Source organism: Oryx dammah, unplaced genomic scaffold (genome assembly GCF_014754425.2).
Source record: "Oryx dammah isolate SB20612 unplaced genomic scaffold, SCBI_Odam_1.1 HiC_scaffold_2, whole genome shotgun sequence".
NCBI classification, from domain to species: domain Eukaryota; kingdom Metazoa; phylum Chordata; class Mammalia; order Artiodactyla; family Bovidae; genus Oryx; species Oryx dammah.
This window is the reverse complement of record NW_024070186.1, coordinates 68,727,272-68,797,999: the sequence shown is the minus strand read 5'-3', so window position 1 is coordinate 68,797,999 and position 70,728 is coordinate 68,727,272. Positions and strand designations below refer to the sequence as shown.

General features: G+C 39.5%; 1 protein-coding gene across 2 annotated transcripts; it reads left to right on the top strand.

The window, feature by feature from the left end:
* The first annotated feature begins 10,082 nt into the window (after nt 1-10,082).
* On the top strand, nt 10,083-49,661 carry ZMAT3 (zinc finger matrin-type 3). 2 transcript variants are annotated; one of them, XM_040231528.1, is made up of 6 exons: nt 10,083-10,304; nt 14,732-15,058; nt 35,755-35,874; nt 39,251-39,417; nt 39,540-39,640; nt 42,196-49,661. In XM_040231528.1, the coding sequence occupies exons 2-6, from the start codon at nt 14,789-14,791 to the stop codon at nt 42,402-42,404; spliced, it is 867 nt and encodes a 288-aa protein (XP_040087462.1). In that variant the 5' UTR covers nt 10,083-10,304; nt 14,732-14,788; the 3' UTR covers nt 42,405-49,661. The 2 variants fall into 2 exon arrangements, with proteins under 2 accessions (XP_040087462.1, XP_040087452.1); XM_040231518.1 differs by having other exon boundaries at nt 10,102-10,304; nt 42,193-49,661.
* Nucleotides 49,662-70,728: the final 21,067 nt, after the last annotated feature.

Below are 70,728 nucleotides of genomic sequence, written 5' to 3'. Positions count from 1 at the left end.
TCTCTCCCTCCACCCCTCCCCTTTCTTTTTCTCTCTCCCTCCACCCCCTCCCCTTTCTTTTTGTTTCTGTGCAAAGGAAAATACTGCTTTGGTTTTTATTTCACTTTTAGAAAACTTATGGCCCTGAAGGAAGAGTTGGCTGGGTAGGTCAGTCATGACATCATTTTTAGATTTTTCAAGCCAAATGTAAAATTAAGTTGTTTTTGAAGCCAGCGCTTGCTGTGATGGAAGAGACTCCGGAAGGAGAACTTCCTGCCCTTCCAGGCTTAGGGCCCCTTAGAGTTTCCTCTGAGAGGTACCAAATTAGAATGGGAATGATTTATTAGAATATATTATCGCTCTCCCTCTCCCCAGTTCTCTATGCAATTGTACCATCAACACCATGAATTCCTATACAGAAGAAACTCTAAGCTGGTGCCAGGATACCTGGATTCTAATTTTGGCTTCTTTTGGAAGTGGTTGTGTGACGTTAACCAAGACACATGGGCCTTACTTTCTTCTTTTATAAATTCAAGCCTTGAGTTCAGATTTTTTTTTTTTTTTTGGTCTTTCAATCTTTAAGATGCAGTAATTTGTTTTGCTATTTACTTTGCTGAGCTTTGTTTAGTCTCCAGACTTGAGGGGGAATGAAAACCTTGACTAGAAAACAATTCCTGAAGTGTGGGAGATTATAGTAAAAGAATTTTTGGAGAAATAAAGCTAGCTGGTTGCCATTCTTCTTTTAAGTCCATCTGCTAAAAGGTAGCAGAATTGTTTCAGACATAACCTCATCCTCTCACAATTAAAAAAAAAAAAGACCTGCTAGATTAAGTCTGAACACATGTTTCTATTATTAAAAGGATTCAATATCTGGTATTAGGAAGGATATGTGTTCACAATATACAGTTTGTTATACTGCTGCTGCTGCTGCTAAGTCGCTTCAGTCGTGTCCGACTCTGTGAGACCTCATAGACAGCAGCCCACTAGGCTCCTCTGTCCCTGGGATTCTCCAGGCAAGAATACTGGAGTGGGTCATAAAGAAACCTAAAGCTGGGGGAGGTAAAAGTGAAATGGATAGTACACTAAGTACTGGAGGCATGTTTAAATATTCAAAACACACAGGAGATACAGAATAGCTTGACTCCTGTATGACAAATTGCAGGCTGTAGTTGCATTTACTTACATCTACTTATATTACTTGTGCACACTGGAGCTCTTTTTTTTATGAAAAAAGAGCTGATTTTCTAGAGTGGTTTACAGAAAGTAGTCTTATTATTATTAGAAATTATCTCATAAATTTATTAATTTAATAAATTAAATTAATAATTTAAATGAATAAATTTATATTATTTCATAAATAAGATATAAGATTAATAAACACATTCTTCAGCTAATCTAAAAATGGAAGAACTTCACCTTAGAAAGTGTGGCAATTTTATTTCATTTGGGGATAGCAGCAAGGAACCTCTTAACCTTATGAAGAAAATAAAATATGTGTCAGAATGACAGTCTATCACCATTATGAATCTTTCCCAGAAGCTTGAATTATGGGAAAGAAGATCCAAGCACTTCATTCTTTCTTTTCTATTTTCTGCTTTCAAGCCACTCTAACCTATCCAAAAACAATCATCTGGCACCAGTTCCCCAGTATTGCAAGGGACCCTTGTTAAAAACATAAAAAATTTATGATGCCCATCTCATAGAAATTATATTTTTGTATCCAGTAATTAGAAGATGACACATGTATAAAATCCTGCCATGAATTTAGACCATTTTTAACGGAATTCCTAAAGTATTTATTTATTTATTTATTTTCAGCTGTGCTGGGTCTTCACTGCTGCACGGACTTTCTTTAGTTGCAGTGAAAGGGGCTCCTCTCTAGTTGTGGTGTGCAGTCTTCTCATTGTTGTGGCTTCTCCTGCTGCAGAGTGCCAGCTCTAGGCGCACGGGCTTTATTGTGGCTCATGGGCTCTAGAGTACACAGGCTCAATAGTTGTGGCAATGGGCTTAGTTGTTCCACAGCATGTGGGACCTTCCTGGATCAGGAGACAAACCCATGTCTCCTGCACTGACAGGCAGATTCTTTACCACTGAGCCACCAGGAAGCCCCATTTTAAATAGAATTTGTTTCATTATGCCTAGCAGTTCTAGGTAATTGAAACAGTACATATATTTTCTGAAGACATTCTTCCGACTAAAGATAAAGTTAAGTGGAGAAAAGTGTTGCATAATTTTTTATACTCTCTTCCCAGGCCAGATGGGCAAAGGTAGGAAACTGTCTCCTGCTTTGGAGCATTGAAACTTACCCAGATTGGGGTTGAGAGAGGGCCTGAGATACATGTTGCTTGATCTTTATCTTCTGGAGTTCATGTTATAAAAACAAAGAGTATATTGAAAATATGAATGTTCTTCTCCCTTATACATTACCCTGCCATCTCTCCCACCATCCCTCAGTATTTCTCTAGGAGCAGTGGTTTCTGAATATAGTTGTTTCATGCACAGGGAACATTTAATAAGACATAACCAAACAAAAACACATACATGTTGGGAGAAATGGGGAAATCGTGTGATTAAGAACATTTAAAAAACCACAATACAGTATCATTATTGTATCCTAAAAGAAAATACATCAAGGTAAGAAGGAACATCCTGGCTGAGGGTGTGGCAACCCACTCTGGTAGTCTTGCCTGGAGAATCCCACAGTCAGAGGAGCCTGGCAGGCTATAATCCGTGAGTTGCAAAGAGTTGGACATGACTGAGAGACTAAGCACAGCACAGCACAGCACAACACAGCACAGAAGGAACATAATCTCAATACAGTCAAATTTAAGTTAAATTAATTTAATGGAAAATTGACTGTATTGCTCTCATTTTTCTTATTTTCTTCCAGATTGTTGAAATTGTCTTTACAGACTAGTGATTTGTAATCACTACTCAGAGGATAAAGTATAAAGTTCATTTCATATAGCTTATACTTTTGTTCCATATTTTTATTTTTTCCTACTTAGAACTTACATTCAAATCCTTTAAGAAAGCCTAGATAATAACTTTGCTTCTTCCATGTTGAAGAAAGCTTCCAAATGAGGTGTAACGTGGAATGTTAACTTTTTTGCTTACATTTTGTTATCTTCTTTTGATTATTTTTCTTCATTTTGTCATAAAAAATACTTTATCTCATTCTCATAAAACCTACTTGAGGTGGCTTTAGCATAGATTGTAATAAAATTAAATAAAAAGAAGAGGAAATTGAGAGAAGAGGAAAATAAAAATAAGAAAATAATATTAGAACACAAAAGTGCTGAAAGTCCTGTGTAAATTTTGGAGGTGAGCCTCATATGTGAATCTAGGATTGCTACAGTCAAAAGAAAGAGGGAGGCAGATAAATAAATGATCTATTCTGTATTAACCAATTACTGCAGAACTTAGTTGCTTAAAATACCAGGAATTTATTATCCCTGAGTTCAGGAAACTAGGAGGAGTGTAGCTGGGTGGTTTTGGCTCAGGGTCTCTCATAAGGCTAAATTAAGATATCAGCTGGGGCTGCACTTGTTTGAAGGGGGGCTTGATGGGGACTGCAAGATCCATTTCCAAGATAGCTTATCACGTGGCTGTTGGCTAAGGCTGATGGTCTTGGTTCCTGAATGTTGGTTCAGTTCAGTTCAGTTCAGTTCAGTCGCTCAGTTGTGTCCGACTCTTTGCAACCCCATGAATTGCAGCACGCCAGGCCTCCCTGTCCATCACCAACTCCCAGAGTTCACTCAGACTCATGTCCATCGAGTCAGTGATGCCATCCAGCCATCTCATCCTCTGTCGTCCCCTTCTCCTCCTGCCCCCAATCCCTCCCAGCATCAGAGTCTTTTCCAATGAGTCAACTCTTCGCATGAGCTGGCCAAAGTACTGGAGTTTCAGTTTAGCATCATTCCTTCCAAAGAAATCCCAGGGCTGATCTCCTTCAGAATGGACTGTTTGGATCTCCTTGCAGTCCAAGGCACTCTCAAGAGTCTTCTCCAACATCACAGTTCAAACGCATCAATTCTTCGGCGCTCAGCCTTCTTCACAGTCCAACTCTCACATCCATACATGACTACTGGAAAAGCCATAACCTTGACTAGATGGACCTCTGTTGCCAAAGTAGTGTCTCTGCTTTTGAATATGCTATCTAGGTTGGTCATAACTTTCCTTCCAAGGAGTAAGCGTCTTTTAATTTTATGGCTGCAGTCACCATCTGCAGTGATTCTGGAGCCCCCAAAAAATAAAGTCTGACACTGTTTCCACTGTTTCCCCATCTATTTGCCATGAAGTGATGGGACCAGATGCCATGATCTTCGTTTTCTGAATGTTGAGCTTTAAGCCAACTTTTTCACTCTCCTCTTTCACTTTCATCAAGAGGCTTTTTAGTTCCTCTTCACTTTCTGCCATAAGGGTGGTATCATCTGCATATCTGAGGTGATTGATATTTCTGCCTGCAATCTTGATTCCAGCTTGTGCTTCTTCCAGCTCAGTGTTTCTCATGATGTACTCTGAATGTTGGCAGATGGTATTAACTTTTCATCATGTCTCTCCACAGGGCTGCCTGGGTGTCCTTATAACATGGCAGCTGGATTTCTCAGTGTGAGTGATTTAAGAGAGGAGGTGAGAGAGGACTGTTGTTTAATCTATCCAGGCTATGATATTTTATTATAGCAACCTGGGCTGTTTGATACCCCTTAATGTAAACTGATGGCTAAAAACCAAAATATCAGTAAGTGAAAGCACTGACATGAGAAATCTACAGACTCCATCAAAATTGAAACTGTTCAGATGTACCAGCGGAGAAGGCAATGGCACCCCACTCCAGTACTCTTGCCTGGAAAATCCCATGGGCGGAGGAGCCTGGTGGGCTGCAGTCCGTGGGGTCGCGAAGAGTCAGACATGACTGAGTGACTTCACTTTCACTTTTCACTTTCATGCATTGGAGAAGGAAATGGCAACCCACTCCAGTGTTCTTGCCTGGAGAATCCCAGGGACGGGAGCCTGGTGGGCTGCCGTCTCTGAGGTCGCACAGAGTCGGACACGACTGAAGCGACTTAGCAGCAGCAGCAGCAGCAGCAGATGTACCAGCATAATACAAGGATAATCTCAGGGAAATTGGAGTGATGCTTCTCAAACTGAGTTAATTCTATTTCTGAGTATATATATATATATATATATATATATATATATATCAGTGAACTATAGATACTTAAAACTAAAGAATTAACATGTCCCATCTTTCTTAAGCAGTAAATTCATGTGAAGATTTCGGAAGGAAATTGTGGATATTTTTTATTGAAACGCTTTATCACAGAAGTCCACAAGAAAAATCCATAGTTATTTTGTGTTGTGTCTTATGTCTTTTACCAGTTTTATGCTTTACATAGGTTTAATTTTTTATGTTTTAATATTTTTATATACTGGTAATTACTGGAGAATTTGAACTTTTGTATCATTAAGGAAACCTTGTCTATTTGCCCCCTCCTAATTGTGTACATTTTTGCTGTAAACCCAATTCCTCTCTATCATCCATACCCTGCCCCCTAGATCTAGACCATGTGATTTCTCAGTCAGCCTGCAGATGTTCATACATATACTATTTTGAAAAGGTGGCCCCTTTTCAAACCCCTGCATGCATTTGTTTGTGTATTTGTTTATTAATGTACATTTAATTATAGAAAAAAATTTCTCACAAGTCAGCTCAACTTTCTAATGTAATTTCCCATAATTAAATCTTTTGTTTATAAATATGAAACTTTAGTTTTACTTTCCATGGCAGTGAGTTCCCTTGTAATATAAATATACCTGACATTATGCTTTAAAAATTACTCTAGTGCCTCTCTTTTTCTTGATAAAAATGTAATATTATACCTTTAAAATAGTATTTTTATTTTTATTATTATTATTTTTTTAAATAGTATTTTTAATTAGGGCCACCCATTGGAACTGGCAAAAGAAAATTTGATGTATAAGCTAAAACTTATGAATATGTAAATTATTCTCACTCAAAGAAAATAACTGAACTGATCAAAGGTTATGAGTAAGTGGCATTGTCCCTGAAGACCACCTCATTGGCAGAAAATAAGAACATTACTGTAATCATAGTAGTAAGAGTCAGCAGTAATCAAAAACTGTAGAATGTACTCAGATGCTAGCTTATGCATGCTAGCAAATTAACCTCAAAATCTTAGTGGCTTAACAGTACTGTGGCTGTTTTTCACTTGATCAGTCAATTGTGGGTCCACTGACTTTCCTGGGTAGCTCTGTCCCAAACAGGGACTCAAGAATCTAGATTACTTCTGTATTGTGACTGTTCTCTCAAAACCTGGCTTCTATATTGGAGGATCACATACTGGCTCTTAAAAGCTTTGAGTTAGAAATGACACACATTATTTTCTTTTCCAGCCCAAGGTCAGTCACAAGGGCTCATTTAACTGCAAGTGTCTAAGGAAATGTGGAGTAGCACATGCTTATTTGGTGAGCAGTATAGGACCTTGTACTGCTTCTTCTTCAAGCATAAGCCTTATTTTTAGGAAGGTGCAAAACACTTTGAACCTTAGTGTGACTTAGGGGGATAAAGTTAGAGTAACTACACAAAATAATCCATCTTTTAGTGGTTTTTAGAAAAAAAAAAACCCACACAAATTGTAAAGAAAAATCACTAAAAATTGTAAACAAAGATGAAATAATTAAAGCTACCTTGGAATTAATTTCACAATTCTTATGGACAATGGTGCTATAGAATAGGAGAAAGTTTGATGATGCTCTGGTACTGTAGATTCTGCTAAAATATGTTTTGCTTCAAAAATTGGTATCCAAGCTGAAACAATTGAACTTTTAAAAATAAACTGAAGGACACCTTTTTATATGCTCAAAACTTGTACTCAAACATGTTGAAGACAAACATTGATCTAACCTCTCATTGATTTTTGTTTACAATGTTTGTGAATTCATGTTTATCTGCAAAGTAGAAACAAAAATATTTTCAACAAGATGATGAGTTTTTAGTGAACAGAATAGCCAACTGAAAAGATTAATAAATGTGGTGAAATCTTTCACATGTAAAGTTGGAAGGTGCTTATTTTCTGAATTTATTAGTTAATACTGCAGCATTTATTGAAAGCATTTCACCTGAAAAAAAATTGCCTTTTTGCCTAGTATGTTTAATAGGATGGTAAAAATGATCACTTGTGAATGTTTTTACTGAAAAAAAATACTATAAAATGCTTAGGCATAAACCTACCTAATGAAGTAAAAGACATGTTTGTAGTCAGAAAACTATGATGCTGATGGAAGAAATTGAAGACAACACAAACAGATGGAAAGATATACTGTGTCCATGGACTGGAAGAATTAATATTGTTAAAATGACAACACTACCCCATGCAATCTACAGATTTAATGCAATCTTTATCATGAGATTCGCCAGGCGAGAATACTGGAGTGGGTTGCCATGCCCAGAGGATTTTCCCCACTCAGGGATCAAACCCATGTCTCCTGCATTGCAGACAGATTCTTCACTGCTGAGCCACTGGAGAAGCTCAAAGTATGTATGCATAAACAGAAAATTAATTCAGAAAAACTGTTAGTTGTCTACCTAGGCATGATGAGTTATTCTCCTCAAAGGGCCTGCATGCACTAGCTTTGGGTGATTGCTAAGCAACCATTGTATTTATTAAGTCATTTCTAGAAAATAGTCAATTTGGTTTGTCCTTGGTAGTATTGGATGGTGTGTTTCAGCCAAAGAAACTTCCTTAATTTCCTGCAGTATTTGCCTACTACTGGGGTACATCAAACAACAGTTAGAACTGGACATGGAACAACAGACTGGTTCCAAATAGGAAAAGGAGTACGTCAAGGCTGTATATTGTCACCCTGCTTACTTAACTTCTATGCAGAGTACATCATGAGAAACGCTGGGCTGGAAGAAGCACAAGCTGGAATCAAGATTGCAGGCAGAAATATCAATCACCTCAGATATGCAGATGATACCACCCTTATGGCAGAAAGTGAAGAGGAACTAAAAAGCCTCTTGATGAAGTGAAAGAGGAGAGTGAAAAAGTTGGCTTAAAGCTCAACATTCAGAAAACGAAGATCATGGCATCTGGTCCCGTCACTTCATGGCAAACAGATGGGGAAACAGTGGAAACAGTGTCAGACTTTATTTTTTGGGGCTCCAAAATCACTGCAGATGGTGACTGCAGCCATGAAATTAAAACACGCTTACGACTTGGAAGGAAAGTTATGACCAATCTAGACAGCATATTGAAAAGCAGAGACATTACTTTGGCAACAGAGGTCCATCTAGTCAAGGTTATGGCTTTTCCAGCAGTCATGTATGGATGTGAGAGTTGGACTGTGAGGAAGGCTGAGCGCCAAAGAATTGATGCGTTTGAACTGTGGTGTTGGAGAAGACTCTTGAGAGTCCTTTGGACTGCAAGGAGATCCAACCAGTCCATTCTAAAGGAGATCAGTCCTGGGATTTCTTTGGAAGGAATGATGCTAAAGCTGAAACTCCAGTACTTTGGCCACCTCATGTGAAGAGTTGACTCACTGGAAAAGACTCTGATGCTGGGAGGGATTGGGGGCAGGAGGAGAAGGGGACGACAGAGGATGAGATGGCTGGATGGCATCATTGACTCAATGGATGTGAGTTTGAGTGAACTCTGGGAGTTGGTGATGGACAGGGAGGTCTGGCGTGCTGCAATTCATGGGGTTGCAAAGAGTCGGACACGACTGAGCAAGTGAAGTGAACTTAGGGTACATCTTGCTATAAACAGGTCTCTTTGATATTTTAATTACTGTAAGTCCCCTACATATGAACAAGTTCCATTCTGAGAGCAAGTTTGTAAGTCCAACAAAGTTAGCCTAGGTACCCAAAGAACACGGTCAGCTATATAGTAGTGTACTGTAATAGGTTTATAATACTTTTCTAATAGTACATAAAAATAAACAAACACAAAGAATAAAGAAAACATTTTAAATCTTACAGTACAGTACCTTGAAAAGTAAGATAGTACACTATAATAGCAGCTATACAGGGCCTGGCATCCAGTGAACAGACAAAAAGAGTTACTGACTAGAGGAGGGAGAGGAGGTGGGAGACAGAAGAGCTGAAAGATCCTCAGCAATAGGAAATGGAGCACAAGCTACAATTTCACCCAAACCTGAGGTTCATGGAACCCATGTTGGCATCTTTGAAAGCTCTCAACTGGAAGGCTCATATATAGGGGACTTACTGTAATGCTTAAAAAGTAAGCACATAATGTAAATGTACTTAATGGCACTGAACTAAACACTTAAAAATGGTCAAAATTTATTTTACGAATATTTTACCCCCAAATGGTCCTATGGAAAAATTTACAAGTTAATGGAATTTTAATATTAATACTTGGCTCAGCTCATCTCTCAATGTCAACCCTGAATGTGCTGAGGTTGACTATGAGAGGATGTGACATTATAGCCTTAGCCAATCTCTTCCTAGTCTTTCCTGTCATGCAGGTGAGGTTGAGGGTGGGGTGGGGAGTGGTGGTGTGCCAGAGAAGGTCTCTATCTCGCCAATTCTGCTGTTGCGTAGAGGGCAAGTCTGCGTGTATGTTTTCTTGTGTGATTGGAGACCTGAGCTGGCCGCCGAGCGCTATTTTTCCTTCATCCTGGAGAAAGGAGCAGTTTAAAGGTTCTGTCGCAGCAGGTGGGACGATCCTGGACATTCTGGCAGCTCCCCTCTGCCACTCTTAGCAGGCAATCAGCGGACGAGGGCAGGGCTGGAATGAAAAAGGGTTTGGATCTCAGTGACTGGAGATGAAAGTTGCGAAAACTCTGCCCAGCTTTCTGCTCTGGATCAACTTTCCAGGTTATAGGATGAACAAACTCTTAAGGCTGGCGGTGGTGCGTCCTCCCTGTGACTCGTGCCTTTGTTCCTCACGCCTGCTCAGAGCCGCTGCGCTCACAGTCCCCGCACCTGCCGGGTGCGCACCCCACCCTCCCAGCGTGCTGGAGCCTCCGCCGCTGCCGCGGGCCCTGCTCCACCAAGCACATGCGCACTGGCGACGCCGGGCCGGCGCCTTCAGTCTCCTCCTCCGCCGCCTGCCGATTCCGCAGTCACTTCCTGCAGCTGTTTCCCTGTGGGTCCGTTTGGACTGACTTTTGACAGTCAGCCTTCAGCTGTGGAGGGGGATCTGCCGGGCCAGCCGAGAAAGTTGCGCGGAGGGAGGCGGAGTAGAATCGGGCCGAGCCGGGCGTGGAGGACGGACGGCGGCGGGCGTCCGGGGCAGGCGCGGCGCCCAGACTCCCGGCGCGTCCCGGGGGTTCCGGTAAGTGCGGGCGATCGCGAGCCTCGGGGCATTTAGGACGAGCACCGGAGCGACCAGGCTAGCAGTTCCTTTCCGGTGCGGTCTTTCCACCTGCCCTCCACGTGACCAGCTTGCAGTGCTTTTATTTATTTGTTTGTTTTTAAAGCATTTCACGTGTACTGTTTGGATCCTCTAGGCGTGCGGCTGCCTTGGCCCTAGCTCTTGCCCCCGCCCCGTGGGAGACCCGGGATTCCATCTTTCGTGATGGCATCCTCACGGGATTGAGGTGCGTGCGTGCGTGTTTGTGTATGTGTGTGTGTGTGTGTGTGCGTGTATGTGTGTGTGTATGTATGTGTATGTGAGTGCGCTCTCTTATGTATGCATGCACGTTTTAGAAATTTAAGATATATGTGGGCGATGCTGAAGTATATGTAGCTGTGATTCAAATACGTGAAAGGTTTCCTAGGATTCGGACCCGTCATAACTGAGACTGGAGAACATTCACCAGTTCACCAAGGCCTCTTCTTCCCAGGTTCTTGCGTTCTTTTGGGTCTTCCTTCTGTGATATACCTTACAACTGATTATTGTTCTGTTTTCCTTTCTCATTCCTTCTCGCTGTGTTCTGATGACCTTTGAATAATACTCACCGTCTTTCCCTCATTTTCGGAATCCCCAGTTACAGACTTCCTTAGTTTCCTGAGATGCTAGTAAAACCTGTTCCCTTATTGTGTTTTCTTTCCTCCGAAGATTTCTCCAAATGAGAAAGTGGTTGTCTTTAATGCAGTATGTGAAGAGTAGGCCCCAGTTCGATCATGAAAACTATGCTACACGATCATTCCTTTTCTTTAAACAGGGTAGACTGAGAAGCTTTGGTTTTCTTTATTGTCCCCTCAACCCCTTCCATACCAGGACATTAACCACCATAAATCCTTCATTTATGCTACTTCAAGCATCAAATTGAATGGCTTTTATGATCTGAGGAATATTTTATTTACATCAGGCATCAAGTTAGTTTCTTTTAATCTAATGCAATAGTTGAACAGACTTGAGTCCTATATGCTTTGAACCTCTTTATATTCCACCATATCTGCTTTCACTGAAGGCTTCGTTTTTAGATTTTTATTTTATGCTAGTTTTTTTTTTTTTTTTTGCAAGTATAGTAATACCTGATGTAATTGTCTTGCATAGATACTTTTGGGGGAGTTGACATCATTTTGATTGTTAAATATTACAAGAAAGAATTTTGGACTATCTAGCTATTCTGTAAACATTAAAAGGTAAAATGTGATAATGGGTAAGTCTGTACTGTATGAGAATTTTTTCTTCAATTCAAGAGATTTTATCAGGCCTTTATTTTGATGGAAGCCTGTAGCTGGGGGAGACACATGCTGGTATTTCCTCAAGTGGGAGTGAACTTTTATAAAACAAGTCCAGACATGTCTAGGCCATTGGTAACATTTGATTTTCTCTTTATATTGCTTATTTCCTTTATCCAGATGTTCTAACATCCTCCTTCACCATTTCTCTCTGAGCTGGCAGCTTGTCATTGGCACTTTGGTATCCTTTTGTTTCTGTACAGGTGGTATATGTAGTCTTTTAATATTACTAATTGTCATGATTAGGTAAACTTTTTAAAAAGTGGTCTTTGTCCCCATAGTTTTCTTTTTTAAAATATCCGTATTTGCCTTTGCTTTCTGAATGTCTTCACTTGGTTTAATTGAGAGGAATAATGTGATTATAAGAACCTGACTTTTTAAATGTTCTAAATCTGTACTGCTTTTTAAAAAATATTCTCAGAGGTATGGACAACATACTTATGCTTGAGAATAAAATAACATTATTGTTTTTCTAAATATTATGCTTAATGAGAAATATTGTTGAGTACTATGACTAATGATGTATGTACTTTGCTATTTAGTACATTGTTTTCCCATTGCACTGATAACCTCTCCTGCTCTAAGAGCCTGAATTTAGTACAAAAACTGTTATTTGGTTGCAATTTACAGGTGTAGATACTTATTAAATGTGGTAAAAGAGACTTAACTTTTCAAAATTGTTCTTGGTTGATTTTAGTAAATCTATTATTGTAAAAAACCTATACTTTTCTATTGCAGATGGAAAATTTTGGCACTTAAAATAGCTATATTTTATTGACCAAAAAGAGGTTTTAATAGTATTGAAAGTGGAAGGAATAGAGGATTTTGAGATAAGGATTTTAATTTGGGTTAATTAGAATCGTGGGAACTCAAAGCACATAGTGTGGTTCATTTTGAGATACTCAGGGTTAGGGGCTTCCCTCATAGCTCAGTTGGTAAAGAAATCACCTGCAATTCAGGAGACCCCATTTCGATTCCTGGATCAGGAAAATCCGCTGGAGAAGGGATAGGTACACACTCCAGTATTCTTGGGCTTCACTTGTGGCTCAGCTGGTAGAGAATCCACCTGCAGTGCAGGAGACCTGGGTTTGATTCCTGGGTTGGGAAGATTCCCTGGAGAAGGGGAAGGCTACCCACTCCGCTATTCTGGCCTGGAAAATTACCTGCATCAAATAGTGCATGAAGTAAGCATCCAGTGGGGTACTGGGTCATACTGCCAGGGCCCCAGTATAATTCTAGTTCCTCAGTCTTTTCAACTATTTGCTTTCCCATATAGTCTCTATTGTTTCCCTCAGAAAAGACCCAATATGTTCCAGTCCCACTTCAGTTTTACCCGTTTCTCCTGCCTCTGACCCAGATGGCAACTTCTAATCTTGAGTATCTCAAAATGAACCACACTGTGTGCTTTGAGTTTCCACGATTCCAACTAACCCAAATTAAAATCCTTATCTCAAAATTTACCTCTAGAGAGAGAAAGAAAATACTCTGATTTTATAGGAGACTAATGAATACAATCTAAGGCTACATGAGGTGGGGTCTTCAGCTTGAGGCTGTGGGGCACAGGCATGTAATATGAATAGAAGCAGCAGGCTGAGTGGGCACTTGAGGTGGCCTAGAGAAGACAAGCTTGGGTACCCAGGACAGTGCCTCTCAATACTAACTAGCTATTCTTGCCCAGGTAGGACTATGGTCCAAGTGTTGTCAGAGCCCCCTTTTATCAAGAGGAGCCACAAATCTTTTGATTTTGAAATGTTGACAACCAATTCAATTTAAAAATGAAAGCAAAATGAAACACTGTATATTCCAAACAGAGCACATCTGTGGCTGCATGTGGCCTTCAGGTTGTTTGTTTGCAACCTCCACTTTGAAGATTCCTTGGATCAATTATTTTGGTGTTACTAGTTGGCTTCCCTGGAGAAGGCAATGGCACCCCACTCCAGTACTCTTGCCTGGAAAACCCCATGGACGGAGGAGCCTGGAAGGCGGCAGTCCATGGGGTTGCTGAGGGTCGGACATGACTGAGCGACTTCACTTTCACTTTTCATTTTCATGCATTGGGGAAGGAATTGGCAACCCACTCCAGTGTTCTCACCTGGAGAATCCCAGGGACAGGGGAGCCTGGTGGGCTGCCGCCTATGGGGTCGCAAAGAGTCGAACACGACTGAAGAGACTTAGCAGCAACAGCAGCAGCAGTTGGCTTCCCTGGTGGCTCAGAGGTTAAAGCATCTGCCTGCAAGGCGGGAGACCTGGATTCGATCCCTGGGTCGGGAAGATCCCCTGGAGAAGGAAGTGGCAGCCCACTCCAGTATTCTTGCCTGGAGAAGCCCATGGACGGAGGAGCCTGGTAGGTTACAGTCCACGGGGTCGCAAAGAGTCGGACACGACTGAGCGACTTCACTTTCACTTTTCACTAGTTGATCCGAAGGTACATGTTTATTTATTTTTGTCACATTTAGTGACTCAACAGTTTTTCCAAGATATCAGAGTATATGTCTAATATTAGCTATTAGATATATAGAGTTCTTGGATAGTTAAGCTAGTTCTAGACATGTTTGCAGTAGTTTGAGCAGTGACACTCTTGATTTCACTGTTTTTGATATTATTTGGATGGAAAGACTAGTTTGCATGAAAAGGGGATATTTGCTAAGGTTCTCTGCTGGTGGTGTTTTTTTTTTTTTTTTTGACTATGTATGATTATCATCAAGAGTGTTTTAAGTGTGCCTGAGGGAAGGGGTCTGGACTGGGTGACCTTTGATGTTCATGTCAGTCATGTGACTTTTAGATTTAATTAGCCATGGATGCAATGCTATTAATGTTCATGGGCCAGAGGGACTGCAGTTGGAGCTGTGCCAGGCACAATCAAGCCAAATCCATAAAGCTCTTCTCAGTGGAAGAGCATTGTGTCAATGTGGATTAACAGATGGGGGAAATGTGCCGAATGAGGGAAAAGAAAGGGAGTCTCAAAGATGGTTTGGAGAAGTAGAGGAAGGAACCTATGATGTGGTTATTTACATGTCATATTGCTGATGACACATTTTAAGTTTTTTTTTCCAATATTTGCTGTTGATTCAGATTTGAAGACCCGACTTCTCCTCATCCTTTGGATGATGCCCAAGGCTTTTCTACCCAATGATCCTCTTGCAACACGCCGGGCTTCCTCCGCCTAAGCGGCCCTCATCCTCTCCTCCTATGTCAGTGGCCGCCAGGTCTACAGGAGCCTTGCAGCTTCCACCGCAGAAACCTTTTGGGCAGGAGGCTTCCTTGCCTTTGGCTGGGGAAGAAGAGCCACCTAAGGGAGGGGAACCAGACAGTGCCCTGGAGGAGCTATGTAAGCCCCTGTACTGCAAGCTCTGCAATGTCACCTTGAACTCAGCGCAGCAAGCCCAGGCTCATTATCAGGTAAGGGAAGAAAAGAAAAATCAAGCATCTGGTGGGAGAACATTTCAGGGCTTTGCTCAATTCACAGGTGTCTCTGAAATGACCATTTGTGCCTGGAATAATAAGATGGCTAAGTATTTGTTTGGCTAAAAGCACAGTGTTGCTGCTTTAAAAGAAAACATCACTTTTCTTGGAATGAGATTTCTTTCAACTTCCTACACTTAGCTGTGTGGCATCAGTTTATCTGGGGTTTTGTGTGCGTGTGTGCTCAGCTGCTTCAGTCACGTCTGACTCTTTGTGACCCTATGGACTGTAGCCCTCCGGGGTTCTCTGTCCAGGGGATTTTCCAGGCAAGAATACCAGGGTGAGTAGCCGTTCCTTTCTCCAGGGCATCTTCCTAACCCAGGGATGGAACCCACATCTTTCACATTGCCTGCATTGGCAGACAGGTTCCTTACCACTGGTGCCACCTGGGAAGCCATCTGTTGTTTTAGGCAAATAAAATCACTTGTGCATGTTTGAACCTGTGGTCCTAAGGAGATCAGGTGTTTGAAGTATCGTGTACCATACTCAATTCAGTGTCAAAGTTGTCTGAAAGAATTAGTTTTATAAATATTCTCTTCCAGCTAATGCAGTTTGTATCAGTTCAGAATATTCTTTGTCTATGAATCTTTAGCTTTTCCTTTTGACCTCTGTCATTGCTAAGGAAAACACAGGTATGTTTCTTGATTGTTTTGTGTATATAAAATTATATCCTCTTTTTTTTTGAGAAAAGAGATCCAAGAAGCTATTGAGGCCAAATACCATTGCATGAAAATATGTTTTCTGGGTCATCATTGATTTGACTCTTTATTCTCTACATGAATATCTGAAACAATAGGACGATATGTTAGAAGGCTGACTGTTAGGAAGATGTTTCTCCTGTTGTGCCTCTGTAACTTCCTTCAAGTTTTCATTTACTCTGGGTGTAAGTCTTTGCTGTTTTGTTTAGGGTTGATCTTCAAGGTGGCTAATTGCATCACTTTGTGATTGTACATCAGAGACATTTTAATGGTGAATTGCTTTCTTTGGGATTTAGGGGAAGACATGTTACTTTTATGGAGTTCCTGTTGTTTGGCTTTAATTGGCCCTCCAACGCAAAGAGTTAATTATATCATCCAGATCTTGGCAAGTGTGGCTGTTGGTCATTGACCAGTGTGTTAGTCGCTCTGTCGTGTCTTACTCTTTGATCATTATTGGTTCATAAAAGCCTCTTCTGGATTTATTTTTTTACATTTCTTTCTTTGTCCCCATCCCCTACTCTCATTCCCTCTGTGTATCACTTCCCATGACAATGGTTTGACACGGGTTCTTTTGCCTGTTGTACTTTTCGGTTGTGGTCTGTTAGGATGATCCATGTCAAATTCAACACACAGTGCTATCAATAGCTTTTGTCTTCATTTGTTTCTGTGGAATGTTTGGTTTTATGGTCTACGACTCATGAAAATCAAGCCTGGTTTCTAAAGTTTTGATTTTTAGCTGTTTAAACCATTAACTTGGGAGCAATTTAATTGTGTGTCATATACACATGTAAGTACCATTTACAGAAAAGTTGTTTACTTTTATGAGGGAAAACTCTTGGGCAATATGTAATTTAAATATATGTGCATGGACTGTACATACATCTCCTGCCTTTTTCCTTCCTAATATCTCTTTGTGACAGTGATGGATGCTTCTGGTTATTCATAGAGAGAGTTCAATTTGAGCAGAGTCATTGGATTATAAGGCTTAAACTAGGTAAGAAAGATAACCAGAATTTATTTAGGTTTTTTCTTTTCTTCTACACTTGTTTGTATGTGTGTGCTGAACTTTTTAGCTGATGAGTAAAATATACTTAATTTCATCTTCCTCAGTGATACAGTGCATATATGAATTAAAAATATAAGAAAATGGAATTAAATTTTAGATAATCAGAATTTTTAAGTGGAAAAGTTGGAGAAGGACAGCCTGTTCTAGAAACAATTTAAGCAGCCAAGAACTGAGGAAAAGTAGAGTAGAGAAGAAGCAAACTGGTATCTAGAGAGTGGAACAATAGAAAACTAAAAGTTTGAGTGTAATAAAAGCCAGTTCTTAAGAGCTCAGAAGCAAAGATTTGAATGAAACCAGTGTTACTGGTAATTCTTAGGGGAAGAAGTTTTCTTCCTCTAAGAAACAAAGCAAGCAGTTCATGTATAAAAGTACAGAGCAGTTTCATTAGGATAGCATAGAAGAAAGCTAATCCAGAACTGAAATCTGGATTTCAACCTGCGAGAAATGTCAGCATGTGAAAGTGTGGATCAAAGAGTAGATCAGAATAATAAATAAGCAGAGTGTGAACACAACATATGTGGGTGCACCAATATAGAAAAAAAGCATAGAAATGTTATCCTGAAAGATACATCGAAGACTATACCAAGGGTACACGAATAGGCTGTGATTTAGGAAGTCTTCTAGAGACAAGGGTAAGACTAATGAGTAAGGCTTACTGAGGACCAGAAATAGGCAGAATGGCAATGATTATAGATTGATACAGCAAGGTGGCTGATGAGATGATGGAAATAAAATTTTATTTCAACTCTAAAACATGCTTTGTAATTTTTTGATACTGACCGATACCAAGACAAGACCACAGATTCATTATTTTGATTATGTGTGAGATAAAAGGGATCAGTGGTAGCCTATTTATAAGCTAGAAACACATTCATGTAAGGTCATAAATCACAGTTGATTACATTACTCAGAACGTTTTAGTCAGTTGATGGCATTGTTGAAATCTCAAAGTTTCAGGTTGCCCAGGGTATTGTAAACAGCCTTCAGTCTGGTTTGTGTGGTGTTTCGGTAGAGACTGCCCATATCATGCTCCAGTAATCCAGGACACACAATGGAAACTGCTCAACAAATACTTCCCTTTAAGCTCACTGAGATTTTCCCCTGCCATCCTCGTGTTCCTAAACTGGGGCTGCCTTAGTGATGACCCTTGCATATCCAGTGGTCATCACAGATTTAGTTCTATTCCCAGGACTTTTTAACCCAGTCAGCTTGCTTCAAAATACCCTTTGCTATTGTTTCATTTTTAATGATGGTACATATTTTTGTGGTCTCAAAATGATGACTTTAGTTATAATTTAAAGTCAAACCTTTGGAGGAAAAATATGTATTCATTTTATTAAAATCTGTCTGTAGGCTTCAGGTTACTTAGGGTAAGCCAGACATGGAGTAACATAATACTGTTTCAGCAGCATAATTGCCCAGAGGAAGAATCACTTTAGGATAGAAGGTCATTAATAGAAATTTAAAAAGCAAAAAGCATTGGATAAATTTTGCTAAGGCCTCTATATTTTGAATTAACGTCAACCATTTTTCCCTGTTAATTCATGTAACTCGTTTGAAAAAGAACTGGTTATTCAAGGTACATTTTAAAAATCTGTCAACAACATAGATTTCTATTTGTAATATTTAGTAGCCAAACAACAACCTACCATAGTAAGTAGATTAATTTGAAAAACACAGAACACAGGGGAAAAAAGTAGTTCTAGAATTGAAATACAGAAGATAGTGACCTTAATTCATAATTCAGAGGATACAGCTGATGTTATCCCCAAATTTAAAGTACTGATTTTGGCACATACATTTTTACGTTGATCACCCAGCTTTGGATGATGCCAGCTTTGGATGGCATAATCTCTAATGTCAGCTAATTTTTAAGGCCCCCCCCCCCCCGCCGCCAAGTTTCCCATATGATTGTTTTCCAGTTGAACTTGCAGTGTACTGAGAGTGGTCAAAAACTTTGTTGGTAGACAGAAGCTCTCTGTGACCCTGTTAGCTGGATCTCACCACCTTTCTGCTTCCCTGTCTCATCTTGCCTACCTCTTGCACGCTTAGTCATTCAGTCATGTCTGACTCTTTGTGACAAAGGGCAGGCAGATTCTTGACTGCTGAGCCACCAGGGAAGCCCCCTCCCTACCTGGTTTCTTTGCATTTCACAATAGATATCCTTTCTTCTCTACAAGGCTGATTCCTCACCCTGTACTCTGGATTTCATCACCTATCATCCCCTCTTCACCTCAATCAGATTAAAAATATGCTCAGGTTTTTTCCCCCATGTCAATAAAAATAGCAACAACAACCTTCCCTTTCCTTTTAATTCCTCTGTTAGCAATCTTTCTTTTCTTCTGTCCTTAGAGTTCTGCTGGATATACTTTGTAAGTTTTCATTTCCTGACCCACCATACTCTGGTTTCCATTCCTGTGTTCTAGTGAAATGGTCCTTTTCAAGGCTATCTGTGACATTAGAGGTGAAATCTATCTCCTTCTCACTTAGCCTCTTTGTAGCATTTGCACTGGTAACAGCTTACCCCTTAAAACATTCGAAGATATTTTTCTCAAAATAATGCCTGTAGAATAAAAGATTTATAATGAAAAGCAGTAATCACCTGTTCTCACTTCCACAGGTATGCCCTATCTTTTCTTCTCTATTCTTTCTGCCTCCCATCGTGGGTTGGCTCTAGTTTTATTTTGACAACATCAAGTTTTATAACATTTTTGTTTATTCTATAATCAGATTAACTTTCCTATGCTTGATACTTGCAAGTTGACTCAAATGTTAAAAATTGATATTTAGCTTTTGTATCATTAGTAGGGAAATGTTGTTCAGTGCAAAGCTATTTCTTTCTTTCTGTTTCCAATGTTGTGGTTCTATACCACTTAAAGAGATGTTCAAATGGATGGCTCTTTCTTGAAAGTCACCAGTTCCTCAAAATCGTTCCCTTTTAGTTTCCTTCAGATGTGTATTATAACTTTGAAATAGCTTTTTGTTTTTCCTTGAGTTTCTCACACTTTCTTAAAAAAAATAGAAGATTCTTATGCCTTAAAAAAATCTGCTGCTGCTGCTGCTGCTAAGTCGCTTCAGTCGTGTCCGACTCTGTGCGACCCCACAGATGGCCTCCTACCAGGCTCCCCCATCCCTGGGATTCTCCAGGCAAGAACACTGGAGTGCGTTGCCATTTCCTTCTCCAATGCATGAAAGTGAAAAGTGAAAGTGAAGTCGCTTAGTCATGTCTGACTCTTAGTGACCTCATGGACTGCAGCCTACCAGGCTCCTCTGTCCATGGGATTTTCCAGCCAAGAGTACTGGAGTGGGGTGCCATTGCCTTCTCTGTGAAAAAATCTACTAGCTTCTTAATCTTTCTTTTTATTGTTTATAATCCATTTCACTTATCTTCATGAAACCCACTGATTTCTTGTTCTAATTTGAACCAGATACTTTACATTTGGATCATGACTTCATTGTATATCTTTTTCTGTTTCCAGTAGTTTTTCATTGCTTTCATTTTCCCCCTTCTTTTTCTTACATGATATATCTTTATCATATCCTCATTTTCCCCTCCAAACTCTTGATCACTCTATATATTGTGTGGAATCCCCTTTTTGCCCCCAGATCCTTCTGTCTTCTTGCTCCATTCTCAACTGGTTGCCTTCTGAGTTTGCAGCACAGCTGTTAGTTTTGAATTTCTCTTCATTGCTCTATGGCTTGCTTTTGCTACTGCTGCTGCTAAGTCGCTTCAGTTGTGTCTGACTCTGTGCGACCCCATAAATGGCAGCCCACCAGGCTCCGCCGTCCCTGGGATTCTCCAGGCAAGAACACTGGAGTTGGGTTGCCATGTCCTTCTCCAATGCATGAAAGTGAAAAGTGAAAGTGAAGTCGCTCAGTCGTGTCTGACTCTTCCGAGACCCCAAGGACTGCAGCCTTCCAGGCTCCTCCGTCCATGGGGTTTTCCAGGCAAGAGTACTGGAGTGGGGTCCATCTATGGCTTAGGTTGCCATTTTCTAAATATGCATGTGTTCTTTTTTTTGGTCTTGTTTTGTTGGAGTACATCTTCACATTACTTGAAGGAAGAAAGGATAAATATAAATGTATATTACAGCACATTTCTCTCTCTTTAAAGTGAAGTAGTAATGAATGGGAAATAATGTTTTTCTGAGATACCTTTATGTATCTAAAAATGTCTGTATTATAACTTCACACCTGACAGTTCAGTTCCAGGTTGACTGTTATTTTCCTAAAAAGGTTAAAAGCTATACTGCATTGTGTATGCATGTATACCTGTGTGTTTTGTTTTGTTTTTGTCTTCCTAGTGTTGCTGAAGAGAAATCTCATTCAGATTCTTATTCTCTTGTGGGTGACCCACTTTAATTTTGGGCTTTTTTTTTTGGAAGTTTTTAGGCTTTCTTTTTTATCCTTGGTATCTGAAGTTTCCCAATGACGGGTCTGTCTCGGTCTGGGTCTTCATTCCTTTGTCCCTGTCAGCCGTAGCGGATCCTTTCAGTTTGCATACTCTCATTTCTCTTGAGCTCTGGGGAGTTTTCTTTGATACGATTTCCTTGATAATATTCTTCTCTATAGTCCTCTTTTTTCCCCTGGTAATTGTATTAGCACTATCTTGGATTAACTGGATTGATTCTTCATATTTCTTATTTCTCCCTTTTATTGAATTTCTGAGAGGTATTCTTGAATTCTAATGCTGTGTTGAATTTTTTAAATTTTGATAATCATATCTTTAATTTTTAGGGGTATATTGATTTCTCATTATTTTCTTTTCTAGCATCTGTCTTATAGGATATTAGTTAACATATCCTGGGGTCAGACTAGTGTTCAAGTTCTAGTATGAAATACTTACTGGATGTATGGTATTAGAAATATACCCTAGTTTCTCTGTGCCTCATGAAGATGATGGTGATAATGATGATACTTATCATACCTGCAAGTTAGTAGGTATAAAGCATTTAGCACAGCTCCTAGTACTTGAGTGAGTCCTTAATTGTGTTTAGTTGTCCTAAGGTGCAGTGGAGCAGGGTGGTATGGACTCTAGGACAAGACTGTTCTCATTTCTGGCATTTATTTGTGTCTTTGGGCAACTTTTACTTTATTTTATTAACTTTTAAATGTGAGTACTTTTATTGTATAAAATGCTTAAAAATTTCTGCATGTACCTCATCAGATTCCCACAATTTTAATATTTTATATATCTATAGTATTGTTGGACTTCCCTGGTGGCTCAGACGGTATATATAGTTATCAAAATCAGGAACTCAATACCGATAACAACAATATTATCTGCTCTACAGACTGTTTTGTTGTTGTTCAGTTGCTAAGTCATGTTTGACCCTTTGGGACCCCATGGACTGTAGCACATCAGGCTTCCCTGTCCTTCACCACCTCTCGGAGTTTGCTCAAACTCATGTCCATTGAGTTGGTGATGCCATCCAACCATCTCATCCTCTGTCGTCCCCTTCTCCTCCTGCCTTCAATCTTTCCCAGCATCAGGGTCTTTTCCAGTGAGTTGGCTCTTTGCATCAGGGAGCCAGAGCATTAGAGCTTCAGCTTCAGCATTGGTCCTTCCAAGAAATATTCAGGGTTGATTTCCTTTAGGATTGACTGGTTTGATCTCCTTCCATTCCAGGGTAGTATCGAGAGTCTTCGCTAGCACCATAATTCAAAAGCATCAATTTTCTGGTGCTCAGCCTTCTTTATGGTCCAACTCTTACATCTGTACATGACTACTGGAAAAACCGTACAGACCTTTTACATTTCATCAGTTGTTTACTAATGTCCTTTCTCTGGTTCAGGGATTCAATCCTAGATAAATTTTTGCATGTAGTGTTATGTGTTCTTTAATGTGGATGGGTTAAATTTTTCTATGCTTTTTACTATCTTGCAGTTTTTGAGAAGTTGTTTTGTAGAATGATCCAATTTGGGTTTGTTTGTTGTTTTCTCATGACTGAATTCAGGTTGTGTGGGTTTTTTTGGACAGGAATACCACAGAATTGATGTTATGCCTTTCCCATTTTTTCATATTGAAAAGGACTTGATGTGAATATTTCTATCACTGCTGCTGTTAACTTTTGATCACTGATTAAGGTGGTGCCTGCTGGGGCTCTCCTTTGTAAAATTACTGTTTCTCTTCTTATGTTTAATAAGTATCATATGGGGAGATACCTTGAGACTATGTGAATATTTCTCATTCTATTTTTACATAGTGATGTACATAATAGTGATAGTAGCATCTATTAATGATTTTTCCCTGCAGTAATTATTACTGTGGTGTTTGCCAAATGGTGATTTTTCTGCTTCAATCATTCTTTCTATATTTATAGTTAGAATTTTACTTTAATGAAGAACTTTTCCAAATAATTAGTATCACTGTGGATTGTAGATTCTTATATTAATTCAGGGATATAAACACTTAACTATAATTTATTTTGATGTATTAACTGTCTCACATTTGACCAGTGTGTTTCTCTTCAGGCTGGTGCTTATGTTCATTTGACATGTCCCCATTATTTTTTGTGTAGTTCCTTACTTTTTGACAATACAAAGTATTCCAAGACTTTTTGGTACCTTCCCCATGTCAACCATTTCTTCAAGGAACCAGTTGTTTTTTTTAATTGGAGAATGGTATTTAGAGACCAAAATCTGAGTGTTGGGTGTGCCTTTTGGTACTCGAGTGTCATTGCTTCTAGATCTTCTTATGACAGAGCTAGTTATATATGTATCATTATACCCAGTACACACATTCACACACACAAACACATACACACTCACAGTACACATAAAATAATTCTGGGATTGATAATCTATGTCCTTTTGGAAAATAAGCATACTAATGAGAGGGTAATATTTATGTCTTGCTCTTTTGGTGTCTAGCATTATAGTGTGTAGTCACAATACTATTTTACAAAGTCACTCAGGTTACAAAGATGCTGCTCTGCTAGTGTTGTCCTTTGTAAAGTAATTTTTCTTTTTGTGCTTAGTTAGTATTATGGGAGAGATACTTTCAGACTGACTATGTGAATAGTTTTTTCCTTCCCTACTCCTTTGGTGTGGTCATGTTGTTTTTTTCATACAGTTAGGCTTATTTTTGTTTGTACTTATTTCACTTTGGGTCTTCCCCAATTCTTGTTGACTTTGATTCTTTTTCTAAGCCTGTAGAATGTTAATATCATTCTAAAAGTCAGAATCATACAAAAGGTATATTTACTTAGAGTTTTAATTCATTTTTATTGGAGTAGAGTTGCTTTACAGTTTTGTGTTAGTTTCCACTGTACAGCAAAGTTAATCAACTATATGTATACATATATCCCTCCTTTTTTTGGATTTCCTTCCCTTTCAGGTCACCACAGAGCACTAACAGAGTTTCCTGAGCTATACAATAGGTTCTCATTAGTTATCTCTTTTATGCTTAGTATCAATAGTGTATGTATTTCAATCCTAATCTCTCAATTCATCCCACACCCCTGCTCCCCACCTGGTGTCCATGTGTTTGTTCTCTCCTAAGTCATTTCAGTCGTGTCCAACTCTGTGTGACCCCATAGACAGCAGCCCACTAAGCTTCTCCGTCCCTGGGATTCTCCAGGCAAGAACACTGGAGTGGGTTGCTATTTCTTTCTCCAGTGCATGAAAGTGAAAAGTGAAAGGGAAGTCGCTCAGTCGTGCCCGACTCTTAGCGACCCCAGGGACTGCAGTCTACCAGGCTCCTCTGTCCATGGGAATTTCCAGGCAAGAGTACTGGAGTGGTCTACACCTGTGCAAAAGGTATATTTAGAAAGGTGTCACACTATATCAGCTCTTGTACTTCTTTTTCATTTTCTTCTTATTTACACTATTTTATATGATTTTACCAACCTGTTCAGTTATTTACTGTTTTACTATCTGATTTGTCAGTTTTTAATGGTATCCCAGCTGTTGCCTATTACAGAATCAATGAGCTTATTCTACTTTCCTTTTGCCATTTTTGTTGCATTATTTCCATTGTGTCATAATGTATATTTAAACATTAATCTTTCACTGTCATCTTCACCTTTTTAGTGTTTGATACAGTTCAGTTCAGTCTCTTAGTCTTGTCCAACTCTTTATGACCCCATGGACTGCAACATGCCAGGCTTTCCTGTCCATCACCAACTCACAGAACTTGCTCAAACTCATGTCCATTGAGTTGGTGATGCTATCCAACCATCTCATCCTCTGTCGTCCTTTTCTCTTCCTGCCTTTGCCTTCAGTCTTTCCCAGCATGGATAATTTAAATACCTGAAAATACTTAACATCAGTCCTTTTGCTGGTTTCCCCAGTCATTTCTTGGGTGAATGAAGTGTTAATAGATTTTTCAAGAGTGACTTTTAAGTACTGAATTCCTAAGGTCTTGTGTATTTAGAAATATTTTTTATAGTCTTTACATTTGATACAGGAATATTGGCTGGGCATAAAATCCTTGGTTCACACCTTTATTTTTTAAAAAAGGCTGTTCCATTATTGCCTTGCTTTGTGTATTGTAGACGCCATTCTAATTCCTTTGCCTTTGCAAGTTATCTGATCTTTTTGCCTTGAGAGTTTAAGAGGACTTTTTTTTCTTTTCTCTGAAGTCTCATACAGCTTAAAAGATCGACTGCAGGTTTGATTGTTCTGGATTGACTTTCCCAGATACCTGGCATGCCTTTTCAATATGTAGATTTAGATCTTCATTTACTTTTGGACAATTTTAGACACTTTTGAATAATTACAGTTTCAAGTGTTAGTTCTGTTTGATTGTTTGATTTTGCTTTTCTTCTCTGGGGACTCCAGTTTTATATAAGTCATTCTTTTTTTATTTGTCTTCTACTTCTGTTGCTTCCTCTCTTGACCCTTTAAATTTTTATCATTTTTATTTTCTTGACTGCTTTTCCATCTTTCTTCAATACCTCTTACTACATTTTAATTTGAGTCTATTCTTCTTTGATAGTTGGGTTTACTCCTCATTTTGGATATAAGTACCTTTTACTTTCTAGAATTTAATTATCCTTTTCATTTCGGTGGCTCAGAGGTTAAAGCATCTGCCTGGAATGCTGGAGACCCGGGTTCGATCCCTTGGTTGGGTAAGATCCCCTGGAGAAGGAAATGGCAACCCACTCCAGTACTCTTGCCTGGAGAATCCCATGGAGGAGGAGCCTGGTAGGCTACAGTCCATGGTGTCGCAAAGAGTCAGACACAACTGAGCAACTTTACTTCACTTCATTTCTCATTATATTTTGCCTAATTTTTCTTTGTACATTTTGAATTCCTGTTTCAAGGTTATTTTTTTTTAAATATCCTCAAAGTTTTGTTTGAATATGTATTTAATTCTGTTTGGAGTATTGTTTTCTTTTGTTTCTTTTTGTTTGTTTTGGAGGTGTAATTCATTTGCTGAGATGTATTTTTTTGTAACTGTGTATAATTGATTTCTTTTTGTGTATTCATTATGTGGGTTTTGGGTAGTTTATGAGATTCATAATTCAGTGGCAACCTCTTCTATCACTGTAGCAAAGTCGAGTTCTTTAATAATTTTTTTTTTTATGGTGGTCAGGAGAGTGTTTGTATGTCCTCTGATTTTTTTTAAAAAACTCACTTTTGACTGCACTGGGTCATTGTTGCTGTGCAAGGGCTTTCTCTAGTTGTGGTGAGCAGGGGCTACTCTCTAGCTGTGGCACACAAGACCTAGAATGTGCGGGCTTCGGTAGTTGTGGCTTTGGGCTCCCTCCAGAGTGCAGGCTCAGTAGTTGTTGCACATGTGCTTAGCTGCTCTGAGGCATGTGGAATCTTCCTGGACCAAGGACTGAACTTGTGTCTCCTACAGTGGCAGGCAGATTCTTGGCCACTGGACCACCTGGAAACTCCTGACTTCTGAATTTTGCTTTGTTCTTTCTTGTCCTGAGGATGCTAACTTTTCTCATTTTGCTTCTCTTCCTCTTCACCTGCTTGTTGCCAAAGGGTGCCTTTCCCTTCCTTTTTGCCTTTTTCTCCTCTAAAAGCCACTTTGAAGATAGCCACTTCAGATCATGTGTACATTTAAGTCCCTGTCCAGCAGTCAGTGGCTGGATCATGCTTTAATATTTATAAAACTGGGGGATTTACTTTTTCTGGTGGTGGTTATAAAGCAATCTTCACTTTATAATCTAGCTGCAAGCTCCTTCTCTGTGTCCTTCAGTTTTTGTTGGACGCTCTCGCTTACTGTGAAGGCTTGTGGCAGGAGCATGAGTGATTACTCATTGGGATTTGATGTCTTTTCTTTTTTACTTACTGTTATTTTGGAGTCTGGGCATTCTGTGACTTCTAGTTGTATGGAGGGCAGGGATATTGTGTTTTGTTTTTCTTATTGTTCTGTGATGTTTGTGGAGGATGTATGGAGAAATGCAAATCTAGGCAGCCTCTATGGAGCTATCTGAAAACTCATGGGTAGATGATTAATCATTGAACTTAGTTTCCTAATGTGTAAAATGGGGACAATAATTTTACCTACTTGATAGAGATTTCATGATGGTTAAATGAGATAATACTGATAAAGTGTTTAGAACACCACCTGTCACATGAGTGCTCAAAACTGTTAGTTGCCATTGTTATCATTAATGTATAGATGCAATATTTGCTCAAATACCGCTGTAGATACTGCTTTGGAATTAAATGCCTGACACTATCGAAGGTTGATCCCTCCTGTAATCCTGTGTACCTCATTTTCTTCTGCCTTTTTATGGACTGTGGTTCTGTAACTGTGCTGTAGTTCCTGCATATCTGTTCTTTTGTTTTACTGACTTCCTCCTGTTGCCATGCAAACAAGCCTAAGCCATCTTAAAATTTTTTTCCTACTGATTCATTTCCCCTTCTAACTCTGTACTCTGTTTCTCTGCTCCATGTTGTAGTAGAACTTGTCCGTATAGCTGCCTATATTGGTTGTCTCCATTTTCACCTCTCCCATTCTTTCCCTTCATGTGGTCTTTTATCCCCCACTACTCTACTGAAGTGGTTCTTACCAAGGTTATTCTTTATATCTGTTATATCTGTATCTTTTCAAATCCAGTGTTACTTCTCTGTCCTGACCTGGTAGAACCACTCCTTTTTTTGTTATTGCTGTTTTAAAATCATTTTGAAGCCCCTCAGACATAAAATATATTTGAAATAATATAATGGACATGTGTATTTGTCATGTAGCTTCTAGAATGAAAAGCTAGAGTCATCTAGGTTCAGTTCAATTGAACTTGTGCCTTTCCCAACTAAGCTGCTCCCATCTGAAAGGTCAGTTTTCATTCCAGTCACAAAGAAAGGCAATGCCAAAGAAGGTTCAAACTACCACACAGTTGAGTCATCTCACATGCTAGCAAAGCAATGCTCAAAATTCTCCAAGCTAGGTTTCAACAGTATGTGAATCGAGAACTTCCAGATGTTCTAGCTGGATTTAGAAAAGGCATAGGAACCAGAGATCAAATTGCCAACATCTGCTAGATCACAGAAAAAACAAGAGAATTCCAGAGAAACATCTACTTCTGCTTCATTGACTACACTAAAGCCTTTGACTGTGTGGATCACAACAAACTGGGGAAAATTCTTCAAGAGATGGGAATACCAGACACCTTACCTACCTCCTGAGAAATCTGTATGCAGGTCAAGAAGCAACAGTTAGAACTGGACATGGAACAACGGACTGGTTCCAAATTGAGAAAGGAGTACGTCAAGGCTATATATTGTTACCCTGCTTATTTAACTTATATGAGGAGTACATCATGTGAAAGGCTGAGCTGGATGAATCACAAGCTTAAATCAAGATTGCAGGGAGAAATATCAAAATTTTCAGATATACAAATGATACCACTCTAATGACAGAAAGAGAAGAGAAACTAAAGAGCCTCTTGATGAAAGTGAAAGAAGAGAGTGAAAAAGCTGCCTTAAAACTCAACATTCCAAAAGCAAAAGTCGTGGCATCTGGTCCCATCACTTCATGGCAAATAGATGAGGAAACAATGGAAACAATGACAAAGTTTCTTTTCTTGGGCTCCAAAATCACTGCAGATGGTAACTGCAGCTATGAAATTAAAAGACACTTGCTCCTTGGAAGAAAAGCTGTGGCAAGCCTAGACAGCATATTAAAAAGCGGAGACGTGACTTTGCTGACAAAGGTCTGAATACTCAAAGATACGGTTTTTCTAGTAGTCATGTATGGATGTGAAGGTTGGACCATAAAGAAAGCTGAGTGGCAAAGAATTAATGCTTTTGAACTGTGGTGCGGGAGCAGACTCTTGAGAGTCCCTTGGATGGATAGCAAGGAGATCAAACCAGTCAATCCTAAAGGAAATCAGTCCTGAATATTCATTGGAAGGACCGATGCTGAAGCTGAAGCTCCAGTACTTTGGCCACCTGATGGGAAGAACCGACTCACTGGAAAAGACCCTGATACTGGGAAGGATTGAAGGTAGGAGGAGAAGGGGATGACAGAGGATGAGATGGTTGGATGGCATTACTGGCTCTTGGTTGGATGGCATCACGGCTCGATGGACATGAGTTTGAGCAAGCTCTGGAAGTTGGTGATGGAGAGAGAAGCCTGGCATGCTGCAGTCCGTGGGGTTGCAGAGTTGGACACGACTGACTGACTGAACTGAGCTGCTTTTATGCTCCCAGAGGTAGCCACTACACTAAATTGGTATTTTTGTCCCCCACCTCCCCTCCCACCACTTTTTTGTATTTTTGCTACATATATATCTTCCTACCTAAAATGTAGTGGTTTCATATTTTAATGCTCATATTAAAGTGATTATGCCTACGTATCTTCTTTTCCAATATGTTCTTTTTATTCAGCATTTTGTTATGAGAATCTTTTTTGTTGTCACACAGGACCTAGTATTTGTATTTTAATCATGGTATAGTGTTACATTGTACAAACAGACTACAGTTTATTCATTATCCTGTAGTTGGACACCTAAGTTGTTTCCACTTTTCAGTGGTTACAAACAGTCCTTCTGCGAACAGTTCTCATAGGTCAGTTAGTCAGTTTGGTCAAACAGTCATGTCGAAGTGTCCTGCCTGACTTTTCACAACCCCATGGACTGCAGCACTCCAGGCTTCCCTGTTCATCACCAACTCCAGGAGCTTGCTGAAACTCATGTCCATCGAGTCTGTGATGCCACTGAATCATTCCATCCTCTGTCTCATCCTTTTTCTCCTCCTTCCGTCAGTCTTGATCAGTATCAGGGTCTTTTCCAATGAGTCAGTCTTCCCATCAGGTGGCCAAAGTATTGGAGCTTCAGCATCAGTCCTTCCAATGAATTTTTAGGACTGATTTCCTTTAGGATTGACTGGTTTGATCTCCTTGCAGTCCAACGGATTCTCAAGAGTCTTCTCCAACACCACAGTTCAAAAGCATCAATTCTTCAGCACTCAGATTTCTTTATGGTCCAACTTTCACATCCATACATGACTACTGGAAAAACCATAGCTTTGACTAGATGGACCTTTGTCGGTAATGTCTGTACTTTTTAATATGCTGTCTAGGTTGGTCATAGGTTTTCTTTTGAGGAGCAAGCATCTTTTAATTTCATAGCTGTAGCATTTTGTATGATGTACTTCTCATATAAGTTAAATAAGCAAGGTGGCCATATACAGCCTCGAAGTACTCCTTTCTCAATTTGGAACCAGTCCATTGTTCCATGTCCAGTTCTAACTATTGCTTCTTGACCTGCATACAGATTTCCCAGGAGGCAGGTAAGGTGGTCTGGTATTCCCACCTCTTAAAGAATTTTCCACAGTTTGTTGTGATCCACACAGTCAAAGGCTTTAGTGTAGTCAATGGAAGCAGAAGTAGATGTTTCTCTGAAATTCTCTTGGTTTTTCTGTGATCTAGCAAATGTTGGAAATTTAATCCCCAGTTCCTCTGCCTTTTCTAAATCCAGCTAGAACATCTGGAAGTTCTCGATTCACATACTGTTGAAACCTAGCTTGGAGAATTTTGAGCATTGCTTTGCTAGCATGTGAGATGAATGCAACTGTGTGGTAGTTTGAACATTCTTTGGCATTGCCTTTCGTTGTGACTGGAATGAAAACTGACCTTTTCCAGTCTTGTGGTCACTGCTTAGTTTTCCAAATTTGCTGGCATATTAAGTGCAGCATTTTCACAGCATCATCCTTTAGGATTTGAAATAGCTCAACTGAGATTCCATCACCTCCACTAGCTTTGTTCATAGCGATGCTTCCTAAGGCCCACTTGACTTCACATTCCAGGATGTCTGGCTCTAGGTGAACGATCACACCATCGTGGTTATCTGGGCCATTCAGATATTTTTTTTTGTATAGATCTTCTGCATATTCATGCCACTTCTTAATATCTTCTGCTTTTGTTAGCTCCATACCATTTCTATCCTTTATTGTGCCCATCTTTGCATGAAATGTTCTCTTGGTGTCTGTAATTTTCTTGAAGAAATCTCTACTCTTTCCCATTCTATTGTTGTCATAGGTAGATCCTTTTATGTATGTTTTTTTGAAGAGATTTCTAGTCTTTCCCATTCTTTTGTTCTTATAGGTAGCTCCTCAAATGTATGCTTTTGTTTGGAATACTTGAAAGTAAATATCCTGGGTTATAATGTATCTAATTAGACTCTTTTTTTGAAACACCTTGTTATAGACTTCCATAATGCCATGGTTGTTTGGTCTCCATTTTACTTCATTAACCAGACATCCTCAATATCTTTTCTTTGGACGCCTCATTCCCTAGGCTCTTTTTTCGATCTTCCCATTTCTTATGATCTTTATTAAATGCAATGCAGTCATGTAACTGCTATGCTTACCCTTCAGAGCCTCCTCCTGCCTCTAAAGTCCAAGGTCTATATCATTGACAAAACCATACACAATTAGCTCCCTGTGTGTATCAGCTCCTACCTCTTTTCCAAAGGATTCTGGAGACCATCTCAAGCAGACGGCCCTTTCCTTACACTGTTCCTCTATTAACAGTTTCTTTCCCCTCATTCCTTCAGTTCAGTTCAGTTGCTCAGTCGTGTCTGACTCTTTGCAACCCCATGAATTACAGCAGGCCAGGCCTCCCTGTCCATCACCAACTCCCGGAGTTTACTCAAACTCATGTCCATTGAGTCGGTGATGCCATCCAGCATCTCATCCTCTGTCATCCCCTTCTCCTACTGGCCCCAGTCCCTCCCAGCATCAGGGTCTTTTCCAATGAGTCAACTCTTCCCATGAGGTGGCCAAAGTATTGGAGTTTCAGCTTCAGCATCAGTCCTTCCAATGAACACCCAGGACTGATCTCCTTTAGGATGGAATAGTTGGATCTCCTTGCAGTCCAAGGGACTCTCAAGAGTCTTCTCCAACACCACAGTTCAAAAGCAGTTCTTCAGCCCTCAGCTTTCTTCACAGTCCAACTCACATCCATACATGACCATTGGAAAAACCATAGCCTTGACTAGACAGACCTTTGTTGACAAAGTAATGTCTCTGCTTTTGAATATGCTCTCTAGGTTGGTCATAACTTTGCTTCCAAGGAGTGAGTGTCTTTTAATTCATGGATGCAATCACCATCTGCAGTGATTTTGGAGCCCCCCAAAATAAAGTCTGACACTGTTTCCACTGTTTCCCCATCTATTTCCCATGAAGTGATCGGACCAGATGCCATGATCTTAGTTTTCTGAATGTTGAGCTTTAAGCCAACGGCTTCACTCTCCTCTTTCACTTTTATCAAGAGGCTTTTTAGTTCCTCTTCACTTTCTGCCATAAGGGTGGTGTCATCTGCATATCTGAGATTATTGATATTTCTCCCGGCACTCTTGATTCCAGCTTGTGCTTCCTCCAGCCCAGCGTTTCTCATGATGTACTCTGCAGATAAGTTAAATAAGCAGGGTGACAACATACAGCCTTGATGTACTCCTTTTCCTATTTGGAACCAGTCTGTTGTTCCATGTCCAGTTCTAACTGTTGCTTCCTGAGCTGCATACAGGTTTCTCAAGAAGTAGGTCTTACCTGCCTAGTAAACTTGCTCGTTTTAGAAGATAACTCCTAATGTCCCCCTTTCAGGGAAGCTTTCCCTGGTACTCTCAGGCAGAAGTAAGCCTTCCCTTCTCTTTGTTCTCTTAGCAGTTTGTTCCTTATTTCCACTCTAATAGTGATTTGTTCAGCCAACAAATATGTAGTGATTGCCTGCTATGTGTTAGAAATTGTTCTAGAAATTGGGGCTAGAGCAGTACACAAGATGGACAAGGGCCTTATTTTCAAGGAGTCTACATTCCAGAGGGTAGGAAAGAGAAAAAAATGAGCAAACAAACATTATTTCAGTTAGTTATAAGTGGTGCTATGATGAAGTAAAACCAGACAGTGTGGTAATGTGATTCAGTGTGTGTTGGGTGGGAGAAGTGTTGGTCAATGGGGGTGACACCTCAGATTGAGTAAGATGCTGTTTGATGTTGTTTGAATTGAGACTTGAAAGGTAAGAAGGAGCCAGCCATGTAGAGACTGGAAAGAAGAACATTTTAAGCAGAAAGATAGCATGAGAAGTAGACGGGGCCGGATCAAAAAGGGCTTACAGGAAGGATTCACTCATTATAGCTTAAGTGTAGTAGGAGGCCATTGGAAAATTTTAAGTGAGACAGTGACTTAGCAGTTTGGCTGATATGAGGAGAATACTAGGAGGATGAGAGGAACACCAGAGACCATTAGGAGTTGTTGCCTACCACAAGTGAGAAGAGTTGGTAGCTTGGAATACTGTGGTATTTCAGTGTCCATGGAAAGAAATGGAATGACTTAGAATATATTTTAGAGGTAGGCTGACAGGGCTTGCTGATGGATTGAATGTGTTGGCTTTGAGGAGGGGTGGAATCAAGGAAAGGACTCCTTGGCTTTTCTTGAGTAACTAGGTGGAGAGTAATGTCATTTACTGACATGTGGATGAATGGTGGTGGTGGCAGTGATGAGATCGTTCTGTGGTGGGGAGGGAATTAAAATTTATGTTTTAGATGTTTTAAGTTGGATATGCCTCTTAAGGGGCTTTTCCGTGTGGCAAAGTGGTAAAGAATCTGCCTGGCAGTGCAGGAAATACAACAGATGTGGGTTCAATCCATGGGTCAGGAAGATCCCCTGGAGGAGGAAATGGCAACCCATTCCAGTATTATTGCCTGGAAAATCCCATGGACAGAAGAGCCTGGTGGGCTACAGTCCATGGGGTCACAGAGTCGGACACAGGTCAGCACAGCGTGCACATGCACACGCACACACACACACACACACACACACACGCCTCTTCAGGCTGCAGTGTGTGGACAGCAAGGAGGCAGTTGGCTATATGGCTCTGGAGGTCAGGGATTGTCTTAGTCTGTCTTACGCTCAAACAACAAACATCTCTTTCTCACAGTTGCAGAGGCTGGAAGTCTGATTTCAGGGGTCTAGCATGGGTGGGTTCTGAGGTGCTCTTCCAGATTGCAGACAGCCAATTTCTCCTAAATCCTTACATGGTGGAAAGCGGACAAGGGAGCTCTTTGATATCTTCTTTTAAAGGCAGTAATTAGACTCTACCCTTATGACATCGTTACCTCCCAAAGGTCCCACCTCCAACTACCATCCCACTGGGATGTGATTTCAAAATAGGAATTTTGGAGGGACATAAGCAATCAGTCCATAACAGGGATAGTGATAGGTAATTTCGGGAATCACCAACTTACAGATTGTATTTTAAAGCTATGAGACTGAGTAAAATAACCTAGGGTTTGTGTATGGATGGGGAGAAGAGAGGGCTGAGGGTAGTGCATTGGAGACGGCAGCTTTTAGAGAATGAGAGGCTGGGAGGTAAGAGGGAGCCATAGAACATGACAGAAGAAAGGAGTATCAATAGTATCGTGCTTCTTAGAGTTACAGTATAATAAAGGCACAGATGTGATCACTGGATTTGACTCCCTGGAAGTCACTGTGATAATGGTAAGAGCACCTTTATGGCATTTCAGGGGCCATAAGGTGGAATTTCACTCATTTCCTTTAACTACTTACATATTTGTCTCCTCCTCTAGACCATATGCTGGCTAGTCCTTTTTATTTCTAGGGTTTAGCATGTTTGATAGATGGTATATAAATATTTGCCTACATGTTTGGTTTTTACCGTGCAGTTTAAAGAATAATATACAGTTTAACCCTCATTTAGGATGTTTTTCCCACCAGTTTTTATCAGCTCAGCCATAAACTTGAGAATGATAAAGGAAACATGATGAGAGAGGCAAATCCATTTTAATAGAGGTTCACAGTGTATCCTGAAGCCATCATGCTGTATGAAAAAGGGCCTTGCTTTGGATTTAGAAGGCTTGCCTCAAGCTGCGACCCCACTGCTAGGCCTCGTGAAGGTGTCGGAGGCAAGTTTTCTATGCTGCCTGGATTGCAGTGTCTCAGCTGTCATATATGGATAACATTAACAAATTCCTCTTTCAGGATTTTTATGAGTGGCAAATGAACTAATGCCCAGGAGAGTTCTTTGTAAGTAAAAAGATACTCTGTAAGTGCTATTTTTGTAAAAGTAATTGGATTATCCATTTCATTACTGACTTCTAAAGTAGATTAGATCAGAGTGTCATAAAATTCATATTTAGGCAGTGGCATATGATGGCAACAAGTTGAGAGAGGACACAGATCACTAGAAAATGGTTGTTTTCCAGAAATATATAGGAAATTAATGTCTTTTGACTTTGTTTGCTTATCTCTCCCAGATAAATTTAATCATTCTCTCAAAGAGTAGTCTTCTACCTTAAGATGTAATAATCAAGTCTACCTACTATTTACCCCACTGTTGCATATCTCTGAAAGAATAACATGTATTTATTTCTTTTTTATTAAATATGTTAAATCAATTTGATACATTTTCCTCACAGTAATTACTCATTTCATTTTACTTCTAGGGTAAAAATCATGGTAAGAAACTTCGAAATTACTATGCAGCAAATAGCTGTCCTCCTCCTGCCAGAATGAGCAATGCAGTGGAACCTGTGGCTGCTCCAGCTGTTTCAGTCCCTCCGCAGGTAAGACTGGAGTGTCAGGGTGGGAGCTGTCCTGTGCACAAGTGGTCATGGATGATGTTTGTCATCTGTGTGTCCATCAAGGTACAGCTGAGTCAGTACCCCTAAAACGCCCTTCTTGGTGCTTTTAGCTCATTGATAACTGGATTTAATGCAAAAATTCATGAATCCGAAGACTTCTTATTGGATTTTGTTATGGTTCATGAAATGATGAAACAAAATTATTTCATGAGGCTTTCTGTACGCATAGTTGAAAATTCTGGGTTAAATGGTCCTGAATGTCTACATAAAGCCCTGAATGAAAAGAACGATTTTTAAACATTTATCTCGATTGTGATCAATCCTACTGACTTTATTTTTTTTAAGATTTTTTTTTTGATGTGGACCATTTTTTAAAGTCTTTATTGAATTTGTTGCAATATTGCTTCTGTTTTATGAATTTTTTTGGCTATGAGGCATATGGGATCTTAGCTTCCCAACCACGGATCAAGCCTGTGCTTCCTATTAACCACTGGACCACCAGAAAAGTTCCCCCATTGACTTTATATATTGCCTTCCCACAAGATCAGTTTCTTGAAGCTGCCCCTTTCTTACTTCTGTACAGAGAGCCTGTATACACTCTTCCTGGACTTTGGTATCATGACCCACACTTGAGAGCCAAGTTCCATAGGTGTTTGAGGCAAGATATTCCTGTACATTAGTACTTTCTGCAATGTGGATTCTAATCTGTCTTTGAAGTATTATTTTTTTAATAGGTCATAGATGTGTGTGCTCAGTGATCAGGCTCTCAGTTGTGTCTGACTCTTTGAGACCCCATGGATTATAGCCCGCCAGGCCCCTCTGTCTATGGCATTTTCCAGGCAAGAGTGCTGGAGTGGGTTGCCATTTCCTTCTCCAGGGGATCTTCCCAACCCAGGGATTGAATCCATATCTCCTGGATTGGCAGGCAGGTTCTTTACCACTGAGCCATCAGGGAAGCCCCTTAGGTCATAAATAATAATAACTAATAATCACATTGATCTCTTATTATGCCAGGTACTCTGCTAAGCACTATTCAGACATTACTTCATTCAGCCCTGGGACGAGGGTGAGATGAGGGATGTACTTGACTTAGGCACAGAATTTAAGAGGGAGCTAAAATACTCAGTGATCAAGATAAATAATGTGATGTTTTTAAAATGCACAATTTAATGTGAAAAAGTCAGTGGTGAACAAAATGGCAAAAACTTAAAGATAGGATAAGTGTTATTGATTTTCCTTTTGCCTTAGGCTGCAATATGGTTTGGCATGACACTGTTGCTGATCCTGTCTTTATTTAAAATTTTGATATTTTGTTTCTCATTGATTTTTTTGGCTGTGTGGCAATTTTTTTGATTTGTGAAAGTATTCCACTAAGTATTTTTTCATCCTGATTGCTAAGTTTGATGCTTCCTTATATTGGGTGCCCATGGCTCCTTCCTTGCCTCCTTCTTGGCCTGGGTCCTAACTTCATTTAATGCTTGCAACAACTCAGAGGTATTGACTTTTTTCTCAAAGTGTAATCCATGGGCCAGCAGCATCGGTCTCACTTGGAAGTTTACTATAAGCCCAGGTAAGCCGAATAACTTGGAGAAGGCAATGGCACCCCACTCCAGTACTCTTGCCTGGAAAATCCCGTGGATGGAGGAGCCTGGTAGGCTGCGGTCCATGGGGTTGCTGAGTCGGATACGACTGAGCGACTTCACTTTCCCTTTTCACTTTCCTGCATTGGAAGGGAAATGGCAACCCACTCCAGTGTTCTTGCCTGGAGAATCCCAGGGATGGGGGAGCTTGATGGGCTGCCGTCTATGGGGTCGCACAGAGTCAGACACGACTGAAGTGACTTAGCAGCAGCAGCAGCAGCAAGCCAAATAACTTGTCTGTAGTGTTACAAATTTTGTAAAGTGGGGCAATGATTTTTCTTGATCTTGCACCTCTACTCCTAAACACCATGGTATAATTTTACTTTTCTGATGGTCAGTCCTTATGATGTGGATAGCAGTATCCACTGTTCTTCTATCCTCCCGAATTTGTGGGGTAAATGAGATATGTTAAAAACAGAATCAGAGGACAGCAGAATACTCAGAGAGATCTTCAGGCTGAGAAGTTTTCCCAGTGCCAGTTCTTGAAGGCTGCTCTAGAATTGGATGGCTCCTTCCTGTTAGAGACTGTTTTCAGCTGGTTCCACCCTCCTGGGCAAACAACCATGGGCTTCTTTCATAGCACAAAGCTTTGTGATTTTTGAACACAGTTATCCTCTCCCCAGAAAATCTTCTCTTCCAGGTGAAACAATGCTGTTTGCTTCAGCTGGTCCTGATATGATACACTTTCCAGATTCTTTATTGTATATTTAATTCTTTAGCCAAAATCTAGTTTGGTGTGTTTTGTTAACCAAGCAGTAGTTAATTGCGTGTGTACTATTTTCCAGGGACCATGTTAGGTTTCCCTTAACACACTGTTTCCCAACCTGAATACAGTTGTCTGCACCTGCTGGTTATTTCCCCCGAATTATACTGTATCTGTGGGTTTCCCTGATGACTCAGATGGTAAAGAATCTGCCTGCAATGCAGGAGACCAGGGTTTGATCCCTGGGTGAGGAAGATCCCCTGGAGAATTCCATCAACAGAGGAGCCTGGCAAACTACAGTCCATGGAATCCCAAAGAATTGGACTCAACTGAGCAACACACACGCACGCACACACACACAAACACACAACTGGGCAACACACACACACACAACTGAGCAACACACACACACGTGTTAGCGGCTCAGTCGTGTCTGACTATTTGCAACCCCATGGCCTGCCAGGCTCCTCTGTCCATAAAATTCTCCAGGCAAGAATACTGGAGTGGGTTGCTAGTTCCTGCTCCTACACATACTATATCTGTAGCTAATTTATAGACTCTGAGGATAGAGGTTTAGTTTTTAATACATATCTGTGTGTCACTTTTGCATTAGGTTGCAAGCCCTATAAATAGTAGGCATTTAGTACGTGCTTGTTAATGGATTCTGGGAAGACTTTTTCTCTCTGGTAATGTGAGTTTAGACCTTACCTGTGCTGCCCTAAATCTTCTTGCTGGGTTTTTAAACTTCTTTTCTGAAATTTCTTCAATGAAAATAGCAATGAGGCATTCATCAGCTCGATACACAGGTGATTGTAATGCAAAACCACAATTAAGTGTCTCTCAGCCTTTTTTCCCTCTTTCTTTCTGAAACGAACAATTTCCTGTCCTTATAAAGCTGAGTGCTCATGGTCATGCCATAACGGGTTATTTTTCAGCTCTTAGAAGGAGGGAACTTTGAGAAGAAGAGAACAGAGTCCACACTTTAAAACCTTGTTTGTTGTGTCTTTGCTGTCAGATGGGCTCGTTTAAGCCAGGAGGCAGAGTGATCCTGGCCACTGAAAACGATTACTGTAAGCTCTGCGACGCCTCCTTCAGCTCTCCGGCCGTGGCCCAGGCTCACTATCAAGGCAAGAATCATGCCAAGAGGCTGCGGCTGGCGGAAGCTCAGAGTAACTCATTCTCGTAGGTATTGCCGTTTTCTCTTAGGCCAGAGTGTTACGTGAGACTCACTGTCTCCAGAGAAAAACAGTTGAAAGGGAGCCTTGTTTAGAAATCTCACTCTTTTTAAAATGTCTCTTCTCCAGAGACTCCTCAGAGGTCGGTCAACGGCGGACCCGGAAAGAAGGGAATGAATATAAGATGATGCCTAATAGGAGAAATATGTATGCAGTACAGAATAATTCAGGTATTCTGTGGCTTTTCACCTGCCTTGGCTGTGCTTGCAAATGGTGCCCACTATTTTTATTTCCTTTAATGGTAATAGATAGCCCTGAGAATTTGGGATTAGGTTTCGTTTTGTGGAATTGGTCTAGTGGCTTTTCAAGTTGGTGTTTATTTCAGGTCTTATTTATTTATTTCCTATTTAGTATTATTTATTTTGATTTTATTTAATTTTTTTTACATCAAGAATATGACTTTATTTCAAAGAACCAAGAAGAAGAAATGAGTTAAATGGAAAGGTGATAGATACATCCTTGGGTTCTAAGACCCAAAATGCAACTTTTAAAAAAGTTGAAGTATATTTGATTTACAAGAATTGCACATAACCAAGTCTATGTTTTAAAGTGTCTTATCTTAGTGCCTTTATGTTACTTATGGTATTTGCCAGCTGAGACATTTAAATGTAGTATAAAAATGAAATATTTGGTTTCAAGCTGCACTACATTAAATCCTCAGTTATTAGGGAAAATAAAAATGCTAGCAGTGGTGTTTAACCAGGGGAGTGACTCAGATTATCTAGGGAATTTTTATAAAATGCACATAGTTGAACCATGACTTAGAGATTTTCAATCAGTAAATTTAGAGTGGGACTCAGACATGTGTGTGTGTTGCAAATGCTTTCTCGGTGATTGATACATACTTTTAGTTCAGAATTACTAGTTGATAGGAATATTTTCTGCATTTTCTGATCATTTTCAGTAGGGAGAGTAATCCTTCATCCTTTCCCTACCCCAGCCTCCAGTGTACACACATATGAGCAGAGGTCACCCATGTGAACAGTAAAACAGACAACAACAAACTGATTGGAAAGGCAAAAGAAGCATAGAAAAAAGGGACATATAGAACACAATGTAATAAGTCTCATGAAAGTCTGAAACATTTATCATTGTTGCAATAAATGTAAACTTAAAGTCCCAGTGAAAAGAAAATTGTAAGATTAGATAGAAAATATTCAGTTGAAATGAAGGAAGCTAAGATAGCTGTCTTAACATAGATGAAAAAAAAAAAAAAAAACGAAAACCTTTAGGACAGCTGGAATCAAAGGCCCATTTAGATTTATGTTCTTGGATCAGAGTACAAGTAAATGAGATGTCAATAATATTAAAAATGCAGAATTTTTATGTGTTTGGAAGTTTTTAAACATTTCTAGTACTGCGATTCATGGGGTCGCAAAGAGTCAGACATGACTGAGCGACTGAACTGAACTGAACTGAAGTAACTCTCTCGCCAAAGAAAAAAATCATACTGGTGATTGAACATTCTTAGAATCAAATTGTAATAAAAATGTATCAAAATTTGTAGCATGTAGTCAAAGTAACATTTTGAGAAAAGCCTTTAGTTCAGTTCAGTTGCTCAGTCTGTCCCAGTCTTTGCGACCCCTTGAATCTCAGCACTCCAGGCCTCCCTGTCCATCACCAACTCCCGGAGTTCACTCAGACTTACATCCATCGGGTCGGTGATGCCATCCAGCCATCTCATCCTCTGTCATCCTCTTTTCCTCCTGCTCCCAATCCCTCTCAGTATTAGAGTCTTTTCCAATGAGTCAACTCTTCTCATGAGGTGGCCAAAGTACTGGAGTTTCAGCTTTAGCATCAGTCCTTCCAAAGAACACCCAGGGCTGATCTCCTTTAGAATGGACTGGTTGGATCTCCTTGCAGTCCAAGGGACTCACAAGAGTCTTCTCCAATACCACAGTTCAAAAGCATCAATTCTTCGACGCTCAGCTTTCTTCACAGTCCAGCTCTCAGCCTTAAATGTTTATTATTATAGTAGGAAAGCAGAAAAGTATTGAGCTAATGGTCCCACTTAAGTCAGGTATATAAAAAAAGAAAATAAAATTATCAATAATTCCACCAACATTTTTGTGTGTATTACTTCTGTAAAATGGAAATGTGATCATATTTTGTGATATTCTTATTCAGCGTAATGGCATATTATAATAAAATGTTGTAATTACAGAGTTTTCTATAGTATTGTTTTTAGTGACTGTTTGCTCTTTCATTACATTCATTGCTATGATTTTTTTGAGTTGTATGTTTGGATCTTTCCTTTATCCTTACCCTCCCCAAAAAACTTTTATAAACTCTAGTTAAATAAATGTCCTCACTGATAAATCTCTATGCAAAAATTATCAACATTTTCTTAGTGAAATTCTTAGAAGTAGAATTTTTGGATTAAAATATTAGCATAATGATATAACTTTTGACATAATGCTTAGAAATGAAAGTTTCTAAAATTATATTCACTTTTTAGAGACATTGCCATTTAGAGTTTGGGTTTGGCTCTACAGTAACATTTCTGACGATAGTTGGAGGAGTCATTTTAGCTTTTTAGACTGAACCTGTATAAAACTGTAATTTTAAAAAGCCCGTTAACATCCCATTTTTTTCAAACTAGGAATCTGTGAATTTTATACTTTGAGGTTAGAATTACAAATTCCAGTGATGATTGGTCAGACCATCATTCGCTTAGTGAGTATTTTGAAGTGAATATGTTGCTTTTGTCTCTTTGTTTCAGCAGGTCCTTACTTCAATCCCCGCTCTCGGCAGAGAATTCCACGTGATCTGGCCATGTGTGTTACTCCAAGTGGCCAGTTTTACTGCTCCATGTGTAACGTCGGGGCTGGCGAAGAGGTGGAATTCCGGCAGCATTTAGAGAGCAAGCAACATAAAAGCAAGGTGTCTGAACAGCGATACAGGAATGAGATGGAGAATCTGGGCTACGTATAGTGATTGTCATATTCAGATAGAGCAGCTTGTCCTGCCTGTTGCTCGCCTTCTGTCAACATGCCCTGCTTTGTGGTTCTTTCGATATGAGTACATTCCTCTGCTTAATGTTAATACACGTAACCTGCAGTGGTACCATAAGGTGTCAGAATTGGGGAAGGAAGAGAATGTGCTTGTCATGATGCTTTTTCAGGTCAGTTGTGTTGAGCTGCTTAAAGCTTGTGACCTACCTACCCCATGAGACATACCTTTTTATCTTGACCAAGTTCTGGTCAACTAGTAGCCTGACCACTTAGAGCTTTAACTATTGAAAAACTTCATATTCTTTTACAGTGTTAGTGTTATGTATTGTTAAATAATTTCATCGAGTTTTTGCTTCAGATCATAGTAAAAGCAGGTAAGCAAAGATTTTAGTTTCCCAAGGTTTCTTTGGAATTACCTTCTCAACTCAATGAATTGTCAGTAGGATATACTATGTAAACTGCATTAGAATCTTGCCTAGAACAGTGTTTTCTGTTTATCATGTCCCTTCCTTATTGAAATGCAGGTTTTCTTGCACATTCAGACACTTCTAATGTGTTTGTGTACTTCCAGATAGTGAAACTTGATTTTCAGTTGTGAATTTCGCACATTTAAATTCACCTTCTTTTCCTCCTCTTTTTTTTCTCCTCCAGTTAAGTTAGCTTATCCAATTAGCTCATTTTCATGCCCCAGAATGGTGTTGTAGGTTTTCCAAGCCCCATATTTGAATATTCAATAAGTTTAGGATAGATGGGATTTTTTTTAATGTATTTTTTTCAGCTGGTGTTGGGAATTGAAATGTGTTTGATTTTTCAGCTTAGAGTTACTTCGTGATGATAACATGCACTTATGTGATGGTCTCAACCGTAAGTTCAGAACCATTGATTTTTTTTTTGATAGACTTTTTAGATAAACGGATCCTTACATTTTACTTACATTCTTCGTCTTGCTAATTTGTAGACTGTCCTGAAAAATATCACTACTTTACTATTTCCAAGAAAGAAAAGAATTTTTTTAAAGCAGTTAATCAAATTTTAGTATCATTTCCAATAGAAAAATACCTGAACTTTGGCATTATTCTTTATAATTCAGCTTCCTTGAAGATATAGATTAATAAAAATATAGATTACTTTCATATCTGATAGTTAGAACAGTATTATTATTTTTGCTTTTTGTTTTTAAAATGAGAAGCTCTAGTGTTTTGTCTAGATTAACCAATGGAGGATTCTATGAACTTTCACTAACTATGTTTTACTTATTTACTATATTTACATGGATAAGATGGGTGCTCATCCATACTCCTTTTGAAAGGCCATGTTCATAGAAGTTTATATTGAGCAATATCTTTGCACTATGGTAAATTCACTTTTGATTGCTTATATTACTAATTAAAAATAAAACTCCTATTTTTCCTTAAAAATTCTATAGGCAAAAAGATAAGGAGAAGGAAAATTATAATCATCATTCCATTCCTTGTACTTCTGAACAATTTTTGAATTATCTAGACCCATATTTAAAATTAAGTTTTGTGATACTGGTACACTGGTACACTCTCTGGTACACTCTCAAGTTACCCTTCTGTTGAAGTCATGGTTTTTTGAAAAGTAGAATTACTTAGTAATTTTATTTTATCCCAGAAACAGAAGAATGAAATAATGTTCTGTTGAAGTTCTATCTAGACCTGTGAATCAGTATAATAACACTTTTTGCAGTAAGCTATAAAGTATAATTGATTATTTTAGGGCAATTTAGAGCTTCTCTTATTGATTAGTAGGTTACTCATTTTGCTGCTAAGTGTAACTTTTTGGTAGATTTTAATATGACAGTGCTGGCCACATGGTTCTACAATTATTTAAAAATTCTTTTTTCCCCTCTCTGTATGTGACTACATATATGTATACACATGTATATGTGTATATATATATATATGTAGTTATATACACACACACACATATATAAAACTATATATAACTATGTATATATAGTTTTATGTGATACCATAAAGAAGATTTCATTGAATCCTTAGATAACAGTAGAAGATTATGGATAAGAATTTACATTTTATACAAGTGGCATTCATCCACTTTCAGTTTTTTCTTTGCAGTTAAAATTAATGGAAGGATCTTCTCTACTCTGCCCACTTTAGAGTTTCATTTTATATATGTAATAGCAGTGGACTTAAGGCCTTGGTGTTTTTCCTGGCCTTGCATATTCAGGTTTCTAGTCTCTCAGTGCCCTTAATAGATGTTATGAATGCATAAACGCATTTTCTTTTAAAGAAAAAAGTTAGATTTATAGTGTTGTTTCTTACTTGTTCTATTTCTTTGCACTAAAAAAGACGGATGTTTGCTTTATATGACACCTTAGAAACCATATTGCCTACAATAGCTGGGTTTGCTCCTGACTTTCCAAACTCTAGGCAGTTGATAAATAACTTCCATGATGATAAAGGTTACATACACATCCAAAAAAAGAATCACAAATCTCTATGACAGTGGGTTGTGTTTTTGGCTTGTTACCTTGCAATATTCTCCTGTGTTCCATAGGTGAAACAAACGGTGAGAGAGGTGTCAGAAAGGAAATGCCTAGGTGAATCCACCTCTGCATGGTACATTCTCATACTCATGCATTCCTTACGGACAGTGTTGTTTTTTTCCTGTCAAAGAAGGCTGTTGTTAGTACTGCCCTCAGTGATATGTGATCTCTGTCAGTTTCATTTAGTAAAATCAGGTCCTGCTCTGTAATATCCTTTAGAATATGCACCTGTGCTCCCCAGGAATCACATTAATACCTTTTTATGTACTGTATACAAGGATGGACAGGGGCCTAACCAATGGAAAACCTCTAGTCAAATAAGTAGATTCTCGTTCTAGATCTGCAAGAAGAACACAGAGCATCAGAGTCTCTTCTCTGTGAATATCTTCATGTAAGTTGTCATTCAGAAATCAATGTTGAAGATAACAATTAGAAACTCTTCTAAAATATTGAGGGCAAGAAGATGTAAAGGAAAAATTTTGCTGTTCCAATTAAAAGATTAGATTGGTTATGTCTTGGAAGTGTTTTTTCAAAAATACTCGGCTACAGAGCTGAGTGTGCCATGTGATCCTTTCAAATCCACATCGAACAGAAAATGTTTTGTTGGTTTTGTCTTTGTATGTCATGTATCACAACTTGTAAATATGTGCATGTTGTTTATGACGTGTGTCTATTTGTCTCTTATTGCACTGAAATCTGCAAGGCGAATAATTGTCCCATACCGTTTGCAGAAACTTCCTCCAACTCTTCCTCACTGTTGGCCCTTTTCCTTAGTTGATAAACTTAGAAAACCATTTAGAATTTTTTGCAACCCTGAGATTGAATGAAAAATCATGACTGTCTGAGATCATCTCCATGTCCCTCTAACTTAAACAGCTGAAAGGAAAGCATGAGATCTTCCACCTTATTTTATAGAGCTGTTCTCCAGTACTGGTGTGCTTGCTTGTATCTATACTTTGAACTAGGATTAAAGATATATATATATATATACACATGTATGTGTATATACATATATATTATATATCTGATTAAATCTTCGTTTGTAGATAGACTCGAGGGATTAATGGTGGTTTTAATGATTCCCTCACTCCTGAATCAGCAGAGACTATGAACAACGACAGTTGGAGGACTGTTCAGTGACCCATGTAAAACGAGTCTCGCTTGTGTCAGGGGAGACATGTAACTGTTCTGCATAATACCCTCTACAGAGAGGCCTAGGAGTGATGGATTTGGAACCTAATCTGTTTTGTTTCCTCAGTGTCAGAACACAGGCTGGAAGGACCTTTTAAAAACTTGGTGGCGCATATACGAAAGACAACAGAGCTGCTTTAGAAGTAGAGAAATGTTTTGTCAGTATAGGTAAAAGTTTAATGCAAGCTTTTAAACAGATACTTTAAAAAGATTCTGTCTTGCTGGCTTTTCTTTTTTCAGCCAGCCAGATCACCATTTAGAAGTTTCATGCATCATAAAGAATGTCTTGTTGCTTTCATTTTTTTGGTGGTGGACCCCTGTCATTGTGAGCTATCACTATCAATCTTACTGAATGGACAAATAGCTGTGTAAATAGCTTCTCATACGACATTTCTACTGATAGCTGTTTGACTTTGTCTTCCCACTACGAATGGGAGGATCATTTATCAACTCCCCTTCTGGGTAGCTACCAAAAAAATACTGGCTTATGGTCCCATGTGACCCTGACTTTGTTAAGCCCAGATTATGAGTGCCTTTAGCAAGTTTTAGCATTTCACAGAAAGAAGAGATGATAGAATTATTGCCATTAGTCACAATGCATAAAATAGGAGCTTGGAGTAACAAAGCTTTGTGTGAATTCTATGTTCTACATCTTTTTTTTTTTATTCATGCAATCTCAATTTGATATTGAGTAAAATTATATGATAATTGATCAGGAACCATACATCCTGAAAATGAATCCAGTTGTACAAGGCTGGCAATGGTCATTGATTTTTTTTTTTCCACTTTGATCTGCATTGCATTTATATTTAGTGATCAATAGTGTGGTGGATTGGGAAGAGCTTGATATTGATGTTTGGAAAAACTTTATTCCAGTGTCATTTTCAAATACTGTCTTATCGAATACTGTAGAGAGGATAGAATTATGTATTTGCACATGAAGTGTGTGAAGACTGTCATGCATAATACTTAGTCATTGTGCTGTTATGATTCATCTCTACATTTAAAACAGGTACCTTCACAAATCAGGTTAAGATGTTAAAATTTTCCTTACTATAATGAATTAAAAATTCTAAATTGCCTGTACTCTTTGAGTCTCTAAAATGCACTGCTAAATTAATTTTACTGCAGAAATGCTAACATTTTTCTTGACAGTTTATTATGAGAAATTTTAAATGTACCTTAAAGTTGATGAATTTTACAGTATATTAGCACTAGATTCTGTTAACATTTTCCAGTACTTATATTACCATATATTTGTCTTTATATTGCCATATATTTGTCTGTCCCTCTGTCTATCTGTTGAACAATGGAGTTTTAAAAATATATACATTTTAGTGTAAATTTCAGATACTTCCCTGAACAATTCAGCATAGGCATAATTAATTATAGTTTAATATCTGTTTACATATTAACATCTTTTAACAAGCAGTGTATGAAGTTGATAACCTGAGCCAGTTAACATATGTCTTTTTCTCCTGTGGACTTTAGCCTTCTTGTTTCTGTTTTTGTATATGCTTAGAGTGAGGGAAGACAACTCCTTTTCAAACTGAAGTTTTTTGGTGTTGGTCATTTTAATGCTTAATTGTCATACATTTTAAAGCTTCACGATAGGAATTTTTTCTTTATCCCTCTTTTTTGACGTATGTTTGCTCAACTATGCAGCTTCTTTAGAAAACTGTAAATTACTGATTGGGGTTTATTAAATCAGCTTATACCTCATTTCAATCTACTGCTGCTTTTTTCTCCATGGTATCATTTCTCCGTTTACTACTTTCACCTGTTCTACCAGAGAATAGAGAGGCATAAAGGGTCAATCCCACAGACGATTAGAAGAACGTTTAAACAACTCTAGAAGAACAGATGGAGTAGTTTAGAAAGCTGAAACCATTAGTTTATCTAAAGCCTTTGAATTCCCTGAGAATTGTAACTGCCCATGCTTCCTCTTAGCCATAATTAGCAGGATTAAAAATGATTGTACTGTACAATGAGTTTTTGAAATTGTAAGCCTTAGTAACCATCTTTAGCTTTACTCTAGTACTGTTTAGGAAAGAATTATTGACATATGCCTTTATTTTTATGCCAATTATTTTGTGGACAAAATCAGAAGAATTTAAATGACTTGTTGCAGATTATGAAGATTCAGTGGGTAAGTCAGAAGTGAAATTTTGATACCCTGGATTCATATTCTTGTGCTCTTTGATAAAATTCATGGCTTTCAAAATAAACACTCCCTTTAGGTCGCTTAAAATGAAACTATGTATTTTTACTAATTAGACTTTCATTTTTTTGGACATTTTACAATTCTTTGAACTTAAAAGATTTTTCCGTGGTCATAGTTTCTCATTAAGTCAATGCAACTGCTAAAAATCTCACTTTGCTGTTAAATACTAATAATACAGGTTTTATCAGATTTCCTTTTACATTTACATAACCTTCATGATTCACTCATAACTCTTTCTGTGTAAGTGCTTAAGTGACCCCCTCACTAGTGAAAATAAATGTTCTATATCACTGACTATATGTATATTCTCTACATGATATATTTTTTTAAGGAAAAGAAACCCCACGTGTCCGGATGAACAATATTATCCTAGTGCAAAGCACATATAAAGCGGTTTGTTCTATTCTGAAAATCTGGCATTTACAGGAACAAAACCTTTAGAGTGGCTGGTCATTGTTTTACCTTCTTTTGGTACTTGAGCATCTTCCTGTGGTTTTGTAAATGTGTGTCATTTTGTAAGAATTTCATGTTGATTCTGTGTTAATTGGTGTCCACCTTGTGATATCCTCAGCTGACTGTAATAATTTAGTCTGGGTATGGGGTGTCTGCTTTGAAATGCCTTACTAGAGTGTGGCAGACTCTGCTCTAAAGCATTCCGTGTGTCTGCTAAGACAATAAGTTGCCTCTCTTGGATGTATGCTCTAGATCCAGAAGCAAAACTGATTTTGCTTTCACTGTTAATGTTGCATTTTAGCTCATTGTTTTAAATTAGAGAATAAAATCATGGAGCCAAGGGAAACTTTACAACCCTTCATTTAATGGCATGGCAAACTTTAAAAATTGCTTTTACTGTTTCCCTAGAACGATGTTTCTGATAAAGGATATAGCTAAAAAATGCCTGCCAGAACTGTATGAAATTGCGTTTGTTTCCTACAGTTTCCCCTAAATGTCATACAGGGATTTAACATCTGTGTATGCTGTTGGGGCTTTGTGCCAGTCATCACTTTGGAAATCTGTGTTCTGAGGCTACATAAATGACAAAAATGTCTTGGGATTGAAGCCAATCAACTGTGAACTGTGAAACTGAAATTGCTCTTTTGGTTTTATTTTCTCAAGCATATTGAATAGAGAATCCTGAAAGTTATTTAAAATTTACACTGCTTCTGTTGATGGCTCATTTTGGCTGTGTATCCTCATTTATGTACTGGTTTCTGACAAAGGCTTGACGTTATTATAGCAGTCATTTTGTGTTCAATTTAATAAAAGAGTTTCTGAGTCTTGTCTGCAAATCGTTTGGTTGTGAGTTGGGGATCAAAGAAAGAAGGTGCATTGTCAGCACTGAGGTGCTGAGGTGTTATTTTTGATGCAGATGGTTGATGGCTGAGGATTCACCTTTTATCCATCTGCATGTAATTTGCCACCTGCTTCTAGAACTCATGGGGCTTCCGCAGTCGCTCTGTGGTAAAGGGTATGCCTCCAATGCAAGAGACTTGCAGGAGATGCTGTTTGATCCCTGGGTTGGGAAGATTCCCTGGAGAAGGAAATGTCAATCCACTCCAGTATTCTTGCCTGGAAAATCCCATGGACAGAGGAGTCTGGCGGGCGACAGTCTATGGGGTCGCAAAGAGTCAGCAGACATGACCTAGCTACAGTCCCCAGCTTTTTTCTTGAACTCAGAGTATTTTGTCACCTACTTGGGTGTGCAGTAGAGTTGACCCTGCTGCCTACACTACCCCATTCTCCCATTGCTGGAGTTCGCCTCGATCAATTGGAGCAAGTTCTCAATTTTATTGATAGATTTAATTTTTAGATTTAAGTTTAATCTTTCCTTCAAATTCTGAGAAAAGTTGCTTAGCAGGACTGTAACTGTTGCTTCTGGAAGTAAACACAGAGTAAGAGGCAAATATGCCCAATAATCTTTTGGGTGTTCATATATAAAATACTTTTGCAAATATAATCAGTGTATATAAACAATGTATTATAGGGGTATGGTCTTTGAAGCACTCTGGTTGACAGGATGCAATGTGCTTTTCAGTTTAAATACTCATTTTAAAAAGGTTAGAGCCCCGGAAGATGCTGCTGGGCTTTGTTTAATCGGGATGCAAGACACATACACTTACTGTCGTGGGAAAAATTCTTGTGTCTGCACAAAAAAATGTTTCTGAATGAAGAGAACAGATATCATTGAATCTATCTGTGTTGTAAAATACTCAAGGCATCAGCACATTTTATGAAATCATCTCCAAGAGACTTTTAGCTTAAAGTCATGATAATGAACATAAAAATAGTTTTAAACCACTTGAGCTTGTTAGATTTTCTTTCTTCAGGCATTTCTAAGGCCTATTTGTTTGCTGAAAATCTATTCAAGGTCAAGCACTGGGTGTTACCTTTTCAAATTGCCTGTATGGAAGACTGACACTAAAGTTCCCAGTCTATTTTGAATCGATATAAGAGTGTTAAGATCAGAAACAGATCTTTTGTGATAAGTTTTAAGATTTTTATCATCTGAGGTGAGGATGACCCACTGAGTTTTGTTCCTCTTGTGAGATATTCATAAACTGTTGAAAATCGGGAACTGCAAAAAAGATAAAAGCAAGTAACTATTTTGAAGTATAAATATTATTTAATAGAGATATGATTATGAGTTCTTCCCCTCTACAAGGAAAAAATTTACCTACAATACACTCTATTGTGTGTGTGTGAGAGAGAGAAAGAGATGTGTATTAAGGAGGAGTAGATAGAAATATGTTTTAAGATGATCAAATACTTGTAATGAAGTATGTCCAAAGGAACAGATGGAAATTTGCCACTGGAAGAAATATGCTCCTCCACGGGCAGTCTATAACTTCTGCTTGGCATTTTGGATAAGTCTTTAAGTACATAATTAGAGTTTCAAATGTGTTTTGGCTGGCAGCCATCCCTCTAGACAGGAACAAGATGTCTTTCATATTAGCTTCAGTTTTTAATCTTTGCTGATGCCGGGGGCTCTTTTCTATCCCTGTTTTCTAGAAATAGCTCACTAGGTTATGGACTTTGACCAAAGGTATCTAGTGCCACCCTGTGGACTCTCTAAATCTTACAGTGAGCTGTTTGTGGTACACTATCTTTGAAGAAGGATCTTTTGCTTAAAAACCACCTAGTGGTGGGAAGGAGTTTTTATCTGTACATAAAGCAAAGGCAGGTATGTCTTTGGGAGATACTGAGTGTATTCTTTTACAGCTTTAGCTGCCAAAGTGCAGAGTGAGGAAGGTGGCAGATCTGCATTCAGGATATATATGTTTGTATGTATTTGCATATGTGAAAAGTGAAAGTGTTAGTCACTTAGTTGTGTCTGATTCTTTGTGACCCCATGGAGCCTGCCAGGCTCCTCTGTCCATGGGATTCTCTAGGCAAGAATGCTGGAGTGAGTTGCCATACCTCCTCCAGGGAATCTTCCCAACCCAGGGACTGAAGCTGGGTCCCCTGCATTGCAGGCAGATTCTTTACCATCTGAACCACCAGAGAAACCCCTGTATGCATATATGTGTATGAATTTATGATGTTTTTAAAAATGTCTTTTACTTTAAAGAATCCATCATTCACACATTTTGGGGTTTGTGAAAAACAAGCATGGAAACTGTTAAAATGAGAGTCAACAAAAGTCTAGAAGGAAAGGACTAGAAAAACCTCTCATTAAAGACGATTGTTGAAAAATTTTAAAAATTAGGTACAGGGGCAAATGTTACCAGATGTGTAAATCATGCTGACAATGTACAAACTAAACTACGTGGTACTCAGCAAACGTAATTTGCTTTGGAGAACATATTGTTTTCTGCCTCTAAACTAGCAGTACAGAGACATACTTTAAAGTCTTTTATTACATATTTCGCATACTTAGAATAAGTGCGTGCTAAGATAACTAGCCAGTTCTGTCACCTGCGTGCTCTTGGGCATACTACCTAACCTCTCTAAAATGTAGCTACTCAGAGTTGGGGTATTAGGTGTGAATTCCAATTATTTAGTTTCATCCCTCTTGGTCATATGGATAATTTAGAGAATTGATCGTTGAAAAACTGGTTTAAAAAAAAGGAAAACCAGTTGAGTTTTTTAATAGGTAAGTCCTTATCTCACCCCTAAACTCATGCTCCCCTGTTTCTTCCCCAGAGGTGATCGCAGTTACCAATTTCTTAGATATTTTTTCCTAGAGATATGCTATGTAGTATGAATGGTGGCATTCCATACACTTTTTCCAGTGGCCCATTTGCCTTGGCAGTCATTCTAGACCAGCACGTGTGGATCTCATTCTTTTTGACTATGTGGTATTCCCTTGTATAATTTCCAAAGTTTCTTGTTTTTTGGTCTTCCACTGATGGACATTCCTGGTAGCTCAGACAGTAAAGAATACTTCTACAGTGCAGAAGACCTGGCTTCAATCCCTGTGTTGGGAAGATCCCCTGTAGAAGGGAATGGCAACCCACTCAAGTATTCTTGCCTGGAGAATCCCATTGACAGTGGAGCCTGGAGGCTATAGTCCATGGGGTTGCAAAGAATTGGACATGACTGAGCAATTAACACTTTCACTTTTCACTTGTTGATGGAGATATATATATATATATATAGTTGTGATTTGTTTAAATTGAACTTTAAAATTGTAGTAAAATATACATAACAAAGTGTATCATTTTAACCATTTCAAAGTCTACAATTCAGTGGCATCATTAAGTACATTCACATTGTTGTGCAATTATCATCACCTCCCAACTCCAGAACTATTTTCATCTTCCCAAACTGAAACTCCTTAACTCATTAAAAATATGCTCTTCCCTCTGAGCATGATAACCACCATTCTACCTTGTGAATTTGACTAGGTTCCACATGTAGGAAAGTCAGAGTATTTGTTTCCTAGTGACTGTCTTATTTCATTTAGCATAATGTCCTCAATGTTTATCCATGTGGTAGTATCTGTAAGAATTTCTTTCCTTTATAGGCTGAATAGTATTTCATTGTATGTGTATACTACATTTTGTTTGTCATTTATCTATTGATGGACATTGGGCTGTTTCTACCTCTTGGCTTTTGTGAATAATGCTGCTATGAACATGACTGTACAAAAATTAAAAACTTTAAAAATTATTTCACATAGACAAAATATAGCAGATTACCAAACAGACATACATATACTCATCAACCAGTTCACCAGCACTATCAAATCCTAGCATTTTGCCACATTTTATTCTGATATTTTAAAGTACAGATTCAGCTGAAACCCACTGTACCTTTTCCCAATTTTAGTTTCATGCCTCCCCAGATAAATCCACATCTTGAATTTACTATTTCATGTACATAATTATTTTAATACCATATGTATTCATAAATAATATGTAGCATTGTTTATGATTTCAAAATCAATACAAATGGCATCATAATAGACATATCTCTGTCATTTTCTTTTTTTCTCATCACTATTTTTGAGATTTATCTATGATGATACATGAGAAAGTCGCTTAGTCGTGTCCGATTCTTTGTGACCCCATGGATTATACAGTCCATGCAATTCTCCAGGCCAGAATATTGGAGTGGGTAGCTGTTCCATTCTCCAGGGGATCTTCTCAACCCAGGGATCAAACCCAGGTCTCCCGCATTGCAGATTCTTTACCAGTTGAGGTACCAGGGAATGACAATACATGTAGCTATAATTTATTCACGTTAAATAGTATTCAGTGTCCCACTGTCTGAATTCATCCTTCTGTCCATGGATGGTTAGGTGGTTTTTCACCTGACTTATCGCACAAGTGAACATAACACACTTTTTCACCGTCAACTATCCCAGCACTTTCGGAAAGGGAAAATGCTCCTTAAAATCCCCATTTCCGCACCCCACTTTTTCCTTCCCAGAGGTAACTGGTACTACTAACATACTGTGTATTCTTCCAGACCGATTTCTCTGTGTCTCTAAATATGTAGCTTTTATGTGTTGCTGGAGACATTTTTTTAAGTATCTGTTATAGTGCTTCTTATTTAACTACGTATTCTCTATTCCAGATTTGCTAAATTCTCTCAGGTGTTTCACTAGATATGGATTCATTCACTCCAGCTTGAAAATATATTTTAGAGAATGAAAACAAAGTATCCAAGTTGAAGAGGTCACTGCTGTAGCAGAACTGTATTTTAAAAGGCAAGCAGTGATGCTTTAGTTATATGTGTCTTGTTTAGGATGCTAAAACTAAGAGGCAAAGCCTTTCCTGGGGATGAGAAATGTGCCTCTACTTTCTCATGAGATCTCCCTTTTCCTTTTGTCTAGTTCAGTGGGTCGCAGTCAATAGCTTGGGGGATTTTCATTTGCTGATTGTGATGCCCTACTTCTCTGTTCCCTTCCTCCGCTTGTGCAGGAGGAGGATGAATTTTGTTTCATAGGAATTTTCTTTGATTACTAGAAGGACAGTGTCTAGCCAGTGAATTCATCGTATATGAATTCATCATCATATGAATTCATCGTCAGGGGCCTTACCAAATGCTCATTGTGTCCTGAAGGTGGGAGCTCTCAGAATGGCTGTTGCCTGATGCCATTCCATATCTCATCCACATGTTCTCTGCCAAGTCCATCTTAGTGGACCAAGGAAAGAGAATGAGCAGCTTCATGTTTCTTTGCACATGGTCATCATTTTATCACTTGGTAGCTGGTGAGGAAAATAGGAATTCATCTTTGGGCTCAAGGATTCTGCAAAGTCACTGCTAGTGAGGGAAAACTGTGGTCTGTGCTGGATTTCAAGAAAGATTTATATGTTACTTTATAATTGCCCTATCACAAATGGTTGCCACTTTTGGAATCATGGATTGATGTGCTAAAGAGTAAAAGCAAAACATCTGAGGATGGGGCCTAAGTAAAACCTGGCCATGATATTCTTTTCCTTTAAAACTTCCACTGGTTCCCCAATGCCTAAAATTTAAGTTCTACTATCATAGAATTAAATCAAAGCCTTAAAGCAGAGCTCGCAAACCAGCAGCCTATGATGGAATTTGTCTTGCAGATATGTTTTGTCTGGCCCCACAGTATTTTAGAAAAATTAGAATTAGTTCTCAAGAGACCAAGATCAAGAGATTTAACATAAAAATTGGGATTTCTGGACATTTTGTTGTTGTTGTTTAGTCTCTTAGTAATGTCCAACTCTTTTTGCAACCCCACAGACTGTAGCCCATCAGGCTCTTCTCTTGCCATTACCTTCTCCAGAGGATCTTCCCGACCCAGGGATTGAACCCGCCTCTCCTGCATTGCAGGTGGATTCTTTACTGTCTGAGCCACAGGAAAGCTGGATTTCTGGCTATCTTGGTCAGCATTTCTGTAGAAATCAGATGATGTTTTGTGAATTGTGGCTATCCTTTTTGGATGGAGCATGTGATGTGAAAGTTACTCAGTCGTGTCTGACTCTGCAACCCCATGGACTCTACAGCCCATGGAATTCTCCATGGCAGAATACTGGAGGGGGTAGCCTTTCCTGTCTCCAGGGGATCTTCCCAACCCAGGGGTTGAACCCAGGTCTCCCACATTGCAGGCAGATTCTTTACCAGCTGCGCCACTGGATGGAGCTTGAGCTCTCCACTTTGCAACAACCACCTATCCCCAGCCCCAACCCCACGGTATTGGACTCCTCTGGGGTTCTGGTTCCATAAGCCTGCTTTCTGACTCCCAGCTCCTCTGCTGGTGCAGGAAGGAATTCTCTAACCTTCTGTTACAGGTGCAAACCTGTGAGTGTCAAGGTGTTAATACTGTATGCGGCAATCCATTAGTAATGAGGATCAAGAGGCAGTTGATAAATGCTTCCTGTTTTTATGTCTCGGAGGGGATAATTCCAAGTTGAATTCTAAAATTTATTTGTTTATTTGGCTTTAGTTGTGGCACATTGGATCTTTACTTGTGGCATGTGGGATCTAGTTCCCTGAGCAGGGATCAAACCCCAGGCCTCCTGTGCTGGGCATGCAGAGTCTTAGCCACTGGACCACCAGGGAAGTCCCCAAGTTGAATTCTATATAGTAATTCTCTATAGCTCCTGGAGAGGCCCCAGTGGAATAGAACTGCAATTTTCCACCACAGGAACCAGATCCTCCTGCACCTTGGATTGGCTTTCCCCACTCTCGTTTTTACTTTTTTCCAGTTCCTCACTCTCATTCCTTGGAAACATCTCCTTAAAATAAACTTGTGCTTAAACCCCTGTCACAGGCTTTGCTTTTTAGGTGGGCACCAAGGCTAAGACCTCCTCCATTCCTGATTTTTTAACAAGCCAGCCCTCTTGATTCATTCAGCTTCCCTTCCTGGTTCTTCAGGCCTTTGCAACTGTGATGCTGCCTTAGAGACTCACCTTTAGGGACTCATTCCATGTATTCTGGGCTTCCCTGGTGGCTCATATGGTAAAGAATCTTCCTGCAATGCAGGAAACCTGGGTTTGATCCCTGGGTTGGGAAGATCCCTTAGAGAAGGAAATGGCAACCTGCTCCAATATTCTTGCCTGGGAAATCCCATGGACAGAGGCACCTGGCGGGCCGCAGTCCATGAGGTGGCATAAGGGGCAGGCTCAACTGAGTGATTAACACTTTGCAGGTATTCTGCATCATGACCACCCTGAGCGAGTCCTCAGATACCCCATGCAGCAGTAAAGCCCTCTGTAGTGCTGTTTCCTTTGCTTGAAACCTCACTCCTGCAGCCCTATGCCGCTTCCCTGCCCTCCTTCCATCAGCAAATTCCTACTTGGCCTGCAGGGCCAGCTTCAGTTTAGATGCCTCTGTGGACCTTCCTTAACTCCTCCATACTCAAGCATCTTTAAAGCCTGAGGAGAGAGAGCTAGGAGAGAGGGAGAAATTGCAGACAGAGGAAGAAGATACTGATGGAGCCCACTCTTGTTGGAGACGATGGAAAGGGCATTGGGAGAGCAGAGGCAGGTGCTTACTGCCAAAAGGAGGATTCTTCATTCTTGGAGAGAGGAGTCATGCGCGCAAACATGTGCCAGGCACATTCCAAGTGTTTCCAAAATATTTAACAAGCAAAGACTTTCTTCCTCACAGGGGTCCTTATATCCTGTGAAGTATGTGTTATTATGACCCCCATTTTACAGATTAGAAAATTGCGGCACAGAAAGGTTAAGTAATTGCCCAAGATCACTCAGCTGGTATGTAGTCAGGCTGCCAGGGAGGCTAGTTTCAGAGTTCATGCTCTTGACCATTATGTCTTATTGCTGTTGCCTTGCTAAGTTGCCTCAGTCGTGTCCGACTCTTTGCAACGTAATGGACTGTAGCCTACCAGGCTCCTTTGTCCATGGGATTCTTCAGGCAAGAATACTAGAGTGGATTGCCATGCCCTTCTCCAGGGGATCCCAATGCAGGGATCGAACTCAGGTCTGTTACCACTAGCGCCACCTGGGAAGCTCTCTTGCTTCTTAAGGGAAGGTAACGTAGGAAAAGCATACTTATGGAAAAGAAAGCTGAGATGGGTGGTTGTTAGTTGACCTTAATCTTCTCAATGGGGCAGGACACAAAGACAGCCAGTGTGATTATCAGAGGTGGTGACCCTGTTTGATTTTGACTAGAAAGTGAGAAAAAGAAGGAAGAGCAAATTGGTCTTGGTCTTGTTTTTCAAAAGCTCCTAAAATATCAATAACAGTATGCCTGCCTATTAGCACATTGTCTAGACTTGGCAACTAAGCTTCTACTTTTGCCAAATGGTTGGTTTTCCTTGTGGCACTTCCAAAAAAAACAGTACTTGAAATAGGAATGGACCTCAGACTGTCCAGAACATGCTTCTGGAGAAAGGATCTTTGTTTTCCACAGCATTGCTATAAACACCTAGGAAGGATTTGGGAGTACTTTGTAGTTTGGCATAGTCTGGGTGGTTTCCAGAACAGAGGGGCACCAGTTTTCATGAGAATGGAAAAGATGTCTCCAGCTCAGCAAATTCTCATGCCCAAGAGGGTTTATCCACAGGTGTGCCTCTCCCTGTGGAATGTGGGGGGACCTGGGAAGTTTTGCTTCTATTTGTGCTATTGTCTGCTTTATATAGCTATCTTCAAAGTTTTCACGTCCTGACGTTAAAGAAATGTTATATGCTTGATGTCTATGGGAGTCTTTTATCTCATAAACCACCCCGTGGGGACATACACAACCAGTTCATCACGTGAGAAGGAATATAGCTGAATGGAGTGATGGAGTGTGCCTGATTCAGGAATGTAGCACTCAATTTACTACATGAACAAATTTAGTCAGGAGCCTAAATTGAAGTAAACAAACAAAACAGCCAAACGTGTGGATGCACATATGGGGAAGATAATGGGGAAAAAAATGTCAGAAAGGGAATTTGCATTTTTTCCACTGAGGCTGGGTTTTCCCCTATTTAGTTTTGTGAAAATCGTTTGCATCATCCTCTTTGCCTTATGGACTAAGGCTAAAAGCCCTTTAGTTGTGGCAATTGCCTTTCACTCATAGGATGGCAGTGAAAGTTAGAACAAGAATGAAGAATAAAAAGTAACATTCTGAAAACAGTCAGGCTCTTTTAGCCTTAAAGCTTTGTGAGATGAGTAGTGTCCAGTGGACTCCCTTCAGGGGTCTGGAGTAGGTTAACCTGGGCTTGAGTCCAGAAATCTGCATTTTTAAACATGTACCTAAGATGAAGCTGATGGGGATGTTCGTGATGCCCACAGTGTTTTAGAGGGAAGGTTTTTGTTTTAAAGCCTAAGGAAATGAACAGAAGATATCATTTTAAAGCTTTAGTTAACTGGGATTATTATTATTGCTGGGATTATTAAGATGAGTAACCTGGCAAAATCTCGATACTTTGGATGAGTTTGTCTAAATTATCAAGGTTTCTTATGTACTATTCCTAATACATGTTGTTCAGTCGCTAAGTCCTGTCTGACTCTTTGTGACACCATGGACTGCAAGCACATCAGGCCTCCCTGTCCCTCACTCTATCCTGGAGTTTGTCCAAGTTAAGTTCCATTGAATCGGTGATGCCATCCAACCATCTCATTCTCTGTCTCCCTCTTCTCCTTTCGCCTTCAATCTTTCCCAGCATCATTCCTAATAGATAGCGTCCCTTTATTATCCTTTTGTTGGCTGCAGAATCTGTACTTCTAGGTCTATTTTACCTGTAATTGTGTCTTCTCTCTTTTTAATCTTTGTCAGTCTTGCTAGAGGCTCAATGATCTTATTGATCTTTTCAGAAAACTAGTTCTGTGTTTGATTTTTCCCTATCGTTTTTTTGTTTCCAGCTTCATTGATTTCTTCTCTTCTCTTTATTATTTCCTTCCTGAACCCAAAGTAAACTTTGGTTTTATTTTTCTTTTCCTAGATGGCTGAGGCCGGAGCTTGGATTATCAATTTGAGATTTTTTTCTTGTATGTAATGTATGCATTTAGTGCTATAAATTTTACTCTCAGCACAGCTCTAGTGCTAAGATGTTGTGTTTCCACTTTTGTTCAGTTTAATATATTTTAAAAAATTTCACCTAAGACTTCCTTTTTGACTCATGGATTATTTAAGAGGAATGTGTTGCTTAGTTTACATGTATTTGGAAATTTTCCTATACTTCTATTTTTTGATTTCTAGTTGATTCCACTGTAGTCAAAGAATGCTGCCTGATTTAAATTCTTTTAAACTTGGTGAGGTTTGTTTTATAGTCTAGAAAATGGTCTATTTTGGAATATATTTTGGGGGAACTTGAAAAAAAATGTATTCTACTGTTGCATGGAAAATTCTATGAATGAGTAGATCATGTGGATCAATAAGTTTTATTTTTTGTTAGGCAGATTTTTTGTTTGTTTGTTTGATTTTTGGCTGTGCTGAGCCCTTGTTGCTGTGTTTCGGATTTTCCTTAGTTGTAGCAAGCTGTGGTTACTCTTTATTGTAGTGTGTGGGCTTCTCATTGCTTTGGCTTCTCTTGTTGTGGAGCAAGGTCTTAATAGTTGAGGCACACAGGCTTAGTTGCCCAGTGGCGTGTGGAATCTTCCTAGACCAGGGATCAAACCAGTGTCCCCCGCTATGGCAGGCGGACTCTCAATGACTGCACTACCAGGGAAGTTCAATTGAAGTGTTTGAGTTCTGTATCCTTGCTAATTTTCTATCTAGCTCTTCTAGTAATTGTTGAGAAAAGAGTATTGAAGTCTCCAACTGTAATTGTGAATTTGTCTATTTCTCCTTTCAGTTTCATCAGTTTTTGCTTCACATATTTTGAGTTCCTATATTTAGGACTGCTTTAACTGCTTGGTGGATTGACCCTTTAATTATTATATAATGTGTCTTTCTGTCTAGTTATTTTCTTTGCTCTAAAAACTTCTTTATCTGATACTCACATAGGCACTATTGTTTTTTAATGTTTTCATAGCATGTTTTTATCTGACCTTTTACTTTCAACATGTTTACATTTTGCTATATGAGTTTCTTGTAGACAGCACATTAGTTCATTTCAGTTCAGTTCAGTTCATTTGCTCAGTCATGTCCGACTCTGCGACCCCATGAATCGCAGCATGCCAGGCCTCCCTGTCCATCACCAACTCCCGGAGTTCACTCAGACTCACGTCCATCGAGTCAGTGATGCCATCCAGCCATCTCATCCTCTGTCGTCCCCTTCCCCTCCTGCCCCCAGTCCCTCCCAGCATCAGAGTCTTTTCCAATGAGTCAACTCTTCACATGAGGTGGCCAAAGTACTGGAGTTTCAGCTTTAGCATCATTCCTTCCAAAGAAATCCCAGGACTGATCTCCTTTAGAATGGACTGGTTGGATCTCCTTGCAGTCCAAGGGACCCTCAAGAGTCTTCTCCAACACCACAGTTCAAAAGCATCAATTCTTTGGCACTCAGCTTTCTCCACAGTCCAACTCTCACATCCATACATGACCACAGGAAAAACCATAGCCTTGACTAGATGGACGTTAGTCGGCAAAGTAATGTCTCTGCTTTTGAATATACTATCTAGGTTGGTCATAATTTTTCTTCCAAGGAGTAAGCGTCTTTTAATTTCATGGCTGCAATCACCATTGGTCATGATTTTTAATCCACTCTGCCAACCTGTGCCTTTTAATCATTGTATTTAAACCATTGCCATTTAATTATTGAAATGTTAGGATTTAAATCTGCCATTTTATCTTTTGTTTTCTTTTCTCTCTGCTTTTTGTTTCTGCTTTCTTTTTCCTGCCCTCCTGTGGGTTACTTGAACATTATTTAGACTTCACTTTGATGTAATTATAGTTTTGGCAGTATCTCTTTGTTTAACATTCTAAGTGTCATGCATATCTAACCACAGTTTAGTAATGTTTTTACTGCTCCAGGAGCTTCCCCAGTCGCTCAGCTGTAAAGGATCCTCCTGCAGTGCAGGAGACACAGGAGACTTGAGTTCAATCCCTGAGTCAGGAAGATCACCTGGAGGAGAGCGTGGCAGCCCACTCCAGCGTTCATGCTGGAGAATCCCATGGACAGACGAGCCTGGCGGGCCACAGTCCATGGAGAGGTCAAGAGTTGGGTACAACTGAGGCGACGTAGCACGAACTCTGTCTTAACGATTTCCTTCACATACATTTAGAATCATGTCAGACAGTCTGTTTTTGCTTCAGCTGACTAACATAATTTAGAATACTGAAGAGCAGAAGGAAAGTCTACTATATTTATGCATATTTTGGTTCTTGTATTTCCAAGGTTCGTTCTTTTATCACTTCCTTTTTGTTTAGAGAAGTTTCTTTAGCTATTCTTTTAGAGTAGGTATGTTGGTGACAGATTCTCAGAGTTTTTTTTTTTCATCTGGGAATACATTGGTTTTCTCTTCCTTCCTAAAGGTTATTTTTGCTTGATGTAGGATTCTGAGTTGACAGTTCTTTCTTTCAGCACTTGAAAAATTAAGTGCCACTTCCTTCTGGCATCTATGGTTTCTAATGAGCAATACACATTCCTTTGAATAGCTTGTTCCTATAGATATGATGTCATTTCTCTCTTACTGCTTTCATTTTCAGAAGTTTAATATGTTTTGACATGGATTTCTCTGGATAATCTTATTTGGAATTTTCTCCCAAACTGAATCTGTGGGTTTATGTTTTCTGCCAAATTTGAAAACTTTTCACCATTAATTCTTTAAGTCATTTTTTAGTCCCTCCCTGTCTCTCCTCTCATTTTAGAATTCTGATGACATAAATGTTCAATCTACTGTTTTCTACTGTTATCATCCCACAATATCCCTGAGGCTATGTTCATTTCTTAAAAAATATTTCTTTCTTTCTGGTTGTTCATAGTTTCTATTGTTCTCTCTTCTATTTCACTGATTCTTTTCCCTGTTTCTTTCATTCTGCTCTTGAGCCCATTCATTGAGTTTTTTATTTTGCTTATTGTATTTTTCATTTCTAAGATTTTCATTTCACTCCTCTTTATATCTTCTAATTCTTTGTTGAGGCTCTCAATTTTTTTCATTTGTTTCAATTCTGTTAATTATTGCCAACATCCATTGGTTCATAGAAAAACCAAGAGAATTCCAGATAAGCATCTTCTTCTCCTTCATTGACTGTGCTAAAGTTTTTGACTGTGTGGATCACAACAAACTGTGGAAAATTCTTCAAGAGATTGGAATACCAGACCACCTTACCTGCCTCCTGAGAAATCTGTATGCAGGTCATGAAGCAACAGTTAGAACTGGAACATGGAACAGTGAACTGGTTCCAAATTGGGAAAGGAGTATGTCAAGGCTGTATATTGTCACCCAGCTTATTTAACTTCTATGCAGAGTACATCATGTGAAATGCCAGGCTGGATGAATCACAGGCTGGAGTCAAGATTGCAGGGAGAAATATCAATAACCTCAGATACACAGATGATACCATCCTTGTGGCAGAAAGTGAAGAGGAACTAAAGAGCCTCTTGATGAAAGTGAAAGGACACAGTGAAAAAGCTGGCTTAAAAGTTAACATTCAAAAAGCTAAGATCATGACATCTGGTCCCATCAATTCACGGCAAATAGATGGGGAAACAGTGGAAACAGTGACAGAATTTATTTTCTTGGGCTCCAAAGTCACTGCAGATGGTGCCTGCAGCCATGAAATTAAAAGATGTTTGCTCCTTGGAAGAAAGTTATGACAAACCTAGACAGCATATTAAAAAGCAGAGACATTACTTGGCCGACAAAGATCTGTATAGTTAAAGCTATAGTTTTTCTAGTAGTAGTGTGTGGATGTGAGAGTTGGACCATAAAGAAGTCTGAATGCCAAAGGAATTGATGCTTTTGAACTGTAGTGTTGGAGAAGACTCTTGAGAGTCCCTTGGAGTTCAAGAAGATCAAACCAGTCAATCCTAAAGGAAATCAGTCCTAAATATTCATTGGAAGGACTGATGCTGAAGCTGAAACTCTAATACTTTGGCCATCTGATGCAAACAGTTGACTCACTGGAAAAGACCCTGGTGCTGGGAAAGATTGAAGACAGAAAAGAAGGGGACCAGAGAGGATGAGATGGTTGGATGGCATAACTGACTCATAGGACATGAGTTTGAGGAAACTCTGGGAGATGCTGAAGGACAGAGAAAACTGGTGTGCTGCAGTCCATGGAGTTGCAGAGTCAGACATGAGTAAGCAGCTGAACAACAACAAATTATTGCCCATTGAGCTATTGTGTGATAGATAATTTAAAATATTTGTCAGATAATTCTGTCATCTCAATGATGGCATCTATTGATTGTCTTTATTTCACTTGAGATTTTTCTGTTTTAGTATGACAGATGATATTCTATCAAAATCTGATTATTTAGATTGTATTCTGATATGAGACCGTGGATCTTAATTAAACCTTCTGCATTAACTGACTTCCTGAAGGAGAAGGAGGGGCAGAGCCTTGTGACTGCTGACACTGGAAGTTCAGGTTTCTCACTTGACATCAACTGACATTCATGAAGGGGCTCTTTATTACTGCTTTTCAGGGATGGGAATTCTGAGTCCCCTGTGGCCTCCAGGGACACCTGGCCAGGAGGGTTTGGAGTGCCTTGCTACTGCTCTCCAGTTAGCTTCAACTGACACCCTGAGGGGAGACTGGCCCCATCACTGCTGGGCAGTGGGGGGAATCCTGACTCATCAGCAGGCTTCCTCTGATTCACACTAGGGGAACGTCAGGGTGCATTAGGTGGAGTTGGAAGTCTAGGCTCCTATGTGATCTCCACTGACACTGCTGGAGTGAGGTCCACATTACTGGCTGATGGGAATTCAAGACCAGGCTCTCTACTCAGCCTTCTCAGATACAGCCCTGGTAGGAGTGTTGGGACAGCTGGTGAGGGTGGAAGTCTAGCTTCCACTCAGGGTTTGCTAGCATGGGTGGGTTGGGAACCACAGGTTTTTCTGTGGTATTTGGCTAGGGTCTAGCTGTTTTTGTCTAAAAGTTGACTATCTTGCTTGGCTCCCCCTCTTGTAGTCCTTTGGCTAGACACAGCAGACTTTTATTAGAGCTTTTAAAAATCTTCACTTGTTTACTGAATAGCTGGCTTCCTTAGCTGTAAGTCTGGCATATATAAGGCAAACAGAAAGCCCAGGGTACTCTTGACCATATCATTCCTTGGATCTGGAGGCCCCTAGCCATTCTGCCTTCTTTTCTTCACCTTTCTGATTATTCATATGTTTTACATATAACGTATTACTTAGCAAGAGGAATAGAGAAAAATATATCTCCCTCCTCTTCCTAGGAGCAGAAGTCTAGGACTTTAAAAATACATCTCCACAAAACTAATGTGAACTATAGCTGCTACTCTTTCTATTTATATTTTATTATGGGCTTTCCTGGTGGCTCAGATGGTAAAAGCATCTGCCTACAATGAGGGAGACCCAGGTTCGATCCCTGGGTTGGGACAATCCCCTGGAGAAGGCAATGGCACCCCACTCCAGTACTCTTGCCTGGAAAATCCCATGGATGGAGGAGCCTGGTAGGATGCAGTCCATGGGGTTGCAAAGAGACGACTGAGTGACTTCACTTTCACTTTCTTTCATATTTTATTATAAGGATCCTCTTTAGGCTATAAGCCCCTGAAAAGCACCACTTTTAATTGTCGTATAATATAGTATTGCTTCAGTGGGCTTTAATTTGTTCAACTAATCCCTTTTTTGGACATTTGGACTCTTTTCAATTTTAATCAGTGTAGATAACACTAAGTAAACATACTTTTTCATGATAATTGTCCAATTATTTGATTATTTTCTAAGTATATTATTTCTAGAAAGGAATTTGCTAGATCAGAAGGAAAAAAAAAAAAAACCATTAAAAGGCCCTTGATACACATTTGTTGCCGGAACAGTTGTACTGATTGTAACTCCTAGAAGCAGAGTATGAGAATGCTAGACTTACTGTACTCTAAGGTTGAATTATATCAGTTAGAAAATGTGCTGATTTAAAAGGAAAAAAAGAGTATTTAGAAATTTTAAACAAGATTTCTTTAATAGTGAGGTTGAACGTGATTACAATACTAATTCAATAACTTTACCACCAACAAGGAAGCTTAAAAAATAAATCCTCATGGGGACGTCCCTGGTGGTTCAGTGGTTAAGGGTCCACCTGCCAGTGGACTTGCTGGAAGACCCCACATGTCACAGGGCAACTAAGCCCATGCAACACAGCTACTGAGCCCGTGCGCTGCAACTACTGAAACCCAAGTGCCCTAGGGCCCGTGCTCTGCAACAAGAGAAGCTACTGGAATGAGAAACCCGGGCACTGTAATTAGAGAGTAGCCCCTGCTTGCCTCAACAGCTGCTGTTCTGCATGCAGCAACGAAGATCCAGTGTTTCCAAAAATAAGTAAAAATTTAAAAAAATCACCATGTTCAGAAGATTTAAAGCTTGATAATGTATTATGGCATTATATAGTATCATAATATGATGCTGCTGCTGCTAAGTCGCTTCAGTTGTGTCTGATTCTGTGCATCCCCATAGACGGCAGCCCCCCAGGCTTCTCTGTCCCTGGGATTCTCCAGGCAAGAACACTAGAGTGTGTTGCCATTTCCTTTTCCTAATATTATGCTAATATATCATAATAAGATATTACATGAATCTACATATGTGATAAAATTACATAGAACTGTATACTCACATAGAAATGTGTACAAATGAGCACATGTAAAATAGGTAAAAAATGAATAAGGTCTGTGGCTTGTACCAATGTTAATTTCTTGATTTTGATACTGTACTGTGGTTCTAAAAATTGTTACCATTGGAGAAAATTGGTTGATGGGTACTTGGGACCTCTCTGAACTATTTGTAATATTGATAATCAGTATCTTGTGTTTTATTTTCATAAGCATTCTTTTGGAGTGTCTGAATCCGTCTGTCTCAAACTAGTTTCTTTCAAAGTTTCTCTGTTTAGATCAGGGACAAAAGAATCCTCTATTTTTGTTGTCACACCTGAATCTAATTTGGAGACTTGTCCTTGGTCAGGAGGAGGCCTCATCCCTATTGGGCATATCAGATGTCTGGCTAGGGCATTGCTTCATGAAACCAGGAGTTGGTAGTTTCCACTTCACTTTTCTACTGGGTAGGACATTGTGTCTCCAGTCATTTCACTCTAGCTGAAAATGAAGTCTGTTCTGTCCTTCATTTTTCCCATAAGGGGATCTTCTAATTATCCACAGACCCTATGACTTTGGCGACTTATGAAGAATATTAACAGGGTGGTGTCCAATCAAAAGTAAGAATAGGTACTTAAGATGAATGTTTTAAAATAGTAAATAATTCTCCAAAGACTATAATAATGGTAAAAGGAGTTTCTACTAAAAAGAGATCAGTGTGTAAGAGTATTCCTAGGCTGTCAGGATTTTCTCTGTTAGGTGGGACCTGGGTCAGGACTTAAAAGATTGTTTTTGAATTATATCTGCTATCATCATAATAAAAATCCAAATACAACTTTCACAGTTATGGTTCAGGTCATATAAAACATACTCACTTAGACATCAAAGTTAATGTGCCTTGTAGTTATATTCCCAAAGGAGAGAACTGACAAAATATTTTATCCAAAAGAGATCGGGCTTTAGCAATAGGCTTGTGTTAACAGATCAGAGAAGGTAATGGTTTCATTGGACCTTGAATTAGTAGGTGGGAGTTTGGAATGCCACGTCCAGTTTGTGACATCACAGTTTAATGTGGCAAGAATATAATAGCATAGTTTCTCTAGTTTGGGTCTCAGGCCACCTGCATCAGGAAGGGAGACATAAACATTCTGATTCAGGTCCCATCTTAGATATTCTGGCTACATCAGAACATAGGATCAGAGTGGGCCTGGCAGGCTTCTCATCTTAACAAGCATTCCAGGTGATTCTGAGGCATAGCTGAAGTTTGATGTCAAAACACAGTTCTGAGGGTTTTAAGATACCCTAGAAACCATGTAATCAGAATTTCAAAGGGAACTGTAGGTATTTAGCTTGGACCAGAGTAGGCTTGGGGAGAAATTGGTAACTGCCTTCATTTTTCAAGAACTGTCACAGAGACATTCTCACCACTCCTAGGACCGGTAAACATGAGTTGCGTGCATGCTATGTTGCTTCAGTCGTTTCTGACTCTTTGCAACGCTATGGACTGTCCATGGGATTCTCCAGGCAACAATACTGGAGTGAGTTGCCATGCCCGACTTCAAGTGATCTTTCCCATCCAAGAATTGAACCTGCGTCTCTTATGTCTCCTGCATTGGCAGGCAGGTTTTTTTTTTTTTTTTTTTTTTAACCACTAGCACCACCTGGAAAGCCCAGTAAATGTGAGTTATATGGAGACAAACTTCATCTCAATGGGCTTCCCTTGTGGTTCAGCTGGTAAAGAATCCGCTTGCAATGTGGGAGACCTGGGTTCAATCCCTGGCTTGGGAAGATCCCCTGGAGAAGGGAAAGGTTACCCACTCCAGTATTCTGGCCTGGAGAATTCCATAGACTGTATAGTCCATGGAGTTGCAAAGAATCAGATACGACTGAGTGACTTTCACTTTTCATCCCAGTGGACAAAGAAAAAAATTCAGTCAAAGGCTACAGAATCATGGGGAATGGGCCAAGGGTCTATGTCTCTAAAACATTTCCCAAGAATCTGTGATCCTATGTCATTTAATTGGTCCTTCTGCCTTCAGAAGAATGTATGTTCCAAAAATCTACAGAATTCACATCTTCCCTTGTAAGCCCTTGGTCACCAGTGCATTAACTGCTTTCTCACTCCCTTTTTAAAACAATCTGTTGGCCATGCTGTGCGGCATGTGCGATCCTCATTCCCTGACCAGAGAGGGAACTCACACTCTTCATTGGAAGCATGAAGTCTCAACCATGGGACCACCAGGGGAGCCTCTGCTTTCTCTTTTGTGGTGCTTTTTCTGATCAGAACTAAAGCCCTCCTGATATGCTGATCCTCCTGGACCCCTAAGATATATCCAAAGCTGAATTTGAAAAGTTTCCAGGCATCACAGTGTTGTGGATGTTTTTTGGAATTCTTCTGCTTCTTAAATGACAGCCCCACTCAGCAGAAGAGCACCACTGACACAAAGTCTCACTTCTCCATTTTATAATCACCCCCACTTTTCACTTCTCATCATACTTTTGAAAAATAGCTGTAGTTATTTCTGCCTACTCCTTCACTTTTCTGAGGTGATTTTGAATGTGTTGTTTTGAGTAAATGTCTGAACTCGGCGGCTCAGGATTACCCTTGTGCTACTTGACTGGCTTCTGTGAACTTAGTGAACCTCTTATCCATTCTGTGGGCTTCCCTTGTGGCTCAGCTGGTAAAGAATCCACCCACAATGCAGGAGACCTGGGTTCAATCCCTGGGTTGGGAAGATCGCCGGAGAAGGGAAAGGTTACCCACTCCAGTATTCCAGCCTGGAGAACTCCATGAACTGTATAATGCATGGAGTTGCAAAGAGTTGGGCACGACTGATCGACTTTCACTTCACTTCACATTTCACTTATCCATTCCCACTTGTGTCTTTGAAGATTACCAGCTCTTTCAGGATGCTGTATGTGAACCCACACTCATGTGTTGTGTGGTGTGCTAGAGAACTGACTGACAACAATGGGCTCTAGGATCCTCCTCTTTCCAGGTGTCCTAGAAGATGGGGCAAAGAGTATAGTGAAAGAGGGAAGTTGCACTGTAAAAGTGAATGCTTTTAATATTTATCAGAAGGGCAGATTATGGAGAGAACAGAGCCCATACTTAGCCAGCATTTTCAAAAAGGAATTGGCATTTCTAAGTGAAGAAACTGTACATGTACCTTGGTAGAGAAATCTTTTTCCTGGCAGGTGACTTGTGGCTTCCTATAGAAATGCCTAAAGCCTTGGATATTATGTTTTTACTGCCAACGGTTCTGATACCAAATATTTAGGTTTTCCACATCAAGCAATTCTCCAATTCCTTGTGGACTCCAATGGGGCTGTCCTACAGTTTAATTCAATTAGACAATAACTACCCAGAGTTAGAGACCCCTGAGGTTAATTAAGGTCATGAACTCCTTATTGCCAAATTCAGACTTAAATTGAAGAAAGTAGGGAAAACTGCTAGACCATTCAGATATGACCTAAATCAAATCCCTTATGATTATATAGTAGAAGTGAGAAATAGATTTAAGGAAAAGATTTAACTATATCTGATAGATAGAGTGCCTGATGAACTATGGATGGAGGTTCGTGACATTGTACAGGAGACAGGGATCAAGACCATCCCCATGGAAAAGAAATGCAAAAAAGCAAAATGGCTGTCTGGGGAGGCCTTACAAATACCTGTGAAAAGAAGAGAAGGGAAACGCAAAGGAAAAAAAGGAAAGATAGAAGCATCTGAATGCAGAGTTCCAAAGAATAACAAGGAGAGATAAGAAAGACTTCCTCAGCAATCAATGCAAAGAAATCGAGGAAAACAACAGAATGGGAAAGACTAGAGATCTCTTCAAGAAAATTAGAGATACCAAGGGAACAGTTCATGCAAAGATGGGCTCGATAAAGGCCAGAAATGGTATGGACCTAACAGAAGCAGAAGATATTAAGAAGAGGTGGCAAGAATACACAGAACTGTACAAAAACGATCTTCATGACTAAGATAATCATGATGGTGTGATCACTCACCTAGAGCCAGACATCCTGGAATGTGAAGTCAAGTGGGCCTTAGAAAGCATCGCTATGAAAAAAGCTAGTGGAGGTGATGAAATTCCAGTTGAGCTATTTCAAATCCTGAAAGATGATGCTGTCAAAGTGCTGCACTCAATATGCCAGCAACTTTGGAAAACTCAGCAGTGGCCACAGGACTGGAAAAAGTCAGTTTTCATTCCAATCCCAAAGGCAATGCCAAAGAATGCTCAAAACTACTGCACAATTGCACTCATCTCACACACTAGCAAAGGAATGCTCAAAATTCTCCAAGCCAGGCTTCAGCAATACGTGAA

Excerpts from the sequence above, each read along its gene's own strand:
- ZMAT3 (XM_040231518.1), top strand. The coding sequence starts at position 14,789 with ATGATCCTCTTGCAACACGCCGGGCTTCCTCCGCCTAAGCGGCCCTCA. Across the intron at positions 35,875-39,250 it reads CTGTTTCAGTCCCTCCGCAG|ATGGGCTCGTTTAAGCCAGG; the intron begins GTAAGACTGGAG and ends CTTTGCTGTCAG. Across the intron at positions 39,418-39,539 it reads GCTCAGAGTAACTCATTCTC|AGACTCCTCAGAGGTCGGTC; the intron begins GTAGGTATTGCC and ends TCTCTTCTCCAG.